This window comes from Brassica napus, chromosome A10 (assembly GCF_020379485.1).
Source record: "Brassica napus cultivar Da-Ae chromosome A10, Da-Ae, whole genome shotgun sequence".
NCBI classification, from domain to species: Eukaryota; Viridiplantae; Streptophyta; class Magnoliopsida; order Brassicales; family Brassicaceae; genus Brassica; species Brassica napus.
Window position 1 is genome coordinate 19,433,164 of NC_063443.1, and position 61,553 is coordinate 19,494,716.

The 61,553-nt window shown below is 36.8% G+C and overlaps 18 protein-coding genes and 2 non-coding genes across 22 annotated transcripts; 10 read left to right on the forward strand and 10 right to left on the reverse strand.

Moving 5' to 3' along the window:
- Nucleotides 1-257: 257 nt before the first annotated feature.
- LOC106372588 lies at nt 258-2,714 on the forward strand. Its single transcript, XM_013812834.3, has one exon. The coding sequence runs from the start codon at nt 973-975 to the stop codon at nt 2,527-2,529; it is 1,557 nt and encodes a 518-aa protein (XP_013668288.2). The 5' UTR covers nt 258-972; the 3' UTR covers nt 2,530-2,714.
- Nucleotides 2,715-3,365: 651 nt separating this feature from the next.
- LOC106361614 (heat shock 70 kDa protein 1) lies at nt 3,366-5,960 on the reverse strand. The gene is made up of 2 exons (XM_013801389.2): nt 5,573-5,960; nt 3,366-5,267 (listed from the first exon to the last, which is right to left on the reverse strand). The coding sequence occupies exons 1-2, from the start codon at nt 5,784-5,786 to the stop codon at nt 3,541-3,543; spliced, it is 1,941 nt and encodes a 646-aa protein (XP_013656843.2). The 5' UTR covers nt 5,787-5,960; the 3' UTR covers nt 3,366-3,540.
- A 1,954-nt stretch (nt 5,961-7,914) lies between these two features.
- Nucleotides 7,915-9,432, reverse strand: LOC106370720 (dolichyl-diphosphooligosaccharide--protein glycosyltransferase subunit 4C-like). The gene is made up of 2 exons (XM_048742691.1): nt 8,645-9,432; nt 7,915-8,378 (listed from the first exon to the last, which is right to left on the reverse strand). The coding sequence occupies exon 2, from the start codon at nt 8,376-8,378 to the stop codon at nt 8,229-8,231; it is 150 nt and encodes a 49-aa protein (XP_048598648.1). The 5' UTR covers nt 8,645-9,432; the 3' UTR covers nt 7,915-8,228.
- TRNAH-GUG lies at nt 8,795-8,866 on the reverse strand. The gene has a single exon. It is a non-coding gene; the product is annotated as a tRNA-His (tRNA).
- Nucleotides 9,433-10,882: 1,450 nt separating the features above from the next.
- LOC106372589 (heat shock 70 kDa protein 1-like) lies at nt 10,883-13,461 on the forward strand. Its single transcript, XM_048742689.1, has 2 exons — nt 10,883-11,246; nt 11,556-13,461. The coding sequence occupies exons 1-2, from the start codon at nt 11,030-11,032 to the stop codon at nt 13,280-13,282; spliced, it is 1,944 nt and encodes a 647-aa protein (XP_048598646.1). The 5' UTR covers nt 10,883-11,029; the 3' UTR covers nt 13,283-13,461.
- A 1,222-nt stretch (nt 13,462-14,683) lies between these two features.
- On the reverse strand, nt 14,684-17,721 carry LOC106372591 (protein PAF1 homolog). Its single transcript, XM_013812835.3, has 12 exons — nt 17,060-17,721; nt 16,921-16,989; nt 16,741-16,848; nt 16,491-16,671; nt 16,323-16,399; nt 16,121-16,240; nt 15,851-15,956; nt 15,625-15,711; nt 15,478-15,546; nt 15,313-15,384; nt 15,088-15,231; nt 14,684-15,008 (listed from the first exon to the last, which is right to left on the reverse strand). The coding sequence occupies exons 1-12, from the start codon at nt 17,611-17,613 to the stop codon at nt 14,865-14,867; spliced, it is 1,731 nt and encodes a 576-aa protein (XP_013668289.2). The 5' UTR covers nt 17,614-17,721; the 3' UTR covers nt 14,684-14,864.
- Nucleotides 17,722-17,797: 76 nt separating this feature from the next.
- On the reverse strand, nt 17,798-19,347 carry LOC106372592 (THO complex subunit 4B-like). 2 transcript variants are annotated; one of them, XM_048742690.1, is made up of 6 exons: nt 19,062-19,347; nt 18,765-18,956; nt 18,624-18,692; nt 18,331-18,560; nt 18,120-18,205; nt 17,798-18,089 (listed from the first exon to the last, which is right to left on the reverse strand). In XM_048742690.1, the coding sequence occupies exons 1-6, from the start codon at nt 19,227-19,229 to the stop codon at nt 18,010-18,012; spliced, it is 825 nt and encodes a 274-aa protein (XP_048598647.1). In that variant the 5' UTR covers nt 19,230-19,347; the 3' UTR covers nt 17,798-18,009. The 2 variants fall into 2 exon arrangements, with proteins under 2 accessions (XP_048598647.1, XP_013668290.2); XM_013812836.3 differs by having other exon boundaries at nt 17,798-18,205.
- A 5,374-nt stretch (nt 19,348-24,721) lies between these two features.
- LOC106372593 (short-chain dehydrogenase TIC 32 A, chloroplastic-like) lies at nt 24,722-27,494 on the forward strand. The gene is made up of 8 exons (XM_013812837.2): nt 24,722-24,982; nt 25,293-25,524; nt 26,061-26,140; nt 26,281-26,434; nt 26,549-26,627; nt 26,774-26,858; nt 26,931-26,977; nt 27,126-27,494. The coding sequence occupies exons 1-8, from the start codon at nt 24,865-24,867 to the stop codon at nt 27,324-27,326; spliced, it is 996 nt and encodes a 331-aa protein (XP_013668291.2). The 5' UTR covers nt 24,722-24,864; the 3' UTR covers nt 27,327-27,494.
- Nucleotides 27,495-29,031: 1,537 nt separating this feature from the next.
- Nucleotides 29,032-29,606, reverse strand: LOC106372595. The gene has a single exon (XM_013812839.3). The coding sequence runs from the start codon at nt 29,395-29,397 to the stop codon at nt 29,173-29,175; it is 225 nt and encodes a 74-aa protein (XP_013668293.1). The 5' UTR covers nt 29,398-29,606; the 3' UTR covers nt 29,032-29,172.
- A 3,362-nt stretch (nt 29,607-32,968) lies between these two features.
- Nucleotides 32,969-33,861, forward strand: LOC106372594. The gene is made up of 3 exons (XM_013812838.3): nt 32,969-33,168; nt 33,312-33,417; nt 33,526-33,861. Exons 1-3 carry the CDS (start codon nt 33,028-33,030, stop codon nt 33,651-33,653), a joined length of 375 nt encoding a protein of 124 aa, XP_013668292.2. The 5' UTR covers nt 32,969-33,027; the 3' UTR covers nt 33,654-33,861.
- Nucleotides 33,862-35,778: 1,917 nt separating this feature from the next.
- Nucleotides 35,779-37,249, reverse strand: LOC106372598 (protein SODIUM POTASSIUM ROOT DEFECTIVE 1). The gene is made up of 3 exons (XM_013812840.3): nt 36,331-37,249; nt 36,168-36,243; nt 35,779-36,069 (listed from the first exon to the last, which is right to left on the reverse strand). The coding sequence occupies exons 1-3, from the start codon at nt 37,153-37,155 to the stop codon at nt 35,936-35,938; spliced, it is 1,035 nt and encodes a 344-aa protein (XP_013668294.2). The 5' UTR covers nt 37,156-37,249; the 3' UTR covers nt 35,779-35,935.
- A 349-nt stretch (nt 37,250-37,598) lies between these two features.
- Nucleotides 37,599-38,844, forward strand: LOC106370721 (60S ribosomal protein L35-4-like). Its single transcript, XM_013810719.3, has 4 exons — nt 37,599-37,771; nt 37,853-37,988; nt 38,295-38,451; nt 38,569-38,844. The coding sequence occupies exons 1-4, from the start codon at nt 37,768-37,770 to the stop codon at nt 38,641-38,643; spliced, it is 372 nt and encodes a 123-aa protein (XP_013666173.2). The 5' UTR covers nt 37,599-37,767; the 3' UTR covers nt 38,644-38,844.
- Nucleotides 38,845-38,929: 85 nt separating this feature from the next.
- Nucleotides 38,930-39,003, reverse strand: TRNAK-UUU. Its single transcript has one exon. It is a non-coding gene; the product is annotated as a tRNA-Arg (tRNA).
- A 954-nt stretch (nt 39,004-39,957) lies between these two features.
- LOC106372599 (ankyrin repeat-containing protein At5g02620) lies at nt 39,958-42,554 on the forward strand. The gene is made up of 3 exons (XM_013812841.3): nt 39,958-40,596; nt 40,667-41,076; nt 41,500-42,554. Exons 1-3 carry the CDS (start codon nt 40,278-40,280, stop codon nt 42,349-42,351), a joined length of 1,581 nt encoding a protein of 526 aa, XP_013668295.2. The 5' UTR covers nt 39,958-40,277; the 3' UTR covers nt 42,352-42,554.
- Nucleotides 42,555-44,342: 1,788 nt separating this feature from the next.
- Nucleotides 44,343-45,279, reverse strand: LOC106370722. The gene has a single exon (XM_013810720.3). The coding sequence runs from the start codon at nt 45,050-45,052 to the stop codon at nt 44,564-44,566; it is 489 nt and encodes a 162-aa protein (XP_013666174.2). The 5' UTR covers nt 45,053-45,279; the 3' UTR covers nt 44,343-44,563.
- Nucleotides 45,280-48,711: 3,432 nt separating this feature from the next.
- Nucleotides 48,712-50,598, forward strand: LOC106370723. Of its 2 annotated transcripts, none has more exons than XM_048742693.1 (5): nt 48,712-49,048; nt 49,145-49,223; nt 49,301-49,388; nt 49,651-49,766; nt 50,281-50,598. In XM_048742693.1, the coding sequence occupies exons 1-4, from the start codon at nt 48,779-48,781 to the stop codon at nt 49,745-49,747; spliced, it is 534 nt and encodes a 177-aa protein (XP_048598650.1). In that variant the 5' UTR covers nt 48,712-48,778; the 3' UTR covers nt 49,748-49,766; nt 50,281-50,598. The 2 variants fall into 2 exon arrangements, with proteins under 2 accessions (XP_048598650.1, XP_013666175.2); XM_013810721.3 differs by having other exon boundaries at nt 48,713-49,048; nt 50,274-50,598.
- LOC106370007 lies at nt 49,776-51,554 on the reverse strand. Its single transcript, XM_013810091.3, has 4 exons — nt 50,993-51,554; nt 50,609-50,784; nt 50,304-50,499; nt 49,776-50,197 (listed from the first exon to the last, which is right to left on the reverse strand). Exons 1-4 carry the CDS (start codon nt 51,198-51,200, stop codon nt 49,962-49,964), a joined length of 816 nt encoding a protein of 271 aa, XP_013665545.2. The 5' UTR covers nt 51,201-51,554; the 3' UTR covers nt 49,776-49,961.
- Nucleotides 51,555-52,957: 1,403 nt separating this feature from the next.
- LOC106370792 (pathogenesis-related protein PRB1-3-like) lies at nt 52,958-54,057 on the forward strand. Its single transcript, XM_013810779.3, has one exon. It carries the CDS (start codon nt 53,294-53,296, stop codon nt 53,852-53,854), a length of 561 nt encoding a protein of 186 aa, XP_013666233.2. The 5' UTR covers nt 52,958-53,293; the 3' UTR covers nt 53,855-54,057.
- Nucleotides 54,058-54,084: 27 nt separating this feature from the next.
- LOC106372600 lies at nt 54,085-55,835 on the forward strand. The gene is made up of 6 exons (XM_013812843.3): nt 54,085-54,374; nt 54,502-54,643; nt 54,742-54,826; nt 54,907-54,954; nt 55,044-55,144; nt 55,511-55,835. The coding sequence occupies exons 1-6, from the start codon at nt 54,176-54,178 to the stop codon at nt 55,641-55,643; spliced, it is 708 nt and encodes a 235-aa protein (XP_013668297.1). The 5' UTR covers nt 54,085-54,175; the 3' UTR covers nt 55,644-55,835.
- Nucleotides 55,836-57,092: 1,257 nt separating this feature from the next.
- LOC106370724 (E3 ubiquitin-protein ligase SGR9, amyloplastic) lies at nt 57,093-58,371 on the forward strand. Its single transcript, XM_013810722.3, has one exon. It carries the CDS (start codon nt 57,247-57,249, stop codon nt 58,129-58,131), a length of 885 nt encoding a protein of 294 aa, XP_013666176.2. The 5' UTR covers nt 57,093-57,246; the 3' UTR covers nt 58,132-58,371.
- The last annotated feature ends 3,182 nt before the right edge of the window (nt 58,372-61,553 follow it).

The following is a 61,553-nucleotide window of genomic DNA, read 5'->3' on the forward strand; positions in this document are numbered from 1 at the left end:
TTTGGACATAGTTATACAGTTGAAGAAAGGAAGAAATCGATTGTGAAAAATTCATTGATCCAATGTAATAATAATTTTCATAAAAAATTTAATTAGAAATTTACAAACCGATATTTTTCAACATTTAAAAGAATGAAAAAGGGAAAATAAAAGTTGTTCTTTTCAAAAAAAAAAAAAAAAAAAGTTGTTTGATAAGCACATGTAGCACGATAAGCACCCATAAAATAGGTAGAGAGAGGAAAAGGAAGAAATAATATTTTAAATAGAAGATGAAACTATATAAAAAATACAAATAAAGAAAGAGAGTGGGGGAGAAGAGGTAGTATCTAGTTCAGGCTGCTTCTCATTTAGCTCATTTCTTATTCACATTCACTCTCACCCATGAACCTTCCCCCTTCTTCCTTGCATAATAAACACCTCTCTCTCTCTCTCATCCTCACCCCCAAACATTTCAGACAAGAACATAAACAAACATTTCACAAAGAGATAACCTTTTCTTTCGTTGAATCAAATCACTGTGGAAGAAATATATTGAATTCAAGAGATTGAAAAACCCAATTTGAATATGGAATCCGCCAATCTCTACTTCCTCTCGATTCATTCTCGAAAGGTATCTCCTGGGGTCGATTTCTTCTGATTCTCATTAGTAGGCTTTGCTGTTGTTGTTGTCGTGATAGCTGTTGGATGTAATTGGAAAAAGAAAAAAAAAAAGGTGAAAACTTTGAAGTTGCAAATGTATATTTCACGGATGGGTTTGAGTCGGAGTTTCCCGCCGCTTTCTGGGGTTGGTTATCAGGAAATTCTAGGGTTAGGGTTGGATATCGTCTTCCTCTAGCGTCTTCTTCTTCTTCTTCTTCACTTTTTAAATCTCAATTTAATGGCTAATTGGGAGATCTGGGATTTGGGTGATTGAAAAAATTAACATTTTTGATTTTAAAAAAAAAAAAACAAGACAAGATTCGATTTTGTGAAATGAAAGGCTCGATTCTATTGTCGATGGAGAATCACCACCCTTCAACGCTCTTATCCATGGACTCCAGCGGCTCCTCTCACGAAGAGCTCCTCGATCTCGACATGAACAATGTTAACCACCACCAGATCACTCTTTACAACCCTCCCGACATCAACCTCCCTTTGTCTGTCGGAAGAAGCTCTCCCACGTGGAACTTGGACTCCTGCGATAATATCTTAGACGTTGGCCTTAGCTCGCACGTCTACGAGACAGAGACGTTCCTCAACGTGGTGGCTCCGAGTAAAGTCAGTAAAAAATGCTTGAAACGTGGAGATAGCATGTGGGGAGCTTGGTTCTTCTTCACCTCCTACTTCAGACCGGCACTGAACGAGAAATCAAAGTCTAAGGTCGTTAGAGAAGCTGGCAATGGAGCAGGAGGAGGAGGGGGATGCTTTACAGGGTTTGATAAATCTGATCTCAAGCTCGATGTGTTCCTCGTTCAGCACGATATGGAGAACATGTACATGTGGGCTTTTAAGGATAAACCTGAGAACGCGCTCGGTAAAATGCAGCTGAGAAGCTATATGAACGGGCACTCACGTCAGGGCGAGCGTCCGTTTCCCTTTAGCGCGGAGAAAGGGTTTGTTAGGTCTCACAGGATGCAGAGGAAACACTACAGGGGACTCTCTAACCCTCAGTGTCTTCACGGGATCGAGTTCGTGCCTTCTCCGAGTCTCTTGTGTGTCAGTGAAGAAGATAAGAAGAGGTGGATGGAGCTGACGGGTAGAGATTTGAAGTTCACTATCCCTCCTGACGCTAGTGACTTCGGTTCTTGGAGGAACCTTCCCAACACGGAGTTCGAGCTCGAGAGACAGCCTCACGTGGCGAAACCGGCGCTGAACAACGCTAAGAAGATAATACTTAACGGTTCGGGATTGCATTTGACGAACAACGCTTCTTTCAGCAGTAATGGTGACTCATCAGATCAATCTCCAGGAGGAGGAGGAGGAGGAGGCAATGTTAGTAAGAAGAGGAAAGAGTTTTTATCTCCGGGAAGCAGCGAAGAAGAATGTTGCTTGACTGTTAACAACGTTGAGACCCAGCCCGGTTGGGTAAAGGACTTCACTGGAGCGATGAAGAACGTTCACGGGCCTTCGACTGCAGCCAAGACCATCTACGAAGACGAAGAAGCTTACCTGATCGTGATAACGTTACCGTTTGTGGATTTAAACAGCGTCAAGGTCTCGTGGAGGAACAGTATCAGTAACGGGATCGTGAAGGTGACGGGATCGAGCACGTCGAGGGCTCCTTTGGTGAAGAGGAGGGAGCGTACTTTCAAGCTGGTTGATCAGACGGCTGAGCATTGTCCTCCGGGGGAGTTCATGAGGGAGATACAGCTGCCAAATCGGATTCCGGAAGAAGCAAACATTGAAGCGTATTTTGATGGGACGGGACCGGTTCTGGAGATTATGGTGCCGAAGTTGAGGGGAGGAGTGGAGGAAGAACACGAGGTTAGGGTCTGTCTACGGCCACAACACCACCTCGGAGGAGGAGCAGGCGAGCTTAAGTTGACGTGATGAAACATGTTTTTATGTACTTAATAGAAAGCATTATGGGGAAATAAGCAAAAGCAGTCAGCACCTACCATCCCGACTGTAACATTTTCAAATTTTCTTTTGGTCGTCATAGTGTAATTTTGTCACTTCTCTTTTTAATGTATGGTTTATATATTTCCATTTTAAAAGATTATAGTTGTTGATGATTGTCAGTAGCCTTATTTTTTGAAAAAGCAAAATTGTTTTTTTGGCATGAAAAGAAAGAAGATTGTTAACACGAAAATAAGTTCAGTTTAAAATTTTCATTCTCTTAGCAAATTTATTATTGTAAATTGTAAACCATAGTTTAATGCACTTGATTTTATAGCAAGCCCGTTCGTCATTATATCGTTTGCTGGTGGCCCAAATAAGGGATATTGTTTACTTCATGACAAAGCACTGTTAGCATTGTACAAGCCTGATGCAACATGTAATTTTTGGCATTCCATTTTTTACTCTTATGTCTTCATTTCGTTTCTCTATCGCGAGAACAGCAGTTATCCCTTAGACGAAGAAAACTAGCTAATAATGAGGAAGAAGATTGTTTAAACGAAAAAAAAAAGTTTGTAAGTTTAAATTTTCCTTCTCTAAGCAAGTTGATTGTAACTGTAGTTTAGGGACACTGTTTGCCTCATGATTTCTCACACTAACAATGACCTGTTTGCATTGTAGAAGGTAAATGAATTTCTTGCATTACATTTTTTACTCTAATAACATTGCAAAAAATATTCTAATGGCTTCATTTCGTTTCTCTGTCGAGAAAACAACAGTTATCAAGCTCTTAGCGGAAGGAGACTAGCTAAAAATGAACACCAAAATAGGAAAAGCCAAATAATCCATCATCATAGCAGAACAGAAAATCTAGAGTTCAGAAAAGTTGTAACAAACATAATAGCAAAACGGACCTATCATAAAGGCCAAACATACGAAAAGTTCTTAAGAGATCGAAATAAAGAGTAAAATAGATAGAGAGAGACGTCAAGAATCAACAGATTAGTCGACCTCTTCAATCTTAGGGCCAGCACCGCCTGAGGCAGGAGGAGCATCATCGTCCATCCCTGCGGCTTCACCACCAGCTCCTTGGTACATCTTGGCAATGATTGGGTTGCAGATGCTCTCCAACTCCTTCATCTTGTCTTCGAACTCATCAGCCTCACCCAACTGGTTATTCTCCAGCCACTGAATCGCCTGCTCAATAGACTCCTCGATCTTCTTCTTGTCTGCAGCCGGTAGCTTCTCACCAATCTTCTCGTCCTGGATGGTGTTCCTCATGTTGTAAGCGTAGTTCTCAAGAGCGTTCTTGGCTTCCACCTTCTTCTTGTGCTCCTCATCCTCAGACTTGTACTTCTCAGCCTCTTGGACCATCTTCTCAATATCATCCTTGGACAAACGACCCTTGTCGTTGGTGATGGTGATCTTGTTCTTCTGTCCGGTGGTCTTGTCCTCAGCAGAGACGTTGAGGATACCGTTGGCGTCAATGTCGAAGCAGACAGTGATTTGGGGGACACCACGTGGAGCCGGTGGGATTCCGGAGAGCTCAAACTTTCCTAGGAGGTTGTTGTCCTTGGTCCTGGCTCTCTCCCCTTCGAACACCTGGATCAACACACCAGGCTGGTTGTCGGAGTAGGTCGAGAACACTTGCTCCTTCTTGGTCGGAATGGTTGTGTTTCTTGCGATCAAAGTGGTCATGACACCACCGGCGGTCTCAAGACCGAGTGAGAGAGGAGTGACATCGAGCAAGAGAAGATCTTGGACCTTCTCGTTTCCTTCACCACTGAGAATAGCTCCCTGGACGGCAGCACCGTAAGCAACGGCCTCGTCGGGGTTGATAGACTTGCACAGCTCCTTGCCGTTGAAGAAGTCCTGAAGCAATTGCTGAACCTTGGGAATACGGGTGGAGCCACCGACAAGAACAACATCGTGGACGGTGCTCTTGTCCATCTTAGCATCACGGAGACACTTCTCCACTGGCTCCATACACTTCCTAAAGAGATCCATGTTGAGCTCCTCGAACCTAGCACGGGTGAGTGCAGAGTAGAAGTCGATACCCTCAAAGAGAGAGTCAATCTCGATGGTGGTCTGAGCAGTGGAGGAAAGAGTCCTCTTCGCTCTCTCACAGGCCGTCCTCAACCTCCTAAGAGCTCTCGGGTTTCCGGTAATGTCCTTCTTGCTCTTCCTCTTGAACTCCTGAACAAAGTGGTTCACCATTCTGTTGTCGAAGTCCTCACCACCGAGATGTGTGTCTCCGGCAGTGGCCTTAACCTCAAAGATACCTTCCTCAATAGTAAGAAGGGAGACATCAAAAGTACCACCACCGAGATCAAAGATCAACACGTTCTTCTCTCCAACGCTGGTCGCCTTCTTGTCAAGACCGTAAGCAATAGCAGCAGCGGTGGGCTCGTTGATGATACGCATAACGTTCAAACCGGCAATCACACCAGCGTCCTTAGTAGCCTGACGCTGAGAGTCGTTGAAGTAAGCAGGGACAGTGACGACTGCGTTCTTGATGGTGACGCCAAGGTAAGCCTCAGCAATCTCACGCATCTTAATGAGAACCATGGAGGAAATCTCCTCGGCGGCGAACTGCTTCTCCTCGCCCTTGTAGTTGACGACGATCATTGGCTTCTCGGCAGGTCCGGCGATGATCTTGAATGGCCACAACTTCATGTCGCTCTGTACAGAGCTGTCGCTGAAACGACGACCGATCAACCTCTTAGCATCTGCCACGTACACACAAAAAGAATCAATAAACGCATCTCAGAAGCAGTTACAAGCTCAATCAAACGAAAACGAGCAAAATAAATTCGAATAATTAATAGATCTAACATAACAAACTTCAAAGTTTAATTAGCTCAAAAGCAATCAATAAACGCATCTCAAAAGCACTTAGTAGCTAAATCGAACGAAAACGAGCAAATCAAATTCGAATCAACACTCAATCATGAGATCTACTAATAGAATCCTAGATCTAACATACCAAAACCTCAGATCTAAATTCAAATCAGGAAGAAGATGAGATACGTACCGAAGACGGTGTTGATAGGGTTCATGGCGACCTGGTTCTTAGCGGCATCACCGATGAGCCTCTCGGAGTCAGTGAAGGCGACGTAAGAAGGCGTGGTCCTGTTACCCTGATCATTAGCGATGATCTCAACACGGTCGTGTTGCCACACTCCGACGCAAGAGTACGTCGTACCGAGGTCGATACCGATCGCTGGACCTTCTCCTTTACCAGACATTATAAGAATCGGAAAGAATGAGCTACAGAGAAGGAAGAGGGCGGCTAGGTTTTGAGTTTCGTAAATTGGTAAACAACTGTGAAGAAGAGATTTGTTTATATAGACCTTAGCGCGGGGCTTGGGTTTGATCGGGCGGCCACGAATGAATTCAGATCTAGGGCGCCAGGCTGTTTAAAAGAGTTCGAGAATGTTCTATGGCTGTGAGGTAAAACCCTAGTTTGTTACAATGTTTTTAAAACCGATCCGAACATTGAACCGGACTACTTTCCGGATCACGGAATCATTGGTCGAACGCAGATTAATAAATAAATAAATTTTATTATATGATAAAAAATTAGTTATAAAATAAAAAATATAGAAACTACATTAAATATTTTTCAAATATTTTTCAAAATATAAAATAATAATTTAGATATGTATATATTTTATGTTTATTTGACATACAAAATATCAAAAAATAGTTTAGACTAAATAAATATTAAAAAAGGTCAGAATATTTAAATCTAAATATCTAATGTGATTAATAAATTAAATTTTAAATTCAAAATAAATCAAAGGATAAACATCATTGTAGTAAATTGTCAATAACAAAAATAAATTAACACCAAATCACATCAACTAATTTTGATTCTTTTGTCCATCTCATGTTCTTCTGGTGGCATAGTGAAATCTTCACTCAAATCTAAAAATCACAAATAAAATAGTGAATTGGTAATTATGTATGATAAAAATATATTTAAAAACTAAAATATGTAAAAATTATATGTTTGGTTCAACCAATGGTTTAACCGGTATCGAATTCCTGGTTTTAGTAGTTTTTGCGAGTTTTTAAATATTTGGTTTTTAACAAAATCCACCAAATTTATTTTGGATCACCGAATTTACCGGTTCAACCGCTGGGTCGGGTTTCGTTAGTTACAAGTTGGCCACTTGTTTGACCTAATGGGGCGAGTTAGCTATACTTAATACTTATGGGTTATAGTGTTGGGATAATGGGCCGAGCTAGCTATACGTTATAGTTTCTCTTCTCCACGAACAACTGGTATATATTATTCAATGTTCTTCCTAAATATGCAGATTGTAATTTTACTTATTTGAAAAACTCAGCAAATGTTTATTTTCTTTTTCTTGACCCAAATAAAATGTATTTTTCCATTTGTTTTAAAATTTACATAACAATCTTTCCAAAATAAATACGAAGTATATGTTTGTGTTGATCTGCCTAATAATGCAGTAAAGATAGGTTTCTCCTTTAACAAACCGTACTTATGTAGAATGGTTTAATTTGGATTTTTTGCATCAGCCATTACTTTTCTTTTCACTGTGTTGGTCCACTTTCAAAGGTGAGCTTATATGCCGATGTGCTATTTCTCTTCTCTAATCACATAGTAGCTAAAAACATTAGTAACTGACGCTTTATATATGTGGCAAACAAAGAATTTGGCACTTGACACTGCAAGAATGTGTATTGGAGATTTTGTTGCAGTATACATGCTTTATACAAAGATTTACACCCACAAACTCTCCCTGATTATTTGTATTTAACAAAAGTCAAAACAATACAAGGTGAGACAGAGCCTACAAGCTATTTATCCCACACAACAATCAGCCTTTGAGTTCTTTGTCCCTATCTTTGGATTACTTCAAAAACCCATCCCATATTATAGTAACATACAAAGAGCTACCCATCATGATCACAACTAACACGCTTACAAAAAGAAGCTTCACACTGAAGTACAGTTAGCATTGGTGCAGGTACATAATCTAGTAACAACCAGGAAGATGCGGAGAGGTTCAAGAATGAAACTGATCTTTGGAAGATTGACGTCAATAGAAAATGAGTACCACAAAACAAAGGCTAATGCTGCGTATCTAGCACATAACATCATGCAAAAAGAAAAAACTTATGCTAATGTGGAACAAATAAATCTGTAAACAGGATCATTATCCTGGCAATGTGAAGAAACTACCTTTAGACATAACAATTCATAAGGTCAAGTGTGTGGTTACTCACAAGCATCAAAATCTAAGCTGACTCATACCATGAAGTCTCAACAACTAGTTGGAACTGTGGTACAAGCAACTAAGGCAGAGATAAGACAATGTGCATGTACAGAAAGCTGTATGATAGCTAAAACAAGTAACTTGCATGATAAAAATTTGAATGATGAAAAGTCTTTATCTATTGTTCATAATAAAAAAATACATTGTGAAAGATACATTACTGGCGAAACATGTCGACTATATGGAATGCTAAAGACATGTTTGATTCCGACAAATAAATAATTATTTTGTAGTAAGAAACCAAAATACAAAAACTTCATTCAAATTTGGGCTTATTTGCTAAATAGCCAAAAAAAAAAGAAGGGAAATTAGATTCTTAGAGAGAGAGTAGAGAGAGATAGGAAGAGAAAGTAGGAGAGAGGGGGTGTTTTTAGTTAGTTAGTGAATTTTGTTTTTCTTTGTGGTTACTGGGTGCAATTTCCCTTCAAATTTTGTGTCGGCCACCACGAAATGGTAAGCAATGACCAAAATGAAGATGAAAATGCCGAGAAAACTGGCAAAGAATCCGAGGTTCTGATCGTCAAACATCTGTAACATCACAACGATGAAAAATCAGAAAATGAAAATCACACATGAACTCTACTACACTAGACGAAAAGGAGAGTACAAAATCCAGATCGACCAAAGGTGTTGTGTAATGAACACATCAACCTTAGATCACGCCAAGAAAAGAAAACGAAATTGATTGAATCTCATCAGATCTCTACCGCAAGAAATAAATTTATGCCTAAGAACAAATACAAAATATATATGAGGAAAAGGAAAATGGATAAATCTCAGGCTTTATTTTTTACCTTCGAAAGCCTAGAGGCAGAGAATTTATCCTCGATTCTTCTTCCCTCACAGTGTTAACGGAACAGATCGGAAGCAAAGACTATGTCCTATTAATTAGTTGAACTTGGTTATAACGTTATTTAAAAAAATAAATGAGAACAAAAATAATGTGTGGCTGCTGGGATTCGAGCCCAGGTCTCCACGGCCACAACGTGGAATTCTCACCACTAAACTACAGCCACATTTATGTTGAATTATTTAACAAAATTACAAATTTTGGTTAATATAAAGAAAATCCAAACACAATAAACAACTAAATTTGTTAAGAAATAGAGGTTTCATAAATGTATTTACTAAGCACATGTGGTTTATTTATAATGGTACTCGGGTTGGATATCATTATTCGTTATTCACCTTAGACTCGCTATTTAATCGGGTACCCTTATTAAGTATTCAGCATTGTCAAAGCAAGTAATAAGTTAACTAGAGCTTGACCCGCGTACCCGCGCAGGTGTTAGTTTTTTGATAAATGAATATTTATTTGTATAAGTGATAATATATATTTTAAAATTTACCCGTTTAATTTTTTTTTAATATGACATTTATAAACACAATAATTTTATAGTTTATATTGAGTAGTTTTATTTTATCATGTAAACCCTTAATTATATCATCCATTTATTTAGAATACGACCTGTAAAATCACACAAATGTATTTTTATTTTTTATGGATCAAAATTTTATGATTATATATAATAAAATTATTGTATAAACTGTTTTTATAGATCAAAATTTTATGATTATGTATAATGAAATTGTTGTATACTATTTATTATGTATATGTGGAATTAGTAAAATAATTACCGTATAATGTATGTAATTACGAAATGTATATATGGAATTAATTATTTTCAAATACACATATGTATAATAAAAAGGAAAAGACAAAAAAATATTAAAAGTTAGGTTTATTAATTATTGTTGCCATGATTTTTTAGTTAGAATTTGATTTTGAAAATACATTAATTGAAGAGAAAAGACAAAAATCCTAAAAGATAGGTTAATTAATAACTTCAGTGGCATGCCATTGTAAATATAGTGGAAAATTAAGGGATAATCTAATTTTGTACTCCTATTTTAATAGATTATATATTTTTTTATTATTTGCAAGACCGAGTCAAATATCAAGTATCATTATTATTTTTGGTACATGATTCGTTATTTATCTGTTACTTGCTATTTGTTATGTGATCAAAATACTTGTTCAAATTTGTTTTTTTTTTATAATTGCATTTATAATTGGACACAAATACTCATTACTTTTCTTATGTTTCGTATATATCTCGATATTCTTATACTTGTTACTTGTTTCTTATACTTGTGTGTCTGTGTAATAATCACAACGGTCAAGCTTTGACATTGGAGTTGTTACTTTCTCTCCATCGGATTTTCAAACTTTAGATGGATGTATTTTCTGGGTTTTGGCAAAATTTTCTCACCGAACCACAATTTTTTTTGACATAATTAGCCCAAATCAGTTTGTCGTTGTGGTACTATATATTTAGATAAAGTGTGTCAAATTTAAATAGTTTGTATTTTCATCATTTTAACCAAAATGTGTCGTTTGTTTGATTATGTAACAAATTTAGTTGTTTATTGTGTTAGGATTTTCTTCATTTTAACCAAAATGCGTCGTTTGTTTGCTAAGATAATGTACCTGCACCAATGCTTGATGTATTTCAATTGGGTTTAGATAAATGTAGTTTGATGAAAGAGTGAAGCTTCTTTCTGTAATCATATGGCAATTGTGATCATGTTGTGTAGCTCATTGTAAGTATTAAAAAAAAATCAAAATTTAACCATTATGCAGATACTTTGCATTTATTTTCAAAAATTGATTTTTAAATTTGGGTAAATTTTAAAACAAATGGAAAAAGTACATTTTATTTGGGTCAAGAAAAAAGAAAATAAACATTTGCTGAGTTTTTCAAATAAGGAAAATTACAATCCTCATATTTAGGATGAACATTAAATAAATACTCACTTGTTCATGGAGAAGAGAAAAAAATAACACTCCCCAACACTAAAACCCACAAGTGTAAAGATAGCTCGGCCCATTCTGCCAACACTAAAACCCATAAGTAAAACTAGCTCGGCCCATTAGGTCAAACAAGTTGCCAACTAGGGTTTTAACCTCACAGCCATCGAACATTCTCGAACCCTTTTTAAACAGCCTGGCGCCCTAGATCTGATTTCAGTTCATTCGTGACCGTCCAATCAAACCCAAGCCCCGCGCTAAAGTCTATATAAACAAATCTCTTCTTCCTAGTTGCTTACCAATTTACGAAACTCAAAACCTAGCCGCCCTCTTCCTTCTCTGTAGCTCATTCTTCTCGATTATTAGAATGTCTGCTGGTAAAGGAGAAGGTCCAGCGATCGGTATCGATCTCGGTACGACGTACTCTTGCGTCGGAGTGTGGCAACACGACCGTGTTGAGATCATCGCTAATGATCAGGGAAACAGGACCACGCCTTCTTACGTCGCTTTCACTGACTCCGAGAGGCTCATCGGTGATGCCGCTAAGAACCAGGTCGCCATGAACCCAATCAACACTGTCTTTGGTACGTATCTCTCGTCTTATTCCTGGTTTGAATAGCTAGATCTGAGGTTTTGGTATGTTAGATCTAGGATTCTATTAGTAGATCTCATGATATAGTGTTGATTCGAATTTGATTTGCTCGTTTTCGTTCGTTTTAGCTACTAAGTTCTTTTGATATGCGTTTATTGATTGCTTTTGAGCTAATTAAACTTTGAAGTTTGTTATGTTAGATCTATTAATTATTCGAATTTATTTTGCTCGTTTTCGTTTGATTGAGCTTGTAACTGTTTCTGAGATGCGTTTATTGATTGTTCTTGTGTGTACGTGGCAGATGCTAAGAGGTTGATCGGTCGTCGTTTCAGCGACAGCTCTGTACAGAGCGACATGAAGCTGTGGCCATTCAAGATCATCGCCGGACCTGCCGAGAAGCCAATGATCGTCGTCAACTACAAGGGCGAGGAGAAGCAGTTCGCCGCCGAGGAGATTTCCTCCATGGTTCTCATTAAGATGCGTGAGATTGCTGAGGCTTACCTTGGCGTCACCATCAAGAACGCCGTCGTCACTGTCCCTGCCTACTTCAACGACTCTCAGCGTCAGGCTACTAAGGACGCCGGTGTGATTGCTGGTTTGAACGTTATGCGTATCATCAACGAGCCCACCGCTGCTGCTATTGCTTACGGTCTTGACAAGAAGGCGACCAGCGTTGGAGAGAAGAACGTGTTGATCTTTGATCTCGGTGGTGGTACTTTTGATGTCTCCCTTCTTACTATTGAGGAAGGTATCTTTGAGGTTAAGGCCACTGCCGGAGACACACATCTCGGTGGTGAGGACTTCGACAACAGAATGGTGAACCACTTTGTTCAGGAGTTTAAGAGGAAGAGCAAGAAGGATATTACCGGAAACCCAAGAGCTCTTAGGAGGTTGAGGACAGCCTGTGAGAGAGCAAAGAGGACTCTTTCCTCCACTGCTCAGACCACCATCGAGATTGACTCTCTCTTTGAGGGGATTGATTTCTACTCTGCCCTCACCCGTGCTAGGTTCGAGGAGCTCAACATGGATCTCTTTAGGAAGTGTATGGAGCCAGTGGAGAAGTGTCTCCGTGATGCTAAGATGGACAAGAGCACCGTCCACGATGTTGTTCTTGTTGGTGGTTCCACCCGTATTCCCAAGGTTCAGCAATTGCTTCAGGACTTCTTCAACGGCAAGGAGCTGTGCAAGTCTATCAACCCCGACGAGGCCGTTGCTTACGGTGCTGCCGTCCAGGGAGCTATTCTCAGTGGTGAAGGAAACGAGAAGGTCCAAGATCTTCTCTTGCTCGATGTCACTCCTCTCTCACTCGGTCTTGAGACCGCCGGTGGTGTCATGACCACTTTGATCGCAAGAAACACAACCATTCCGACCAAGAAGGAGCAAGTGTTCTCGACCTACTCCGACAACCAACCTGGTGTGTTGATCCAGGTGTTTGAAGGGGAGAGAGCCAGGACCAAGGACAACAACCTCTTAGGAAAGTTTGAGCTCTCCGGAATCCCTCCAGCTCCACGTGGTGTCCCCCAAATCACTGTCTGCTTCGACATTGACGCCAACGGTATCCTCAACGTCTCTGCTGAGGACAAGACCACCGGACAGAAGAACAAGATCACCATCACCAACGACAAGGGTCGTTTGTCCAAGGACGATATTGAGAAGATGGTTCAAGAGGCTGAGAAGTACAAGTCGGAGGACGAGGAGCACAAGAAGAAGGTGGAAGCCAAGAACGCTCTCGAGAACTACGCTTACAACATGAGGAACACCATCCAGGACGAGAAGATTGGTGAGAAGCTACCGGCTGCAGACAAGAAGAAGATCGAGGAGTCTATTGAGCAGGCGATTCAGTGGCTGGAGAATAACCAGTTGGGTGAGGCTGATGAGTTCGAAGACAAGATGAAGGAGTTGGAGAGCATCTGCAACCCAATCATTGCCAAGATGTACCAAGGAGCTGGCGGTGAAGCTGCAGGTATGGACGATGATGCTCCTCCTGCCTCAGGCGGTGCTGGCCCTAAGATCGAGGAGGTCGACTAATCTGTTGATTCTTGACGTCTCTCTTATCTCTCTCCCTGCTTATTTTCGATTTCCTAAGAACTTTTGAATGTTGCGCCTTTTTGAAAGGCCCGTTTTGCTATAATTTTTTGAACTTTTTCGAACTCTGGATGTTCTGTCCAGCTATGATGACGGATAAGTAAACGTTTTGGCTTTTCCTATCTTGGTGTGCATTTAGCTAGTTTTCTTCCGCTAAGAGCTTATAATAGCTGTTGTTTTCGCGATATTGAAATGAAGTGTAGACATTAATAGAGTATTTTCTGCAATGTTATAAGAAGAAAAAATTAATGCCAAAAAAGACATTTTGCATCAGCTTTTTTACAATGCAAACACGGCTTTGTCAATGTGAAACTATGAAGTAAACAAAGTCCTTTGTTTAGTCCTTACCGGCAGACTATATATGACGAAAGGCTTCGTATAAAATAAAGTGCATGATATGGAGAACATGTACATGTGGGCTTTCAGTGACAAGCCTGAGAACGCGCTTGTAACGACCCGGTTTTCTTAACCGATTGGCAGGCCCGGCCCATAGCATAGGCACTTGGGAGAGAGCAAAAGGCCTTTGATGTGCACGGACCATTAGGGGACAAAGATAACGGTGACGGTGAGATTCGTTTTAGACACTACACGCGCTTCAATGTACGCGTTAGAATTTGAGCCGAGAAACGCTACAAAATCCCATGCTTTTGTACTTCTTATTTTCTTTACATGCGACTGACAACCAGAATCCCTGTCTTAAACAGAACATCAAATCACTGACTCATTGTCTTTTTTTAGCTTACAAATATCATATTATCATGTTTCTTTTTGTAGAAACATTTAGATTTATGTTCTCTGTACTGATACGCTTTTATTTAATAAAAATCCATATTTTCAAAGGTGTTACGATTTTCTTAAATGTTAATGATCTTAAATCTCGTGATTAGCTTCACGAGCATTAATTTTGGATTTGTTTGTTTTTGTAGTGTGCTAGCAAGTTCGTTTTTTTTTTGATCAAAGTGCAAGCAAGTTCGTTGAATTCTTAAAATACTACTAATATACTGGTGATGTATAACATTACAGCGATACAATGCCACAAATTCGGAAGGAAAACATATGCCTCGATCTTAAATTCAACAAGTTCTTAGTGCAGTCAGTCATAGTCAAAGCCAACATTATTAGTTCAAAAAAAAAAACAATATTAGTTCACACAACAAGGATAAGGCAAAGCCCGATGGGCCGACGTACAAGTTAATGTGTTATGAATGTGATTAGTTATTGGATTAGTTATTCCAGTCAATGTTCTTCTTCTTCTTCCCTGAAACTCCGTCGTTTTGAAGCTTCTGCCTTATATCAACTAGGGAACACACAAGCCATAGAGAAGAAATGCGCATAAATGCTATATGGTAGCTTAAACAAGTAACTTGCATGATGAAAGCACTAGGGAACACACAAGTCTTTTATCTCTTAAACCCCACATTTCCAAAATACATTACTGGCAAAACATGTCTCGACCCTATGGAATGCAATGCTAAAAGCATGTTTGATTCCGACACATAATAATTGTTTAGTACGGCGCACACATTCACTCAGAATAATCATCATTATTATCACTATATTGATTAGCATCTTGTTCCGACCCGTGTTTCCAAGATCTGCCAAGGCCTTCTTCGTCCTCTAACCTTCTCATCTTGGAGCTCGACGCACCATTCCTAGAATTTGTATTAACCTACATCCAAAGAAGAGTTGTAGAATCTTCCACATACACTTCTTGCGTAAAGGATTAAATGTTTGGATTTTACTGTTACCATTGAATCTTTATGTTCGATTATTGATACAGACGATCTGTTCCTTATAGTCACCCTTGAGGGTACTGGCAAGTGTTCAATCTCATCAGACGCTCTTCCTTCCCTGGCCCTTCTCTTCCTCATGTTCAGCCTAGTTGGTAGGGGCTGCCACATGCTCACAGGGTCAATCTCATATGGAACAACCGAATGTAACAAAAAGAGATGCAGGTGTAGTTTAGAGAATACCAAATAGCTAGCGGTCCCATCCTCAAACGACACCAGGTATGTGTCACGCTCGTTTGGTTCCTTTGGTGGTATCTGTTATAAAACAGGTAATATTTTTTTAATTTCGATTTGCAACCAAAAAAACAATCAAAGTTACTCAAAATCACATTGGGCTAAGGTACATACATCCCAGAGGTATTCGCGGACCCAAGTATAAGAGATATCCTCGTTTTCATCATGCATGTCCTTAGACAACTGGCACAGCAACATATAAACAAGTTGATATAAAAAAAAGCAGGTAGCATAAACAAATTGAGAAAAAAGCATGTCTACCTCGTCCAAGGAAGGAACCATGTAGGCCAGGATTTTTTCGGGATTGCTATTGTCCGATCCAGCAATTACATAGCTTTTTAAAACGGCCTGTCAAGGATGAAGGTCCAGAGCTGATGTCAATTTACGCAGGGAAGGAAAGTGATATCGTTTTCACATTAATCTCATTGAACATATTACTAGGCAAGGAAGGAAAGTAATAACTGGACCAACCACAACACAAACTCACCCGTGATTCATGTTCATCACGAATTGAAGAGTCCAACTTGCCAAAAAACTCAGAATCAGCTGTAGGAGCACTATCAAAATTCGCTACCACAAACTGCTCCTCGTACCTGTGTCGAACATTAAAAAGGAAGATTGAAACAGATTAGCATATGCTACGAGTCCAGTGAAAACTATTACTGGTTTTCCATCCACTATAACTCTTGCAGACCAACGCCCCCTCTTAAGTACTGTACAGTTAGACCTCAACAGGGAAAAGTAAGGAGGAGCCAACCTATCAAAATATGGCAATAGTGGTAAAACTTCAACAGGCTGCAATTTTTTATTGGTGGCATGAACTGGTCGGGATTTGCAGGCCTCGAAGGATGCTTCAATATCCTTGATCTGTCTCTCTCTAAAAGACCAAGAAACAGAAACCCATTACACCAATATTTTTTATTCACTTTCTTTAGAGAAACACAAATACCACCACACACCTATTGTTAAGATTCTGCAAGATGTCGACGCCTCCTTTCATCTCTCGCAGTTCCTTTGCTCTTTTCTCCGTTAGAGACTACACATAGTAAAAGACAGAAGGTTTCATACTGTCTTCACACTAAAAAAACAAAGCAGAATATTCAAAGAACCAAGAGAGGTTGATATACCTGTCTTGTGGATTCATTATTAATAGAAGAAATGTACTGCGTTTTGACGAGCCATGAAACACCTTTATCGGTAGGTCGTTCTTTTCTCTTGATGCCATCTTTTTTGATAGGAGTAACAGCATCATCATCACGCAACAGTTCTTCATCTTCAGGGGCAAGAGGCTGCCTCACTTTCGGTGGCCTGAAACGAGCCAAGACAATAAGAAACTGAAGCAATCTAAGATTTTTGAGAGAGAGGGAGAGATCATACTTGTAGACACTTAGGTCAAGAAGATCCAATGGTATTCCAAGATCAGGCTCAGCAAAGATTTTTGGTTTCCATAACTTCTCCAGAGATGTGATGGTATACTTTGTATATCTAATGAGATCAAACAGATATAAGAAGAAACAAAAATGTGGAATAAAAAAAAGGATAGAGTAAGTAACATACTGATCTTTATCACGCTTGATGGTCATAAGCTTAAGCTGTGCAGTAGGATCAGGAAGCTCATTCCGGAACCTGAAAGAAGAAGATAATCAGCAAAAGAAAGCAGCTTGAAAAGGGCAATAAAGAGAAAAGGAGAACAGACTTGAGCTTGCAGATGAAGGTGGTTGGTTTCTTTAACCGATTCTCGACCCTATCAGCGGTGAGAAGAGGCGTAGGCTTCCTCTCCTCCGTGTGCCCCTTGGGAACCTGAGACTTGTGAGACGACGATTTCAGCTGCTGCCTCTCTTTCTCGGCCTCCCTCTTCTTCCTTTGCCTCCTCTCTTCTTCCGGATTCTTACTAGAAGGGTGATGAGGCCTGTGGTGCTGCTTCGATGGAGGACGCTCCCGCGGCGGCTTGGAGGCCGCTTTGTGGCGGTCATTGGTCGATTGGTTTCGAGGAGGCTCGGGTACGGTGGGAGGAGGTGCTGAGGGGGGAGGAGGAGGCGGCGGAGGAGCTTGATGCTGGTTGAATTGAGGAGGAGGATAGTGAGACGGCTGCTGATAGTAAGTATGCGGAGGATAAGCGTAAGGTTGATGCGACGGCGGTGGGGGAGGAACCGGAGGGGGTAACGACGGAGGAAGAGGTGGTGGGGGTGGGGGATTTTGAGGCGGCGGTGGGAGAGGAGACGGAGGTGGCGGCGGCCGGTACGACGCCATTCTTTTGGATCGGAGGTTTGTTAGATTTAGATCCTTAATAGCTCAAAAATTCGTGATGTATGAAAAAAAAAAACTTTTTTTTGTTTTGTTTGTCGACAGTATCTTAGGTCAAATAAGAAGGAGATGATAGGGAAAATTACAATATGGTCCTTCATTAAATGAAACAAAAGGAAATTATCCAAAATTAACATAGTAACCATATCGAACTTAATAAGGATTTGAATTCCTCAGGACACACAGAACTTGTTTCTCTGAAACGCTCACAAAGAGAAGAAAAAGAAAAAAGCTAAACTCAGATAATGTTAAGACAATTGATATAAATCTAAATCTCATACTCATACAAAAGCATTATCATGCACTAAAGGAATACATTGCAATGGACTTTAGTCCCTTCTTTTAGCTTGTTTCCATTGCCGCCTTGTGATACTTGTCCAATTCAGCATCAAGATCCTCTGCAGATACCTTCTCATCACGTCCTCTTCCACTGCCACGACCACCGCCTCCTCCTCTACCTCCCCTGCCTCCTCTACCACCTCGGAAATTACCACCGCCAAAACCACCACGAGGCCGCCCCATAAAACCACCTCTTCCCCTGTTGTTCAAAAATTTAATAAGACCTAAAGGGAATTAATCAACCTATCATAATCTACATAGCTCACTAACTGAATAACAAGACATCAGCCATATCAACAAAGCATATCTGAGAAGAGCACAAACCTGAAGTTTCCATTAAAACCTCCATTGTAGTTCTCGTTAAAGTTGCCAAGTATCCCATTCGAAGGAAAGGGAAACTGAACTGGAGCAAGAGGTGTAGTAGGTGTTGGAGCTGAAAGATTCGTTCCAACGATCTCAATCTTCATCAGCTTCCCATCCAACTGAACATTATTGTAACGCTTGACAGCAGCCAAGGCATCACCACGCCGTGAAAAAACAACTTCAGCAGTACCCTAAAAAGCATGGTTTGATCAGGACAACCCTAAAAAACTCAGTAGCAGAAGAAAAGCTTATACCTTGGATCTTCCACTCTTATCATAGTGAAGCCCATAACGCTTAAGGTCACCAACCTCTGAGAAGAGCTCCTACAAAAACAAACCCAGCTCTAGATTAATCTCAAAGCCACCATCTTTACTCAGAGTAGAATAAAATGAGACCTTGATATCCTCGTTGGAGACACCATAGTCTAAGTTGGAGATGTAGAGCTTCGTCCCAGTCTCGATTGAAGATCCTCCTCCGACGCTTCCAAAGCCTCCAGACTGATTCCCAAAAGCCGCCGCCACACTCGCGTCGGTAGCGAAAACGTCGTTTTGCCACATTGGGTCTTGAGCTTGCTGTTGTTGTAACGGCTGAAGAAGAAACGAAAAACAGGTCTCAGCTATTTTAACCCTAAAGGAATTAATTCTCTGATGTGGACGGAAGATGTTAAGAGGAGATTAAAATCAATCGCTGACCCTTGAATACGGCGCCGTTCTGTTTCCTACTCTGTTAGAAAATCGCCGAGACGGACCGGAGCCACCGCCGAATCTACTAGAACCACCGTTGCCTCGGCCGCGAGATCCCGTTGGTTTTCGATTAGATTTGATGAGATCGTCAAGTGACATATCCAGGCCACCTGCCATCTTCGCCGGAGATTTTTCTCTGCTTCCGATGTGGAGAAGGGAGCTAGGGTTTCGTTGTAGTGATGACTCGAGAGAGAGAGAGAGAGAGAGGTAAGGCCTCGTAATTTTCGTATATTATTGCTGTTTGCCACAAACTTTTATTATTTTGCTAAATAGACCCTTCCATTCTTAATGGGCTATTAGAATCATATAAACTTACGGCCCATAGAGAGATAAAAATTGATGTACAATCTATTTGTAAAATACTAAACTTTCGGAGAACATAAACATATTTTTTTTTGTGTGTTTCAAAAACAAAATTGCTTATGTTCTCCGAAAATTTAGTATTTTACTGCTAATTTTATTTATTTTTTTGGTAAAAATTAGTTATATACACTATCAGACTTTCTATATCGACCAAGGAAAAATAAAAATACAACCACTCTATTTATGTTTACACATATAGAGAGAGATAAAAATTGATGTACAATCTATTGTTCTCCGAAAGTTTAGTATTTTACTGCCAATTGGTAGGTGTGTATACCCAGTATGTATTAAGTATTTTTAATTTTAGTTTCTATTTTTCACCATAGAAATTATCAATCATTTCTTCATTTAGTTTTTAGATCAAAAATATTAGTCATATAAACTTTTCTTTCTAAACAAAAATTATTATTATAGAAATATGTAATAAATTTTTAAATTAAGTTTTACAATTTCACTAGATACAAATAGAATTTATACTCTAGCCAATTATTTATTTTGTTTCAAAATCATTACATTCAATGAATTTATTTTTGGATTTTAAAGCTATATATATTTTCACAAGTGAATGTATATTACAAATACAAGATATTTTCAGATTAAAAAAAATTATTTTCACAAATGGAGGTATTAACCATTCAAATTTTTTAAGCTTACGAATTTTGGATTTTATTAAAGTTATTATTGTTAACTAAATAATATATTTTCATTTGGGAAAAAGACGAGATGCAAAAATTTGGTTTGTTTTTTAACATATTGAAATTCATTCACAATAAGAAGAAAACATGTTAAACATTTGCAAAGACTAGATGCTATAGTTTGGTTTGTTTTCACTCACAATACAAAAAAAAACATGTTAAACATTTGCATCGCTGACGGACCGTAAAGACCGGACATTGTTAGTTTTCAACAAACCAAAGTTTATCACCTACTTTTTACAAAATGAACAATAGTTTTAGTAAAATCCAAAATGTGTAAAACATTTTGCATGGTTAATACATTTATTTGTTAAAATAATAAAAATTTATTGTTAAATCTAAAAATATTTTGTATGAGAATATATATAGCTTTTAAAATCCAAAAATAAATAAATAATGTAACGAATTAGAAACAAATTGGTTAAAGTATAAATTCTACATGTATCTAATGTAGTTGCAAAAATAAAATAAAAAATGTATTATATATTTCTATAATAATATGTTCTGGTTTAGAAAATAAAGTTTATATGAGTAATTCTTTTAGCTTTAAAAAATAAATAAATAAATGGGTGATAACTTTTTATGGTGAAAAATAGAAACTTAAGTTAAAATTACTTGATACATACTTGGTATACATCAACCAACGACACCATCCTCTTCTCAGGCGACTCCTAGTCGTAATCGCGTGGGACGTCGCTCTTTGACACGAAAAGAGATGCTTTCCTTATATCAATAGGCATTAAGATGAAGGAAAAGAGTTAGTCACTATGAAGGCGAGAAGAATCATTTATAATAGAAAGAAACTGAGGGAGACTCGCTGCTCACCAGGGAGTGCCAGGGAGGGATTCGGAGACATGTTTATTATAAGAATTACACATTACACTCTTATTCATTGTCCGAGACTCCGTTGTATAAACAGAGAGAGTGGCGCTGGTTACTTCTCTAATGATCTACTACCAGATTTAACTACTTGGTCACGTTTGAACCAGTCTATGTACAAGCATTCGGTTGCAACATTAAAGAAGCTATGCACAAGATACCTCATGTACAAGGATAAGAACCTTGCTCTAGTTCCTTGGTAATGGTGATTACTCAAGAGGAAAATAACACTACGAGAATTAAGGCCTCGTAATTTTCGTAGATATTGTTATTTGCCACAAACTTTTTTTCTTTTGCTAAATAGACCCTTCAATCCCTCCCATTTTACTGTAAGACCACGCAAAAGATTCACTCATTTCATTAAAAAAAAATCTTCCCCACCCCCTCGGACCTAGTATGGGCAGTGGGCTATAAATCGGGAAGAATTACGATACATGCCACGCTTACTTTTAGCTAAAGCGACTATTTAATGGGGCCTAATGAACCATAAATATCAATGGCCCCATGCTCCTTCCTTTGAGATCTATCCAACGTACGTTCCTTGCCCATTTTTCTCCAGCCATTGTGAAAGACCTCTAGTCAAAGAAGTGCACAAGCCATGTGTCACACGCATTCCATGTATGGGCAACCGTGTTTGTGAATGAATATATCATCAGTACGTACATACAGATTAATGTACATTGGCAAACTTACAATCCATATCTGAATTCTATCTCCTTTAAAAAAAATGGATTATATATTAACAAGAATCCATCCATATCTAAGTCTAAGAAGCCGTAACCACTATACGGTAATTTTATCTCTTATCTGATCAAATGGGAAGGCATCAACGATGTTAATACAAAACACTAAACTAATCTTTTTGAGTTTTGATCTGTTGATCTGTTAACAGAATAATATTATTTTTAGCAAAAAAAAAATATATTATTAGTTGTATTTTCAAATAATAATAATGTAGTTAGTTGTAAATATAGAGTGTATTTACTAGCGGTTCACATGGTCACATCACTTCCCCATGCCACGAGCCGGACATCGTGTGCGGCTGTGCCTCTCGCCGCTGAGAATAGTAAATGCCATCGTTTTATGGAGTATGTATTTACTGAAACAGTTATAAATTAGTTTAGTTATTAACTAGCTGTTAGGTTTGTCGTTGCAGGCCATACAAAATACATCTTTGTTGTTAACCGGTTAGCGAGGACTACAATCTGCGCATGCTCGTGAGTCGTGAGGGCGACACACCGTTCGTTTTTTTATTAATTATAGTAAATCGTTTTTAAAAAATTATAAAAGTTGCGAGTAGAGTATTACTATTCAAGTTGGTTAAAAAAAGTTTTGGTTTTAGAAAGTTTAGAAGAAAAAAAAGTTTCGGCTTTAGTTCTCGTTCTGTCTTTTTTTACGACGACTCTCGTTCTGTCTTCTGAGTAAAATATATTTATAACTACAACTATAAAAAAATGGCTATGCTGACTTTGTGTGAGATGGTATAAAAGTTCGAAGAAGTTAAAATCTTAATAGCATGACAAGTGTGGTGAACTTATATGTCACCTAAATATTGGTTTAGTACACAACAAATCAATTGCTAAAATATCAAACTTCTTATATTAATCTTAAATTATTAACTTAACGTCCTTTGGTACAAGAAAAAATAAAGCTCTCAACTATCAGGACAAGCTGATCAATTATCTGTCATATAATTATACATATGCCACTAATCTCGGTAGTGGTGTAAATCTACCATCTAACTATAAAAATTCCCGCCAATTGGGGCAATGTAATTAATTACATCTAGCGTGTCATTTTCTGGCTTCCAGCAATCAATTTTGGAAGGCAAGAAAAGGCAAATAAATCCAAATCTCTTAGATGGGTTCTCTGAACTTGAAACGGGAAGTGAAAGGAACACATCTATGAGCACGGGCTATGAATTAAATAATAGTATAATACATTCTGCATGGGTGCTTTATCTTAGTATAGCTCTCTCTTTAACAGTTTAACTGCCGGTCCAAACAAAATTTAAACGACTCAAATATGCTTGATCACTAGAATGTTTTAGGCCAAAGTTCATACATTCTCATAAATCTTGAGTCATATCATGTTATATAGATTCATCTCAAATGTCAACTAGTCATAAATCAGGTTTTGTTTTAGATTTTCAGTCAGCTAACAACCAATTAATGAAATTTAATGGTTTTTTTTTCTAAGATTTGTTCACTTTGATGAAGTTTGTAATTTTGTTCTACCAGGCTCAGTTTTCGTTATCAATGCGGGTTCGATTTTGCGGTAAACAAGTGTTCCAATTTAGATGTATGCTTAGCTTATTAGCCGTTGTACTAGTTGTCAGTCTCCGTGTAGTTAGGTTTGAGTTTTTGTTTAGTTTTGTTTTTAATTGCTCTACTTCTTGTGTTTCTGTTCTTCTATCAAAAATCTCAAAATTGGTAATAAATTTTAACATTTTACCAAAAAAGTTTGTAATTTTGTCAAACTACAATATTTTTTAACATGGTTTTGTTTTTTCTCATACTGTTGTTATATTAAAAAAGAAGGTATGGTGTAGGTGTAGGTTTGCAATAAACAAAAATGTGTATATAAATAACAGATTTCTTTCATATGGAATAGTATTGTAAGCTTGAAATAATATACTATATATATTTAATTTGATAATTCTTAGTTGTGATTTTTAATAGTTGTAGTTTTTTCGTTTGAAGTGAACTCATTGCTTCAGTTGCATAACCTCACCAATTGTTTTGTAAGATGCAAAAAATAATTATTAAACTAAACGAATTTCCCTATAACAATTAGGAGGGAATCGGGTGAGTGGTAATATTCACTGGAATCACGTGAAGAAAGAAGGATGTCAAGTAGCTGCACACTTGTATTGTATAGCAGTAATAAGAAACCAACGGCTTCTCACCAAACATTCATTAATAATCAGGTCAACCCTATTTAGATTCAACAGTTAGCACCTTAATAACCTCCAAAATTTTGGGATTAGTCGTCAATCCCCAAATGTTACGTTACTTAGATTATGTTCAGTCATGGTTACCCGATAAATTAAATCCTGTTGTTGTAGCTTTAGAAGGACGAGGGGATACTAAAACCTAAAAAAGGAGTGGACACTACTACTAGAACTTGTGCAAATGACGAGGTATAACTTATTTAATACTTTTACAAATATCATTATAACGAAAAATGTGTATAACTTATAGATTAGAAAGACATGCTTTATTAAATGTTTTCGAATAGACTGGTTCAATAGAGAGGAAAAAATTGCCGTTGTCGGCAAATTAAAACCCAATGGCAGGGTTTCGTAGAGGAAAATGACTAAAAGTTTAGGCATTAACAACAACTTATTGAGAAGTGGACATGTTCTATTTGACCACGGCAAGTGTTCTCTCCCTCGAAAGAGATATGAACAAACAGTTTCTTAATTTGATCTACAATTAATATGCATGCACTGTCCATCGCCAGAAAAAAAAACATCATACAATTAAAATACATATACGTATGAAAAGTAAATACACATATAGTTATCTGTATTTGTGTGAAATAGGTATGTCTCTGATATTGTGTATTTACTATTCATAGATCCATTCACATAATAGTGTCCATGAAACTAGAAGACACCAAAAAGGCATTAATGATAGTTTCGCCACTTATATATATATATATATGTATATAATATATGTGATTCTCCCATAGTACCATATTATTCTCTAACTTCACTCTTCCTTCTTCGTCTGTTTCTCTCTCTCTCTCTCATATTGGTTCTTGAGAGATATCCGTGGACCTAAAAAAATAAAGAGGCCAATCTAGTAAAAATGGGAATATATTCTCTAATCACAGGGAGAAGAGGACCTAGTGGGTTTGGTTCAGCTTCAACTGCTGAAGAGGTTACTCAAGGGATTGATGCAACTCATCTCACTGCAATTATCACAGGTACATACATATATATATACGCGTACGATAAGTTGATTGTGTTTAACTATCAATGAAACAATTTAGATTACAGTTATGATACCATAACATCATTTTCACTAGATACATTTTGTGGTTTTTCCGGTTACAAAATTCGTTTGATTCAGTTTTTTTTTTAATTATTATATTTGTTGGTCATATCATAGAGGAATGTAGTCGCAAACGCAAAACTAAGTCAATGCCATCGTAGCTATATTCATTGCTAACATGAAATGTAAAATTGTTTAAACAAAAATTATATTAACTTGACGTGTGATTGTCATTGTAAAAGGAGGGACAGGAGGAATAGGGATGGAGACAGCAAGGGTAATGGCAAAGAGAGGTGCTCATGTGGTGATTGGTGCCCGAAACATGGGAGCTGCAGAAAACGCCAAAACTGAGATTCTCAGACAAAACGCAAACGCACGTGTCACACTGCTCCACTTAGATCTCTCTTCCTTCAAATCCATCAAAGCCTTTGTTCGCGACTTTCATGCCCTCCATCTTCCTCTCAATATCCTCATGTACTTCTTCTCCTCTCTCTTTCTATCACCCTTTAAATGCATTTTGACGGCCATTTTTAGCGTTTGGATCATAGATTTTACATTATATTGGTATTGAATGGTAAATGTTGCACGTCAGAGTCAAATAAAGTTAACTAACATCATCCAATATTTAGCGTTTTTTTTTACTTTTGATATTATGAACAGACAACGTCCCAAACTATATTGTAATGTTATTAATTTTACCATCTAGTTTTAACTGCTACTAATATTTTTAACGTAATACCAACTGCTAGTATGTTATTAAGTTTACTATTCCTGTGTGGTACCTACCACATGAGAACCACAATTAATCCCAGTCCCAGAACCTAACCTAGCAGTGTTTATGACCAGATTAATATGTACATTTATAACTTCTACCAAGGAAAATGATTTTTTTTACTTATGGATACCTGTTAATATTGATATACATAGCACAAGTTTATCAGTGGAAGTATGAAACTGTATAAATTGCCTCTATATGGATATAAATTAATGTACAAAAATGGTGTCTGCAGAAACAATGCAGGAGTTATGTTCTGTCCGTACCAACTCTCTGAAGATGGAATCGAACTGCAGTTTGCTACAAATCACATTGGTAATTGTCCTTTTTCTATGTCTATATATAAAGTTAAGAAGCTTTTAGTTTAGTATTTAAAAAAAAATAGACCTAAAAACTGAAACATCTTGGGCAGCTAAAAGATTGAAAAGTTAATTGTTGATGTGTATACAATGTAGGTCATTTTCTGTTGACAAACTTGCTCCTAGACACAATGAAGAACACTGCTAAAACCAGTGGTGTTGAAGGAAGAATTTTGAACCTATCATCCATAGCTCATATCTATACTTACCAAGAAGGAATCCAATTCAACAGCATCAATGACATTTGCAGGTAAATTCTTTAGTTGTTCCAAAACTTAGATTAATCTTGCAATTTGCAGCGTTTAAAACCTTTACTATCTTTCACACTGTATATCTTATATAACCATCTCGTTCTGTTTTCCAGTTACTCGGATAAAAAAGCTTACGGACAATCGAAACTAGCCAATATATTGCACGCTAATGAGCTCTCGCGTCAGCTTCAGGTTGCCTTCACACACATGAACAATACATCTAAGTATATAACAAACGAACAAACAAACCCAAAATCGGATTTTGTCTTTGGTTAGTTACTTGGAAGAACAAAAGAACTGATCAAAATGTTTTTTGGGGACATTGTTTTGTTTGGTAGGAAGAGGGAGTGAACATAACAGTGAATTCAGTTCACCCAGGCCTCATCCTCACCAATCTCTTCCAACACACTGCTATTTTAATGAGTAAACTTTCTTTCTCTGTTTTTCTATAGATAATATCCTTTTTATTTTATTCTAACGTCCATGTTTTCACAGGGTTTTTGAAGTTCTTCAGCTTTTACTTGTGGAAAAATATACCTCAGGTACTACAATACTAATAGAATCCTTAGACTTAGCCAGATTCAAGATATAATCCTATGACATTAATGCTAATTAACATCTCGTACTTAAAATGTGGGAAATAAAAGACAAATACTATGAGTATGACATTTTGATACTATATTCTGTCAGGGAGCAGCTACAACATGTTATGTTGCTCTGCACCCAAGTCTGAAGGAGGTAACGGGAAAGTACTTTGCAGATTGCAATGAAGTGACTCCAAGCAAACTTGCTAGAGATGAGACTTTGGCACAAAAACTCTGGGATTTCAGCGTTAAGCTCATCAACTCTGTCTCGAAAAAGAACTACCTTGGTTTCGAGGACACAAGCTAAAGAATTAATAAGAAGAATCTCTTGTTGTCCCTTAAGAGTGAAGAGTGAAATGTGTGAGATATGGATGTGATGTATTGTTTCAAAAAAAACGATGTTATCGAGTGAATATGTTCGTGATCATCTTTTCATAGCATGGACAATAAAAAAGGGTTGTTCACAACTTGATTATTACGTGGAAGATTCACTTTCTCTAACCTAACAGCTAAAAATCAAGAAATAAAAGAGTGAAATAAATATACATGACAACGAAGAGCATGCAGCAACGTGACAAACTCTTAGCCGTACGAATACTCCTACGTCCTACCTGTTCTAAAAGGAGATAATTTTCTGAGACAGAGAGTTCAATAGTTAAACCATCCACTATTAATCTGTAATTTCTATTACCGCAGCATTCCTATTAACGAGACACCCTAAGAAAGCAACCATGGAACAGAACGTGAAGCGAACCTGATTAGGTTTATTTTGTTCGGTCCAGTCTAGAAGTCGGTAATAGCAAACCAACTCAAATGATATGATGTGCTTTTAGTGACATCTCACATCCTCTAACGGTGATAGGGCATCTCCAACCTCAATCCATTTTTTCCTTTAAAATAGAGTAAAACTGATTATGGAGTAAACAATACTTTAGTCCAACTTCATATCTCATATCATAATAGACTTTATTTCATCTTTTTTTTTTTTTCATCACTCATTATGAAGTAACTAACATAGTTGGAAAGAGAGAAACTGATTATTTACACAGTTGGAAAAATAATCAATAGACGTTCAAAAGAAAGTGCCCGATTGAGATATCAATTAGCATGTTGTCATTTGCAGTTCATTTTGTATATTTTATAAAATTTAAATAATACATTGACGATAAAATTTATAACCAACTTGGAAATTAAAATTTATGTTGACTATTTGCTTAAATGAATAAAATAAAATATGTAATCAATGCTTTAAAATACATCTTAAGTCAGAAAGAAGGGTGAAAAATGAAGAAGATCATCTATCTTTCTTTTTTTTTTCTGGTCAAACTACATTTTATTACTAAAAAAGGAAGAAAATCATCTATCTATACATAAGATATAAGCAAATACTATCTACGTTTAAGAATAATACATATTTTAGGATTTTTACATTTATTAATAAAACATAATAAAATTTAGTATATAATTTTTTGTAATTTTATATTTCCTATATTTCTAAATCGGTAAAACTTAAAAACGTAATTAATGTTCTTGAAATTGATAATTTTTATTATTAATTGACAAAAATTATATTTAAATATAAAATATATATCTTTTTAAAACAAATTATTATTTTAGAATATTTAAATTTTAAAACGGAGAGAATACTACTACTCTTTGAATTGATTTAATATACTAACAAAATTCTGTATTTATTATTGAGTTTTGCGTCTAGTTGATATATTTTAATATAATTGTTTCCGGACTTCAAAGCCTTTTCATATTTCAATGTAGAAGACCCACGAATCTCGCGGTCAATGTCAACTATAGCTTGTAAGATTCAGATAAAATTTTCAAAATATGGTAATTTCTTAATATTTACACGAAAAAGGCAATTCTGAATCACAGTTTTACCACAGTAAATTTTGCTTGTCACGATTTAGAACATCAAAATATGTTATAAACTTATAAGCTTTCCCCTGTATTATTCATTCAACACCAGCAGAAGTCCAAAATCATTTAACATATGTAAATACAAAATTACGATCGATTCATTATCATTTCAGTTATTAAACAAAGACAAATCTGATCATTAAGCGAGAGCTTTAAAAGAAGACAGAAGAACAACAACAAAATGGCTTATATTTTAAATTAAAACAAAGGATAATTTGATATCAATTAGAAGAGGCGTTCCCTTCCTTGCTAACATTGTCGTCATTGCTGTGACGGTTTGCCGGAGGAGCTGCCGGAGATGGCGGAGGGATCTGATGGCGTGGTGGCTGAGAAGGGATAGAGGATGGAGGATTTGCTGTGAGAGAGATGTCTGAGAGATCCTCGAGAGAGATAGGAAAAACGGTCTGAGAAGGTCTTCTCTGGTGACGGCTTGGTCTCTCCGACATTGTGAGTTGTGGATTCAGACAAGATGGATAGGGAGCAGAGAAAGAGAGAGAGAGATAGAGATAGAGAGAGAGTGTTTGATTTGTTTCGAGTGATGAGATCGAGATAGTGAGTTTATATAGGGAGGGTTAAAACACATGGGGTTAGGTAGACGGTGATTATCCGAATTGAGCGCATGTAATGGTAAATTCTTTTGTTTAAATAATAGTCAATTTATAATTTTTTACTATTATAAAAAGTATGAATTAAATGAAATATGGAACTCTTTGCAAAGTAGAAAGATATTCGATCCTACTACATTTGAAGTAAGTGATTATCAGAGTTGAAGAAGAATTCGTTTTAAAAACTCTTTCCAACGTGTACCACCATTGGTTCTATGTATTTAGTAATTATCTTTAATGTTTTCATAGTTTTGTGCATGGTCAGATGATTCAGATCCAAAGTTATGAATAGTAAACATCTCCAACAAGTCAAAATACAAGTTACCTAAAAAGGTCTGACTTTGCTTAGGCAAATGTTTAACTAAGATTTGACCATAAAATTATACGTGTTTTAGGTAAATAAGTTGCAATGTATCCATCAGATACACGAGTCCACACGGCGTAGGAGATCGATACATGGTTAGTTGTATCTGAATAGTAATACTTCTGCAGTATCTTATTGGTGAAAAAAGTAATTACTACAATTAATTGTAATCTTCTCCAATAACCAACAAAGTTCATTGCATTTAGTGGTAACCGATAAGTTCACTGCATTTGCTGAGAACATGTGACATGTAAAAAAATATAGGTCTGACAGATATTAAAAACTCCCGATAAGATTTTTGAACATTAAATTAGGAACCCTCAATTATTTTATGATTGTAATAACTTTACTTTTTCCTGCCTAGAGGACAAACATTTCTCCCCCATGTGGGGAGATGTCAGTCTCATTGGAAGTAAATGTTGTTACAAGTCCCGTAGAGTCATACAGACACGTATGCAAATACGTATGATGATTAAAAATTTGGAGTTGTTTTTTTTTTTAAATGATCTAAAGAAGTTACAGTACATATTGTTGTAGATGATTCAAACACAAATGGGAACCTACATACACAGAGGGTAAAGAGGTAAAGACCAAAGACAAACACAGAGAGTTATGGACACTGCTAATTATAGATGAACTCGGAAGTTCGCTGGATCTCTAGCAACTTCAGTAGTTCGTTGTGCCACTGCACTGGAGTTGGGCTTTATTGGGCTTTGTGACTCTCAGCACACGTGAAAATAGTTTAGGCCCGTAGATATGACAAACGTTTACCAATCAAACTCGGATGATAACTGAGCAAAAATTGTTTTGGAAGTATGATCACAGCGCTAATTATTTGGGTTTCATTTTCGTTTTCTCTGAAATTGTTTAGCTTTGACTGCTTTTACAAAAAAAAAAAAAAAATCATATTAGGGTTTGTTCAGTAAATATGCATTGAGATTAGATTAGATGGTTTATAAATAGATGAGTATTTATGCATACACTGCGAATGAAATTGCGTTAAACAGAAAAATATATACCAGTTCAAAAAAAAAATATATATATATATATATACCAGTTAAAATATATATATATATATATATATATATACCAGTTCAAAATAAATAAATATATATATATATACTGCAGCTATTTTGAATTTATATATTCTTATTGTTTCCACTTCCAAAGTATTTGTTGAAACCGGTACCAGCTGATGGATGTGTGTTGCAATAACTATATTGTATTAGTGATCTTGTGAACTTTGTACCAGCTATTGAGTTTCCCAACAAGGAGTCCTTCGAAAAATACCGTTACCAAACTTGGTGTTGGTGGTCCCCCAAATGGCCAAAAGGTTCGAGAATCCAACAAAAGAAGATGTGGGGGAAACACACGTACATCGAACTCATGTCCTAGTATACTAAGTACTTATAATTTTGTGGAACACAGTACTGGGGGTTAGTTTTGATTTTATCGGAATGATGGGTTGAGAAAATAACAAACCACATCGTCATATAATAGTACGTGAGTAAGTGAGTTGAATGTACGAATGTTAGTATTTTGTTTCCAACCAACGTTTGTCAGGGAATTGCATTTTGGATTTGTTATTTGTAAGACTATTTTCTATAAAACCCATATTATTCATTATATAATGTGGTATCATACTACAACCTCTCTTGGCCATTACCATTACCACTACCCGTCCATATGGGTTCCGGACAAACACACACACCCGTGAACTGTCCATTTCCATATGTATTTTTTATAAAACCCATATTATTCATTATATAATGTGGTATCATATTACAACCTCTCTTGGCCATTACCATTACCATTACCCGTCCATATGGGTTCCGGACACACACACACCCGTGAACTGTCCATCTCCATAAGTATACTTTATTTGATATACACTTGTTGTTTGGTTCATTGAAAAAGTTAGGCTGACGTTTGATTTTATATATAATGAAATGGCATAATTGTTGTTGTAAAATGCTTCATAAAACTTAGCCAAACTTTCATTTATCAACCTAACATTAAAAGGGGCTTTTTTATTCCACAACACTGTTTTTGTCGTAGCACTATCAACCAATACCAGACAAGATCTAAACTGTCTTACTTTTTGCTATAATTTTAATTATTCAATCTGATGCTGGTGTAAAACTAGGCCATGAAATAATCTCTTACTTCGGTTTTTGTTAGGTGAGCTCAAATCAAATTAAGAATTTGAACCATCATAATTGAAAAACAGCGGTTTTGAGTTGAATTGTAAATAGTATTCATTAGTAAGATATATTTTGTAAAAATAAAACTCTCACGGTCTAAACATGTCAGTTCAAAACCAAAATTGTCGGTAGCTGGTACGAACAAACATGTAAATTATCGACAAAAGACCATGTAAATCAATAGAAGTAGTTTAGAATTTGGTGGCATTACTACAGGGCAAAATACAAAAGAATATGATTAATTAGATACTAATGACATGAACACATAAAAGCACTATTTAACAGATGCTAAAGGATAATGATTACGGTCATACTTTTACTATTAAGTATTAACCATATAGGTGGGTCTAACTTCACGTGGTTCGGGCTCCATCGTCACGTAAGCTTACCAGTTATGCATAGTTCATTGCATTCCCCGTCCCGTCCCGTAAAATCTCTTGTAATCTCCTCTCAACCAATCATAAGCAGAAGCCCACGTGGGATTATGGGACCCATCACGATCCCAAAGTTACAAGTCAGCTCTCAGCAGCTGATACTAGCAGAAACCACCACCCCCTTTCGATTAAGGATAATATATTTAATTATTAAAATATTAGGAATATGTCATTGTATCATTTCTTTTATTTCTAACTGATATATGCTCTTTGAGTCTCTTTTTTTACTTTATGTTCTTCTAATTATCAGTTATCAGGTTGTATAATCACTATTAGCTGATTCCATGAATATAAACATAAACATGTCAATTTAAATTAAAAAGCAACATACGTGATTTGAATTTTAGTTACCTATAATCAATAAAAATAAAACAAACCCTTGTCCATTTTAGGCCATTCCGTCACTATATAATAAAAAAAACATTTTCTCCTTTTCTCTTCTAGATATTTTGTCTTATAAATATTTTTGATGTCCATCTTCATTTCTTTTCTTGTAGTGTTTTCACCTGCCTTCTTCTTCCCTCATCATTTCTCTCGACATACGAAACTACTCTTTAAATCTCATATCATGGGTGATCATAACAGCTCACAAGCATCTTACATACATTTGGTACCGATTTTAATCACTTTTTCTTGTTCTCAAATCACTCTGATCTTGACATGTCGTCTCTTGGTTGATGCTGATTATATGGTATATACTATACGATCGTCATTCCTCATCATAGTATACAAATTGTCTTTTATGGGACGCAGGTGCATCATTTGATAGAAGAATGTATAGTACTCAACATGGGCAAAGAAGAGTGTATGGATGCTCTGTTCAAGCATGCTAATATCAAGCCTATCATCACTTCCACAGGTAAACACACACAAAACACATCCCTGACACACACACATATATATCTATATATATGGAAATTAATAGATATATTAGATATGAATATACGATAACTGGTAAATTTGGCAGTGTGGAAGGAGCTAGAGAAAGAGAACAAAGAGTTCTTCGAGGCATACGAGAGAAGAAGAGAAGAAATAGCGACCGAGAAAGAGACAGCTCGAATAATCCAAGATTTGCTCTCACGAACTACAATCTAAGATCACGACACCTTCGTACTTACACATACATATATGCATGTGTTTTTATATATGTATGTATGAATGAACCGATTCTATATGCTTTAAAATATGTACTTTTATTTTTCAGAAGGGAATGAATAAGCTTTCACCAATGGAAAATATGCTTTTCATTTTACTTCCTAATTGAAGATTTGTATCATCTTATAACTATGATACGATTTGTTTAGATTGTGGCGATTTTACGGTAAGAAAACTGACAGACATCGAATGGTGGATATGCCACGTGAAATACACGTGGAATGACGTGGGAATGTTCGTCACTGCATAGGATTGCGTGTTAGGATTTGGTGATGACTGTTAAAAGCTATGGTTGCCTTTTTGTTTTCTTGTCTTTTTAGTGTTGAAGCTAAAGGTTGGTTTGTATGGCGAAGAACTATTACTCTCATCTTTTATTTATTGCTCCCTCCATATTCAAACACCGTATTTTCGGTCTATTAATTGGACCGACCCGACTGGACCATTCTTTAACTTTTTCCGTATGTATAGAGATGAATAATAGTGGACGAACATCGGTATGTACTTGAGATGACAAATTTAGTTTCAAATAAGTTATATACGTTATTCATTTCTTCTTATTTACTTTTACAATATTAATCTCATTCTGATTTGTGAGCCTGTAAAAGTTAATAGTTTTGGCCAATTGATTTTCATTGGCTGTCAGTTGAAGCGTGACAAACAACATCTTGTAAATAAACTTCGACATGGTCTATACTCGTTATAACTGAACCAATAGACATCTATACTATGTTAAAGTATTCCTAAATAAACGGATCGTATTTGTTAAAATATATGACTGAAGTTAAATCACATATCAAACAACATACAATCTTTGTTTATATTTCTATAGATAAAAACATGTCAAAGTGATTACAAACGAGATTAAATTCCTCTCTCAGATTGTTGATCTTGGACATCTGCTTTACAAGACACTGTTAATGTTTCCCCTATGGATTGCCCAATTTGTTTTTTTTTTCCTTTACACCGTTTGCCAAATTTAAAAGAACAAACAAGTACCTAAATGTAAAAGTCAGTCAACATTGTTTCTTCAAAATTGAGTGTGGTACCATTTTTTTTACTTTCAGAGTTTGCAAAACGAAATTTAAATTCTAGAAAGCGAACAAGAAAAGATGTCAACACCACAAAAGAGAAAAAGAGCAAGCAAGAAAACGAAATGTTTAAAACGACAAACTTTGGAAACACCAATGAATACGTAATGTAATGTTTTTCATGCAGTTTCAGTTATTTTATTTTCTATTTGTTATTAGAAAAAAGTTTTGGACGGTCCATTTTATTTGCGTAAACTTCGCATATACTTGTTGTTCTAACGTTAACATCACATTTGCTCAATCTAAGTGTTTTCATGAACTGTAGAAATCAAAACAAAAATTCGTAGCCACAAGTTCACACGAGTATAAGACGAAAAAGAGTTCCAATGAAGAAAAAAAATCAGCAAATGATGGGATTCTTTTTTGTTGTGATTCAGTTATGACTTTTGTTTTGTATGAGTAATGCTGATACTAGCGGTAACCTAAAGAGGACTAACTTCTTAGACGTCATGACAACTAGGTTTATTAGAATGGAAACCAGCGAAATGATTAAAAGTTTAAAACGAATCAAAGACATTGAATAAAAACAATGAGATTTTGTTTTATTTGTATTGATATGAAGGGATTGATGATGAAATCTACTATCTAAATGATGCCTCTATCGCGATGAAAGGATGTTTTTCATTTCATACACACTTTAACCAAATATTAAACTTTTAGTTTTGTCAATGAAGATTTTTGAATCCTCATCATAGTCCAACATTCCAGCTTCCTAATCCATATACTCCCCCCCCCCCCCCCCCCCCCCCAAACATAAAACTCACTAGTCCTCTAAGAACTCCCAAGTTTATTTTGACAAAATCGGTTATCTATAGTAAGCCCAATAAGCCTGTAAATCTGTAAATTATTTAGCTAGTAAAAGCCCCAAGATAAGGCGACGCATTTTAATTCTCTCAACAGCATTTTGTTTTGCTTTGGTATCTTCCCCTTTGGTAGAATCATTACTTTTTTTTTTTGGTAAACTGCTCGATACTAACTACTTAAGAAATTTTGTAAATTCTGATGCCAACACACACAATGAACTTACAAAAGAGAGTAACGTTTTTCACAAACTGTCTTCCAAAATAAACATAACAACACTGAAGAAAACATAGCAATAAACTTAACAGAAAAAGGAATACATGTAAAGAGAGATTACTTCTGAATAGTCTCAGGCCACACCTGGGCGTTTTTAACTTTGGAAATACTCGCTAGCACAGCTAACGGCGTTACGTCTCCTGTCACAGTAACCTTCTTCGCAGCGAAGTCTATGTTAAACGACGTCACGCCTACACACAACGACCAAAAACACCAAAACAGAGTATTTTAACAACCTTAAAGATCGAAAGATAAAATTCAACAATATAATTAAATTAATTGTTAATACCTTTCAGTTTCGAAAGATGTTTCTTGACTTTTCCTGCACAGCCTTTGCAGTGAAGTGACACTCTCAAGACTACCACCTTTAAAAGAAATATTGTTTTAAGTTTTGTTTCAGACATAACTTCATGCTTGCAAAAGTTAAAGTAATATTTTGTTCGATGATTTACTTGGTCAGAAGATGAGTTATTCTCCATTGGCGGCGGCGACGGTGGAGGAGGAGGTGGTGGAGGTTGTGGAGGAGAGAACTTGAAATCCGGAGACGAAACATCTTTATCTTCAAGAGAGCTTTGAGATGCTGTCGGAGAAGCTTTTGTGTGTTCGGACAAAGGATTATCTGGAGATGAAACATCTTTATCTTCATGAGAGCTTTGAGATGCTATCGGAGAAGCTTTTGTGGATTCATAGAAAGGATTATTCGGAGACATAACCGGGTCATAGTCCAAGAATCCATCGAAGAAATCAGGTTGCTTATTCTCCAAGAAAGAAGAAGAAGAGAGATGCTTAGAGGCGTTTATTACCAATCTATCTTCATGAGTCTTATCCAAATCTTCATCCATGGTTATCTCCGGTTCAATAGGTACTGGAATCGGGTCAGAGTCCACAAACCCGTCAAAGAAAACCGGGTTGCTCAGTAAGTACCTTGAAGAACCTTGAGGAGTGTCACTGGTAAAACAACTAATGGGCGACTTACCAGCGTCAAATTGATTTTTCTTGCTCTTCCTCTTCGAAACACGTGTTGTCTCGCTGCTCTCTAGACCAAGTCTAGTCTTGAGAGGAGTATGATACGTAGAAGACGAAGAAGGAGGAGCAGATGAGGAGTTGTGGTTAGGAGAAGGTGGAGGAGTGAACCTCCGACCGTCACGTATGATTGGGTTATGACGGTCGATGGCTCGACCACCGAGCCGGACCGTGGGTGAAGAAGAAGAAGGTTGTGAGGGTTGGTCCATGGTTGAGCAAATGTTTCTTGTTGATGCTTGAGATGCACATAACATTTTTAATGCTCTTTTTTTTTTTTCTTACGATGTAAAATAGTTTTAAGAAACAGTCTATAGTTGTTGTATAGAAATAAAAATGGGGAGAGGTTGCTTTGGTGACATAAATGTATATATTTAGGTTCTGTTAAAAGATAATTTTTTGGTTGAGAGAATCGACTTTAAAAAAAGTAGTATTGTTATTCGGATTCTTATCAAACCAATGTATTGAGATTGTTAGGTGGACTTTGAAACCGTGTCGAATTATTGTGATTCGAATGAGTTGATGGCCATGCCTTACTGATAATTTCGAATCTAATTCTCATAAAAACCATACCAAAAGAAAGTTCAGAATCTGATGCTCTTTTGGGGGCTCATTGACGAACTTATTCCTCTCTGCTTTCACTATTCCACTTTTCTCTCTATCTTTTCGCCTACAAATACAACCCATGAAGTGTGTTCTTTAGTAATATAGCCCATGACTCATAAATATCGTTCTTGGGCTTTTACGGCCCATTATATTTGACTCATAAATGGGTTTTCAACTCATTCGCATCGTATAAATTTGCATTGTTACTCAAAATTAGGGTTTTGCAACATTTGGAACCAGAGTTCGACACCAGCAAGCTCACGATGTGTATGAAGATGAATAGATAGATCCATTGAGTATCCTTGCTTTTTAAATTACGTAGTTCTGATTAGTTTAACTGTTGTTTAGCTAGGATTAAGGTTCATGAGCTCAGAGAGAGATCGAAGACAGATCTTCAGAGTCAGCTTCAGGAGTTTAAGGCTGAGCTCGCGCTCCTCCGTGTCGCTAAAGTCACCGGAGGTGCCCCTAACAAGCTTTCCAAAATGTATGTATTTGCCTTCTACATTTACTCATAACACAGAGCATATATATATTTGTTTCGAATTAGTCTAATTTATCATTTCATTAACATTGTGTTTTACTCTTAGTTAAATCGAGAAGGTCAGAGAAAGTTAGCTTATGTTTTGGTTTTGTAGCATTTGGAGGAATAGTTCACATTTTGTATATATAATGTGTAGTGTAGATATGCAAACAAACTTATATCTCAAAACTATATTATTTGTATTCTTAGGTTTTGTTGGGTTTTTATTTGACAAATCTATTAATTGTAATATTCACTTTGATCTTTCAGCAAGGTGGTGAGGAAATCAATCGCTCAGGTATTGACAGTGATCTCCCAGAAGCAAAAATTAGCATTAAGGGAAGCATACAAGAGCAAGAAGTTTTTACCTCTTGATCTCCGTCCAAAGAAGACTCGTGCTATCCGCAGACGTCTTACCAAGCATCAGGTCTGTATCCTCATTTCCAACGTCCACATTTTGCTTGGTTCTTGTTATAAAATTGTTCCATCATTGCAAGTTATCCTTATCTGACATTTGTATATCATTGGGTTATTTGTGTTGCAGTCTTCTTTGAAGACAGAGCGTGAGAAGAAGAAAGAGATGTATTTCCCTCTGAGGAAGTATGCTATCAAAGTCTAGTTTTCCTTCTCTCCTTAGCGCTACTAGAAGTGATTCTGCTTCTTGATTGTTTCGCTTATGTATTCTGCTCTTCTTCTTTTTTCCACCTTTCATTTTTACTCAAGTTTTGTTATGAATATCTTCAAAGACCTTGAAATTGAACATTTCATTTTGTCATCGTTTAGTTGAAGAGGATAAATGAAAACAAGTCAGTTTGGTTAATAGCTTTATGGTTCGAGCTTTTTAGGATTATAAATGTAACGTATTGCAGCTGAATGTGGTTGATTAAAAATATAAAAAACTTTAACGACCACAGTGGGAGTCGAACCCACGACCTTTTGATCCGAAGTCAAACGCGCTAATCCACTGCGCTATGCGGTCTTGTTAATAAATTGTTTGACGTCTTATTCATGTCCTTATATCATGTTTGCCATGGTAACTGTGTCACTCACGATTGGAGAGCGTGAAGAGTGTGGCACCATACATGTCCATGGAAACAGGTAAATAGCGATGTTTTCACGGCCTTATCCAACTTTTGTCACAGGTCTAGCGCGTGGGCCTTTAGTGGAACTAATCCTACCATGAAAAACACGATTTAGGAGTTTCAACCCAACTTTCAACGATAATTTCGTATTTTTCAACATTCCAACTAGAGTTAACTAACTAAATGGCCGTAATGTTTTGTATCAGTGTCCGTTGTTTTCCCACGTTCACACAAATAATATTCCCAATAATGGAAGTTCCATTTATAAAAATATCTTGATAACAGTGACAATAGTTTTGTTTATCTATATTGTTCAGTGGTACAGAGGACAACTTCATTTCAGTTCAATTCTTTGTTTTCTATCCACTTATTTATTTAAAGTTGATACTATTTGTTTGCCGATAACATGCTTTGTTCTCTGCACTTCATGATATTCAATAAATTATAGTCTGTTCTATCAACTTGAATGGTAATAAATTAAAAATGGAGAAAAGTATTCTTACTTTTTACTATAATTTTTGGCATCTTCCTGATTGTTCTTCATAAAAGATTAAAATCTATAAGATAATACTTTTCTCTAGTTCTCTGATTGACAACCAATATCTGAAAAAGGGTACTCCTCACTTTATGCATCATAGATTAGATAAGCTTTTGACTTATATATCAGATGTTTGGTAAAACTGTTATAGAATGAAAATTCTAAATTAAAAATGTTAAATTTAGATTTAAGTTTTATGTTTCATTCATATTTATTCTAACTGTCGTTTAACCTTTTATTTTTTCTAAGCTTTAAAAACAATCATTAGTAACCAAATAAAACCGAGTTCAGTACATGTTTTATATCAATTTGCAATATCTCAAATCAAATATGATGTTAAGGCTCACAACTGTTTAGTATATAAAATTAAATTGGAAATCAATAACAACGAGCAAGTGATGTACTATTTTGAGTCGACAGTAAGTAGGTCTGATAATGTTATTGTAATAAGAAGATAATTATGATACGAAACAGCACAAGAGGCCAAAACCACGAGCAGAGAAGTTCTGTTTCTTCTCCAAAATTCATGTGACTCTTGTCGAATTCATTCTTCCTCTTCATCTTCTTCGATCTGTGTTCTTCATTTGTCTGGCCAAATCTCAAATCCCAAAGATTGAAACAAGAATCGTCATCATGAAAGAGGATAACAAGAAGACGATGACGAAGCAGATAACAGCGAGGCGCGACGACACGCCGCTACACACGGCGGTCAGAGAAGGCAAAACAGAGATTCTCCTAGAGATGATCGGCGAACACGACGACGGCGCAGAGCTGAAAGAGCTGCTGGCGGAGCAAAACCAGTCAGGTGAAACGGCTCTGTACGTTGCAGCTGAGTTCGGCCACACCGACATGGTCAAGATTCTGATGAAACACTCCGACTCCGTCTTAGCCGGAACCAAAGCCAAAAACGGCTTCGACGCCTTCCACATCGCCGCCAAAAACGGCAATCTTAGTGAGTTGACTTCCATGTGAAATCTTACTTTAGTTAATTTGTGAATTTTAATTCGAATTCAATTTTGTAGAGGTTCTTGATGTGTTAATGGAGGCAAACCCGGAGCTATCGTTTACATTCGATTCATCCAAAACGACAGCGCTTCACACGGCTGCTTCACAAGGGCATGGAGAGATTGTCTGTTTCCTGTTGGACAAAGGTGTGGACTTAGCAGCTATTGCGAGAAGCAACGGTAAAACCGCTTTGCACTCTGCCGCTAGAAACGGGCACACGGAGATCGTGAAAGAGCTGATTGGGAAGAAAGTAGGAATGGTTACGAGAGTGGACAAGAAAGGTCAAACCGCGCTTCATATGGCGGTTAAAGGACAGAACGCTGAGATCGTTGATGCGTTAATGAAAGCAGATCCTTCGTTGATCAATGCTGCTGATAATAAAGGAAACACTCCTCTGCATATCGCAGTCCGTAAAAACAGAGTAGAGGTAAGTTATTGTTGTTTCAAAGTTACTTATTGTAACATCTCCGTTTTTGGTATAATTTAAAAGGCTAAAGAGAAATTATTTGGTTACTTATATCACCAAATTATATTTACTTTTTCGGACATATCTCCATAAAAAAAACTCTATGTAGTAAAACGATGTGTGACCTATCCAAAATTGATTCGTTATGTAGTAAGACTAGAGCACCAAGAAAAGTCACGTAGTGATTGTAGAGTAAGTAAACAAGTATTTAGAGCTTTTGAAAAATTAATGCACCACTTGTTGGATGGAATGAAACCCAAAATCGAGTGAACGGGCGTGAAAAACCATTAGTCCTTGGGCGGTCAGGGCGTTATAGAATTTTTCATGGTTTATTGTTGTTAATGTTGTTTCAAGGTGAATACTCTTTTCTTGTTTTCTTTGCAGATTGTTCAGACGGTTTTACAGTACGATGAAGTGAGTAGAGTGGCGGTTAACAAATCAGGAGAGACAGCTCTTGACATCGCTGAGAAGACCAGCCTTCACGAGATTGTACCGCTTCTTCAGAAGATCGGTATGCAGAACGCAAGATCCATCAAGCCAGCTGCAAGTGTTGAACCATCAGGCTCCTCTAAGAAACTGAAAGAAACGGTCAGCGAGATAGGCCACGAGGTGCACACTCAGCTCGAACAAACCGTGAGAACGAGGAGAGAGATCCAAGGAATCGGCAAACGTGTCAACAAAATGCACACGGAAGGACTCAACAACGCCATAAACTCGACGACTGTCGTAGCCATTCTCATAGCAACCGTTGCCTTTGGAGCTATCTTCAACGTTCCAGGCCAGTACACGGACGATCCTAAAAACGTTCCTTCAGGGTATACACTCGGAGAGGCGAGAGCAGCTTCGAGACCCGAGTTCTTGATCTTTGTAGTGTTTGATTCTTTCGCTCTCTTCATCTCTCTAGCTGTTGTTGTGGTTCAGACATCGGTTGTGGTTATAGAGAGGAAGGCTAAGAAGCAAATGATGGCGATAATCAACAAGCTAATGTGGATGGCTTGCATAATGATCTCGGTGGCGTTCTTATCGCTGTCTTTCGTTGTTGTGGGAGATAAGGAGAGGCCATTGGCGATTGGTATAACAGCCATTGGAGCTTTGATCATGGTTTCAACGCTTGGGACTATGTGTTATTGGGTGGTTGCTAATAGGATTGAAGGGTCTAAGTCGTCTCCAGCTTCAATGATGTCAGATGCTGATTTAGTTGATCACAAGCATAACCGGAAGCTTTATGCGGTTTGATTGGAGTGAAAGAGATAGTAGTTGAAGAAGACACATTCAAGAACAGAGAGATTTTTGTATCCAGAAATAAAAGGAGATCTCTTTGTTTGTGAAGATTCTGTATATGTAATGTAAGAAATGAAAAATAGTATATACCATTGTATAAGCTTTTACATGAACATTACGTTGCAAGTAACATAAGAAAAGTAATGGATTACTTATCAGCCGGGTCTCGCTTTGTATAACCTAGGCTACACAACTAACTCTTCTAAGGTGATCTAGGACCTTCCGAGTTCAGACTACGTGAAAACTTTATGCAATGATTATAATGATTACATTTGTAAGCAAATAATAGATTAACGAAGAATAAGAGAGCTGGATAATATATAGGCAGACAACATACTGTCTCGTTGATGAGTCTTGAAGCTTAAGCGTCAGAAATCAAGCATGCCATGTTTGGTGTATGGCAATATCATGATTTGTTCTTTTTATATCTTTTGTAATTGTATATCCAATAATTGTTTTTAAAACCACATCTTATTCAAGAATTGTTTTGCTACCATCTCTGTTTCATCCGGAAATTATTAATTGGGAGTTTGAAGCTTTCTGTCACTATTGTACAAATTAAGCGACATTACTTGTCCACGGGACCACGTCTATCTAAATTCGATTTATCAATAATGTATAACAAATTAAGGAAAAATATCTTATGTATTCATTTCCGAGTTTTAGGAAATACATTCAGGTTTGGTTATCTTCCACGTAATATTATTGTTGAAAAGAAAACTCACGACACGACAAAAGGTTTTCGTATATTAGTTTCTTTCGTGGTCGTGAATCGTGATTATGTGTGGTTCTCTAAGCCCCCACTAATCAATAATCATAGCAGGCGTGACACGGATTTTGGTAAGCACTTGAATATTAAATCCTCGAATTGTTCCACTAAACTATCCATCATGCACTAAACAACCTTCGTATAAGTGTGACTAATATATATTTCTTGATCATTTATAATTTGTAGATTGTGTAAGCTAAATCTTATAGTGCGGTTTGTAAAACGACGGCCTGTTGACTCTTCCAGTATTAAACACGACGATGCCAACTAACTAAGTGGGACACATTTTAATTGAACGAATACTTACCTTGTTCTTTTCAGAGTCAACACAAAGAATGTTGGTGACTGAATATGCATAGATTAACACTGCAAAGGAAAATGAATCAACATGGTACTTTTTACGTTCATAAATAATATTCAATATTATAAAAACGAAAATGTAGGTTTATTGAGATTATCTATTCCTACGTCAGAGTTTGAGTTTTTTTTTTGGGTATATGATTGATGTTAAAATTTATATATACGAAGTGTTAGTTGAATCTTGAAACACATACTTGCTCATCTAGTTTACCGTTTTTTTTTACTTGCTCATCTATATGGTCGAACTAGTAATTTAATTTGAAAGATATAACAACTTGGAAAATAATATATGTTCTTAGCTACGATTCTTCTTTTACTTGTGTTGAACAACTTTATTTTACACTTTTACGGGGAATTATTTTTACACCTTTAGTAATCCATGGGCATCGGATGCTGGAATTCCCCGCCTAATAGTTTTTCAATATGTAAATGCAAAGTAAAAAAACATTGTCACAAATTCATATACTTTTTCGAGTTTTTTTTATGAAAATATTACAAAATAACTATTCTTTCAAAAAAAAAAATTGTTCTTGATATATATTTTTTTGGTAAACAAAAATGTGGTTTTCACTTCTTTGCCGGGAACCAAACATTGTAAATAGTTGTTCCCAACGTGAATTGAATCTAAGTGGCGGTAGTTACAGCCGCAACTCTTTCATCGCTAGTCAGATGCCGAGAATCCAAGCATTTGTTATTAATATTTTTTTATCATCAACATAAACGTATTTATGAATTATTGAGATTTTAACATTAAATTTAACTCGCAACCAATATATTTTTGTTATTTTCTATCATCCTGGAGTTAACAAAATACTCATGCATGAAGAAAGATCATGTATATATACTACAAAATAATTATACAAAACCAAGATATGCCATTAAAATCCTATAAACTACAAGTTTAAATACAAAACAAAATCAAAAGTAAAGAAAGAAGAAGGAGGCAGATAAACCAGTTTAAGATACCTCTCAAAACAAAGAAAAAAAACTCAAATATTAATTAAAAGTTTGATACAAGAAGGTAATGCATGAACTTAGCTAGTTTGGATCAACAACATCTACGGTCGCAGCACAAGAGAGTAACCTTCGAAAAAACCTGAACATAACAGAACAAGCTTGTTCTCTCTTCTTCTTCTTCTTCTTTCTAACTCTCCTCTTCTCACGACGGCGACCCGGTTTTGACATCTCAACGATGACATCACTTTCCTCCTTATTCCCCTTCCTGAAAGAGGCCGCTTCCTTAAACCTCCCTAGACACGAGGTTTGCGTCGCTGATGGCAGTACCTTCGCCGATTTGCTCTTGTCGTCGTCATCTTCCCGAGAGAACGTGTAGCTTCGGAGATACATCTGCCGGCAAGATATGCTATCCACTACACGCGCCGTTGGTACGCCGCCTCCACGTCGGACGGAGCGGACGAACTCTGCGTCCGACTCAGGCCACTTATAGAGATTCACATAAGTGGTACGAACCGGCACGCGTGTATCACGTGCATCGTCGATGCAGCTAGAGATGCATACTGAGTTCATGTTCTCTAGTATTTGTTGTTGTGTGACTTTTCCTCTCCGGTGAATCTGTATTGTGTATGTGTACTATATATGAGTGTATATTTTAAAAAGTTTAGAGACGTGGAGGAATAAGTGAAGCTTAAATTTAAAGAAAAGATAAGTGGAGGTGAAAGAAGAAATGTTGAAAGAGCATGATTAAGGGAGGCAGTGGATATTATTTTACTTTCATAGAAGAGAAGGAGAAAAATAATACATATGACAACTAGTAGTGGTGGGGGTGGTAATGACTGCTTTTTTGTTGTTATGTTTTAAAATGAAAGCAATATTAGTAGTAATTAACGAGAATGCACTACAAGAAAACACAAGTTTTACGAGGGCAGTTTTCCTCGCTAATTCGTCGTAAAAGCAGTGTTACGACGAATTAGCGAGGAAACCCGTTTCGTCGTTATACGTTTGTCGTAACGCATATATCCTCGCTAATTCGTCGTAAGTTAGCGAGGAAATAATTTCGTCGTAAAAGCGAAGGAGGATATTTCGTCGTAAAGACCACGTAAAGATTCCTCGTAAGGACGTCGCTAATTTTCCTCGTAATTACCACGAAAAACTTTCCTCGTAAAACCCACGTAAATAAATACTCGTAAAATTAACGTAAATACCTTGAAAGATTTCCACGTAAAGAAAACGTAAAAACCTTGATAGATTTCCACGTTATTTCCTTGTAAATGTTTCCTCGTAAAAACCACGTTAAACTTCCACGTAAAGAAGCCGCAAAATTAGCTACGAATTTACTTCGTTTCATTATTTTATAGAAATATAAAAAATTATAATTATAAATATAATTTAAATTATTTAAATTATTAATAAAATTAAAATTCTAAAAAAATCAAAACCAAAATATTTTATATATAAATAAGTTTTGAATTCATAATACAAGAACCGAAATTAAAAAGAACTTGGGTGGTCGTTAATTAATCGCCTCGTAGAATTCATCACTCCTCGCCTGAACATCCGCCTCGGCATGTGAGTCGTCGGTCGGTGACTGGCCTGGGATAGGATTTTGTTGTCGCATGGTCCTCAACAAAGTCGCCCATTCCGGATTTGTGGCCGCTACAACGTCCAAGAAGCCCTCGAGTCCACCCATACGAGATCGCAGCTGAGTAGAATCTCTACGCAGCTGAGTAGACTCTCTACGCAGCTCTTCGGACTCCCTACGCAGCTGAGAGACTTCATCATCCCGTCGCTGAACATAAGACGATGTCGCTCTCGGAACATCGTTGACGGAACCAATCCCCAACGTCCGTCCCTTTTTTTTAGGGACAACCTTAAAAACAAAAAATAAATTTTGTTAGTAAAAATTTAAAGTTAAATTAAATGAATATTTAAAAAAATTAAAATTTTAGAAAATTTACCTCCTCGTAAAGCTTATCCACTTCAGGTGTGGATAAGGTGACGGGTAATCCATCGGTGGACAGTTGGGTCAGCTGGGTCTGGCGTTCTTCAACCCGAGCAGCCAAATCGTTGTAGATTTGCTCGGACTTGCCATCTATAAATCGGCCCGCCTTGTTCTTGTGGGTGCTCTCGACATACTTCTAGCTTCTCATCATCTCCCCAATAGATCATGCAGTTGTCGATGCAGACATCTATCATCTCCGAAGGCAACCCAAGACTATAAACTAATTTTTGAATCTCATAATAAGAATCAGCAGACACATTGTCTTCCGGCAAATACTCTTTAAACAAGTCCGCCCATTCGTTCATGCAACTTTCAGGTAGATTGTGATCAGTTTTAATATTCATCATTCTAGCAGCCAACGACAATTTAGAGAGACCTTCTCTACAACCACTGTAAAGTGGTTGATTCGCCGCGTTTAACATTCCGTAAAACTTTTTTGCATCTATATTAGGTTCTTCATCTTCATCATGAGCTACGAATGCATCAGCTACCATATCATGAACCCTATCATAATCTACCATCTCCTCCTGATGGTAACTATGTTCATTATGCAAATGATGATTAACCGGTTCTTCCTGAAAATTGCTATTACTACTACTAGCTTCATTCTGATCATAATTATAACCTTCCCCATGTTGAAACCAGATATAGTAATTTGGCGTGAAACCTCTATTTATTAAATGCTTCCAAACATTTTCACGGTTTGCCAATTTCGAATTGTTGCATTTCCGACAAGGACAGAACATCTTACCACTTTCTTGGGCGAGCGGTGTTGAATCTGCTTGGTGCATAAATGTCTCCAGCCCCGCAAGGTATTCTTTCGTCACTCTCCCGTTAGCATCTCTATGCATATACATCCAATTCCGCAACTCGTAAATAGTCCCAGAGCCAGCCATTTTTTTTTTTCTTTCACGTTTTTTGTTGTTGGTGTGTTTAAAATGATGTTCCAACATCCATATTTATAGAAAATTTCGAATCTGGTAGTTGTAATTTTACTATGAAATTACGACGAAAATTAATTGTATGGCAAAAAAAAACGTGAGCCACCTACCAAGTTGGTGGATTCAAAATTTCCTCGTTAAGTACACGTAAAATATTTCGTCGTAAAGCACTCGCGAAATTTACGTGGCTTTTACGAGGAAAAACTATTTCCTCGTAAAAGCCACGTTAATTTATATCGTCTTTACGACGAATATTTTTTGTCGTTAGCTTACGACGAAATAACGATGCTTTTCTTTCTCAACGTACTTTCCTCGCAAAATCAACGTTTTTTTACGAGGATTATTTTTCCTCGTTAAACTTCCTCGTTAAAATTACGTTTTCTTGTAGTGATGGGTTGTTATGATTTGGTGTGATTAAAATGTACAGTTGGTGTTTTTTTCTTGTTGAAAATGATAAGTAATTAGTAATACGTAAAATAGTAGTATAACATAATGAATATGTGATTTGCAAGGTCTTAAATTCAATAATATTTTTATAGATATTTCACTATTTCAAATAAGAAAATCAAAATTTGGGTAATGTCGGTCATTTCATTCCGCATATTTTAAACATTAGGTATGTCGTGTAAGCAATTGTTTCTTTTACTCGATCACTCATAGTCATATTTATAGTTGAAAAATCAAAGTTCAGACTTTATATTTTAATTGTTAATCTTTATGCATTACTACTATCTTCTATAGAATGTTTTATTTTTCTTAGTTCTCTTAAACAACCGGACCTCGTATTCTGGTGATAAAGGAACTTCGGCTGAGGTGTCCGCCATCACGAGTTCGAGTCCCGGCCATAGCGGATTTAACATGGTTTCCGTTTGGCCTCAAAAACCTTTTTTGCCAGTTTCGATTGGACGCGGTGGAATAGTCGGACTATGAGAGGTCCGGATACCTGGATTATCAAAAAAAAAAAAATTGATTTAAAATCATACAAAATGAAGTGATATAAGTTTCAATCATAACATATCGTTTAATTAATAGGTAGTGTTAGTGATTCTAACGTATCATAACATGGCTTAAAATGTGGTAGTGTATACTGAGTGAAGTGTAAACGACAAAACAACCGAACGATGTATAATAAATTAATAATACATTCTGATTAATAACCACGAAATGTTAAATTATTCGTCAAGCTCTCATAACCTCAGTTTTTGATATGAATATATGATGGGCCATGCAAGAATCAAGCACCCACATTTGCTTAGCTTTTAATGGGCCTTTATAAGAAAAGCTTTTGTTTCAAACATTTTTCGCAGAGGTAAAAAGCTTATCTTGACGAAAGAAACATTTTGCGCCAAAAAAATGTTTCCTTCGCTTGCGTTAGCGACGGCACCAATGCCCTTGACGATAATCTCTGCAAGGAGACGGTCCCAAGTCACGCAACTTTACGCAAAGAAAACCAAACCGGAGAAGAACCGGGCACCGACGACGTCGACGAGCGGTTTCTCTGGTAGAACATCGAAGGAGCTGACGTGGCAGTGCATAGAAGGCTGTGGAGCTTGCTGTAAGCTTGCGAAGGACTTCGCTTTCGCCACACCTGACGAAATCTTCGACGACCCTGTTGACGTTGAGGTCTGTTTTGTTTTGTCACCCACCACTTGTTCGACGAAAGTCCTCTGTTAATTGCTTTTGAAAGTTGAGATGTTATTGCTTTTTAATATATTATAGCTGTATCGAAGTATGATTGGTGATGATGGATGGTGCATAAACTACGATAAAGCTACACGCAAATGCTCCATTTATGCTGGTAAATTTTGTTAGCAATTCTCTGTGGTTATATCTGATTTGAAGACTGAGACAATGATGAACGTTTCGTGAGTTCAGATCGTCCATATTTCTGCCGGGTTGAGCCAGAGGTTTTCAAGACTCTCTACGGTATCGAAGAAAAAAAATTCAACAAGGAAGCTTGCAGGTATCATCAGTGTTCCTCTTTGGTTGGTCTTTGTCATTTTCCCTTGCAAGAACTTATTATTAGCCTTTTTCACAAGGTCTTATCTGATTCTAACTCTAAATTTATATCCTAATATTATTAAGAAACTTTTAGGTTCAGCTGTGTAAACTTGCTAAGATAAATGGATGGTTCCACAACTCATTTTCTTACCGGGAATAAAACAATGTGGGACACTAAAATGTGAGAAGAAACTGATTATTGTTACTTTTTTTTTACGATTCAGCTGCTGCATTGATACCATTAAGACGATTCATGGCCCAGATTCCAAAGAACTAGATAATTTCAACCGTGCTATCAGAAGTAGTCCAAGCTCGAGTTAGCAGCCTGATTAACTCTAAGGTAGGTTCTGATTCACTACGTTTATATAATGTTCCCTCAATGCACTTGTGTAATGCAATGAGTACAATAGCCTTATAGTATTAGAAAGTTATACCAAAAACTGAGATCGTTACTGTCACTCCTCTTCCCTAAAAATCAAAATAAGCTGCAAAAATTCATGAAACACCCAAAAAAGTCCCTTGTGCAATGGCCATGTCATAGCACAGGTTCAAGTCCAAGTTCATCTTCAGGTTCATCATTTTCCTCAAACAGCTTCATAAACCTTGCTTGATCTCGCTGCAGTTTCATCCTCTTTGAGTGCCTAAACATGAATACCCCTCCAACCACAACAAGAGTTGCACACAACACCCCTGCCACAATCGCTATCGCAACTTTTGACCCATTATCTCCTTCCTCTTTTGAACTTGAACCCGTCGTTGCTCCAGCAGATACTGCAACACACACACATTATTGCATTTAGATTCATATCTGTTACTTCTGTTCATCAATTTCGTTTATTTTTGACAGGAAACAGATAAATCAAAGGTTATTACTCACCGGAGTCAAGCTTGGCACAACCGTGGCAGACAAAAGTAGCATTGATCTCTTTTTCCTTAAAGTGCATATAGATTTGGCTAGCAGAGAAATCAGATGGACAAAGCTCCCATTCATCAAACTCTTTGTCTGATATCAGACTGCCTTGTTCATAGATTCCGCATCTCTTACATTTCTCGCCACTGATCTCTGTCATAGGCTGTGTAATAAGCAAATAGAGAGAAGAGACATCTAAGTTATTACAATTTTTGACTCTTATTAATTGATGTTAGTAATATAAACATATGTAAAAGCAAAATGGAACTTGCCTGCCATGATTCTTGACCGCGAAAAGTGTACAATATATCTGATTTGGTAACATCAGGAAGAACAGTCTTGTTCTCTCCTTTGCATTGGAAGTAGACCGTGTGTTTGAGTTTGAACCAGTCATGCTTCGTGAATATCTCGATGGAGTTCAGTGTGATAGATTGTGCTCTAACAGATCCTGCAATTTCGAAGATAGAAACCCATTTCTATAATAATATATGCTGGTGGCTAATGCACAAAGGAGACATACTCCAAATCTTTAATATACTCATGCAAAACTCTCCCACACAATGCGTTCTATGGAAACAGAACATGAAGACATGGGTACAAATTTGGTAAAGGGAACAAGCTGTTTTGTTCCCTGGGAAAATTGTTGTGTACTTTACCTGGAATCAACGTATTTGAGAGGAACCAGAAAAGAAGATTTCTCCAGATCAACATATTCCTAATCGTCATTTTTATTTGCTTTTGTTGATTTGTTTTCGTTCGAACCTCTCTTTTATTTTTTTTTACCAAGGAAACAGAGGACGAAGAAGAAAGCTTCAGAGGAAAAAGAGGGAGAGAGATCCACAACGACACGTGCGTGTCACGCATACATCCTCTTTCTCCATCTTCAATTGCATATTCAATACACAACAATTGGTAACGTTCGAATAGAATATCGACAGTGACAAAATGAATATTTCAGTCAAAACAACTCATAAAGACATCTATATATATAAAAATATGTTCGCCTCCCTCCTGTGATGCCACGTCATCAAGTCGTGCGTTATGGGAGTGACACGTGTCCTATTTTATATTTGGGGCCAAAATAAAACAAAAAGCTGTCAAGGGTAATTGAACCCAGCACCTCCAGCACTGATAATTTCTCTTAGAACCACTAGGCTAAAGTCACTTTTAATAAATATGTGGCCGCGAAAATACTTATTATCGTGTTGGCTGGAAGTCCATGCTTCTTCTGCTTGTGGCCAGGGCCGGCACTGAACTGACGTCAAGATGAAGATCGTGAAGTTAAAATTTTTGCTCCAAACAGTTTTGCAATGTTTCCAACCTTTATAATTTGATGCATATAATATATATCAAAATACATTTGTTGTACACGTTTTTATTAGTTTTGCTTTTAAAAAAAGGTATTTGCAGTTATAAATGTTTTGTGCCAGTGAAGTAATGGTTGAAAAACCTCTATACATATGTCATTTTAAAATAACACCCAACTTCTATATATAGTCAATACATATGTCCATGTTATATTATAGACTAAATATTTTCTCTTTTAAAAATATAGAAAATAATTTTTTTTGTCTACAAGCAAATATTGTAGAGCAAATATAAAAATATTTTGTCTACAATTTTATGCATTATACAAAATCTATATATATATATAAATATGTTCACCTCCCTCCTGTGATGTCACGTCGTCAAGTCATGCGTTATAGGAGTGACACGTGTCCCATTTTATATTTGGAGCCAAAATAAAACAAAAGGCTGTCAGAGATAATTGAACCCAGCACCTCCAACACTGGTAATTTTTCTTAGAACCACTAGGCTAAAGTCACTTTTTATAAATATGTGGCCGCAAAAATACTTATTATCGTGTCGGCTGGAAGTCCATGCTTGTTCTGCTTGTGGCCAGGGCCGGCACTGAACTGACGTCAAGATGAAGATCGTGAAGTTAAAAACTTTGCTCCAAACAGTTTTGCAATGTTTCCAACCTTTATAACTTGATGCATATAATATATATCAAAATACATTTGTTGTACACGCTTTTATTAGTTTTGCTTTTAAAAGAAGGTATTTGCAGTTATAAATATTTTGTGCAAGTGAAGTAATGGTTGAAAAACCTCTATACATATGTCAATTTTAAATAACACCCAACTTCTACATATGTCATTTTAAAGTAACACCCAACTTCTATATATAGTCAATACATATGTCCATGTTATATTCTAGACTAAATATTTTCTCTTTTAAAAATATAGAGAACAGTTTTTTTAGTCTACAAGCAAATGTTGTAGAGTAAGTATGTATTATACAAAATAATATATATTTAAAATCCATACACAAAAACATAAAAGTTGATATATGTCTCTTTTTGACACATGCACACTCCACTATGAATAAGAATAAAAAAAAACAGTATTGTCATCAAACTTTATCACAAATCCACATTTGTACGTCTATAATTATGAGTTAGACAATTAGTTAATTTGATACAATACCAAAGCAAGAATAACCGAAAGACAACTATACCACCGCATACTAATAAGTAACACATAACAGATAACCAAATTCTTGAATCTTAAAACAAATTTCAACTCAAGCATTTAGTGAATATTAAATTAACTAATATCCCGCCCGTAGGGCGGGCCGACCCTAGTTATTATTATTCTTAGGTTCGTTAAGAGTTAAAATATTTTTTCGAAATTATTTAGTTAAATTTTTGAAACTTTCTTTCAGTAATAAATCGAACAAAATCAGTTTACATATGTTCTGTATGGCCGTTTTCTTTCCAACAAATTAAGAAAATTAAAAAACTGAAAACGAACAGATGAGACACTCTGTCAAAGCTTGTCAGAAAAATGGCAAACTACTAACCGAATAATGAATCTCTCCAAAGTAAAAAAGGAAAAACCTGAGACAGAACAGAGAGATCGAGGAATGAGAGACACGAAGACGACTAAGAGAGAATGTCGTCTTCGTTGTTTCGTCAAATTTTTCTCTGCATCTCCTCTCTCGTCCTTCTCTGCTCCGGCGATGTTCCCTCCGCCGCAGGAGCTCCCTCTACACGTGCGATGATGCGAGAAAGACGGAACAAGCTGCAAACGATGGAGTTTTTAAACGCGCACAACACAGCGCGGGTAGCTTCAGGCGCGTCGCATCTCAGATGGGATCAAGGCCTGGCCCGTTTCGCAAACGATTGGGCCAAACAACGCAAATCGGATTGCAAAATGACCCATTCGGGTGGGCCCCACGGGGAGAATATATTCTGGTACCAAAGGAGTGTGAACTGGACGCCGAAGAGAGTGGTTGCGACGTGGGTGGATGAAAGCTTGCACTACGATCGGACGACTAACTCGTGCGGAGCTGGTAAGATGTGCGGTCACTATACGCAGATCATTTGGCGCACAACCACAGCCGTTGGATGCGCACGTGTCAAGTGTGACAACGAGCTTGGATTCCTAGTGGTTTGCGAGTATTCACCTGGTGGAAATTACGATGGCGAAAGTCCATTTGATTCGCCTAAATGATATTATAATCATACAACTTCAATGTTGTTTTTCTCTAATTGTTCTCTCAAATTCAAATGAAACAATTTTTCTTCCACAATGTTTTTAGCTAATGTTCTACTTCAACCAATGTATTGTACTAACGTGGATCGTGTTTTTAATGGGCTTGTTATTGGGCTTGGGCTTGAATCATGGTCTGGTAAAAATTATTATAAGGCTTTTCTGTTCAAGTGCGTAAAACGTTGTCGTTTAATAATCTGAATGTAGCTCAATTTCACATCTTCGTCGTTGTTCGTCACTGAGACTCGGTAGAGAAAAACCCTAAGCATTTACCGGCGAGCGATGAGTATCATCCGCAACGCGATCAGATCGAGTTTCAGCCTCCGGACGTCGGATCCGGTGATCAGTCGTAACTCTCTCCCATTTCTTCAGGAGTCGCGGAAATGTCTATCTACCGTCGCAGAGCAGCCTCCTTCCTCTCCGTCACCACCGCCTCCGGGAAGTTCTCCGGTTGACGGAGTAAAGAAGCCTGCGTCAGAAGGTTGTGTTATTTTTATTGATTCAGTGTAGAATGTGAGCTGGATTGTTATGATTGTGGGACTTTAGCTCATTTTGAAGATGAACCAATGAATGTGAATAAGGAAGGATTGTGTGTTTTGTTGTTTCAGGGAGGTTGTATGGGAAATTTTCAGGCTTCTCAAAACATACGCTGAGGAGTGATGTCATGAACATACTTGAAGGATGCAATGTGACATCAGATGATCTCAAGTTCAGCTACATGCGCGGTGGAAACTTGAATCCTGCAGGAGTGTGAGTTCTAGCTTTATATTTAATGCTTCTCCTTGTTGTTACAAAGTTATATTCTTTAGTAAAATTCGATTGCAAAACAAATGTTTGGTGTTTTTCAGTTATGTGCAATTCCCTTCCCGTTCATCATATGATAGTGCAATGCGGGCGATTGCCAAGAAGGGAAGGCTATACAGATTAGAAAGGGTAATTAATCCTTTAGACAAAACTAATAGAGTCCGTATTTATATGCATCTGACTTAACCTGATTCCTTGTTATTGATTAGGCTACTCAGTCTCAGTGGGATCCCATTGTTCCTTACGAAGGCAAAGTGGTAAGCTATGTTTTCTGTTAGTATTATCGAGTTCCTGTATGCAGAGACAATTGATTAGAGCTAATTTGATGTGGTTTTATGTTGTTTAGATTGCGTTACATGGCCTTCCGCCGAATGCTATAATCGAAGACATAGATAGGTTCTTATCCGGCTGTCTTTTTCATCCTGGATCCATCCAGTTCCTCACCATGTGAGTTATTTCTTCTTTTTTTTTTTACTTATTCTTATCTTATATGTTTGCCTTTGCTTGATCACTTGATTAGATATTAGTTGGACCCACAATCTTGCAAACCCACTGTTCTTTCATTCTCATGTATGATTAATCAATTACAATGTGCTTTTTCTATACACTTGGGTTAATCAGATCCCTATAGAATAAACACACCATTTCTCTGTGATAGCACCTATCTCCTGACCGTCGTTACTTTTTTTTTGTTGTCATCTTGTTTGATTCATCATGTCTAGAGCTCTTTGTGCTCGATTAATGTGTTGTTTTTAAATTTCTGAAATAATGAATGACATGGAAGTATTTTGAATGCTTTCTTTGACCATGCAGTCAAGGACTCGGAAGTCCTAAGAGGGTGGCACTGGTGCGGTTCACATCACAGACCCAGGCGATGAATGCGTACATTACAAAGAACAGGAACTTCCTTCTCAACCAACGAATCACGTTGCAAGTTCTGCAGTAATTGCTTAGTTCTCTTTTCATTCTCATGGTGTGTTCCAATGGCAACAGATCCTTTGTCTTTCCTGTTTTGATATTCTAGGTCAATTTGATTCTCTGAGATTTTATCTGCAAACTCCAGGATTCTGAAATTACAGTTGTCCGTTTTTTCTGGTTCGGTTAGAAGTTCACAAATAAAAAACTTCTTGGTGTCTAAGTAGAAGAAGAAAGTCTGATATAAGCAGATTACAGCTACTCCATGTGATGTTTTTTCTTCTTTGTATTTGACTAACTTTGGATGCCCATGTGGTGAAGTGATCCTTCTTGCTTTAGAAAGTGAATGACTTTGTACTATAAGGGCTTCGTGGGGTACACTTTTCACCAGGGCCATAGAAATCGACCAGACTAGAATAATATTATGATTATTTTATTGATCAGTTGCTTTTCTATAGTGGGTCATCTTTGCTTGTAGTTTAAGCATCTTGCTATCATATCTTTTCACTGTTATCGAACTTCCTTCATGAGTTACACCGGTTGTGTGGAAGATCTGATAGCTTTATTGCATTGATTGATATTTATAAACTTGCAAGTCTTCTGATATGCTTATGATGAGTAATATTTCGATAGTTGGTTAAATAATTAAGCAAGATTTAGTAAACTCAATGGCCAAATCAATCTATTAGGATCATCATTGAGCTATGAGATCAAACTAGTGAACTTAGATTCGTGTTAGAGATTGGTAAGTTGTTTTAGAGGGGTGAAAATGTAAATAAGTCTTTGATAATTTGATCACCGAAATTTCTTTGGGATTAGAGAGACATGAGAGTTTGTGAAAGTATGGACAACACACCGGGACAAATGCATAGAGACTAGAGTTGTGAATTGGTGTGGTCATGTGAATTATTAATCTTTCAACACTGTTCCTTGAATACAACAATTAAAAAGTGGAAGACGCCGTGGATTTAGCCAAACCTCTTGTTCCTGAAATCCTATATAGTTTTGACTTCCGACAACCTTCCTCTTGTTGTTATTGTTTTGTCATAAGCCCCAACAGGATGATCTATTTGTCCTAAACGGCAACACGAGTCTGGTAAATAATCTTATCGGATCATTTGGTATTGAATGATATGATGTGTGTTATGAAAGTAGACAAACTCCACAAGGCAAGTAGATTTATACAGAGCCTATCCAAATGCTTAATCTATTCCACACACTTTGTCTGCTCCACTAGTTCAACATGACCAACCTTTTTAATGGATGGTAAACGTAATTAGTTGCACAAATCTTTTGTTCTTCAAAAATTCTTGTTATAGTTTTGATGAAATATTTGTTTTTGGGATAAAGTCTGGCAAGCTAATTATTCCTGTCACCAACAGTTACTAAAGTGAACTTTTGCCAACCCTTCTCCATTCATAGCTTCTTCACCTTTATTCTCCAATTCCATATTGGCATCAATCAATTAAAATCGAAAACCAAACAAGTAAAGCCGACAATAATCTCTTTTGTACCACAACCTTTTGTTTTTTCCCTAATAGAAAAATGACAATAGTTTATTATTACCACTACCAAACTCCCAATGACTTAATACATGTATATAAGCAAAGATTCATCAAAAGGTTAAAAGTGCAATGAGAAGTGAGAAACGAAGCACACACACAAGATCCAATATGGAAGAAGAAAACAACACAATCATCATGACGTCACTCTCTACTCTTTCTCCTTCACACCTCACGAATCTTACTCACACCATTCTTTCTCTCTCCCACCACCACCGCCGTCGTCTCGCCTCCGTCCTCTCCTCTCCGACGCTTTTCTCCCTCACTCTCCGCCACCTCCTTTCTCTCTCCCTTCCTCAGAAAACCCTCCTCATCGCTACTCACCTCCTTTCTCTTCTCCACCCTCTCCTACTCCACCGTAACCACCACTCTCTCCCCTCCTCCGCCGCCGCTATGAAGCTCCGGGACCTCGACGCGGTGGTGCTCCTCCTCTTTCTCTGCGAAACGCATCAGCTAGATCCAGATGTTCTAGAAGCTTCAGCTGATAATTGGCGGGAAATCCTCGGTGCTATGTGCTCTGACACTATGTTAAACAGTATCTCCGGTCTATGGACTTGCGACGCCGGAATCTTGATGCCTTACATAGAAACTCTAGTTAGGTGCAAAAGATTCGTCGACATAATGGGAGGCTACCACCACCGTCGTCTACGAGGAGAGAAAGAAGGATATGAAATCCCGGCGGCTAGAGCGGCTGTGGTGGCGCTACGCGGGGTTGAGGTGTTGAACGCCGCCGGAGAAGTAGAATGCGTGATTTGCAAGGAAGAGATGAGTGAAGGAAGAGATGTTTGTGAAATGCCATGTCAGCATTTGTTCCATTGGAAGTGTATTTTGCCATGGCTTAGCAAGAGGAACACGTGTCCTTTCTGTAGGTTTCAACTTCCCACCGACGATGTCTTCTCCGAGATCCAGCGGCTATGGGACATCCTCGTCAAGACCAGCGAGTTACACGTGGCGTGATGGTTACACGTGCATGATACGTGTATATGAGTATATCGTTATCTATACTAGATGTGTCAAGTACTATAAGTATGTATGTATAGATAGGAATGTTCGGACCGTTTTGATCTCTAGAATTTATGCTAGTTTTTTTCATTTTGATAAGGACACATGTGGTTTTAGACTAATATGACAACATTTCTTGTTATAAACTGTGACAACGACGAATTTCGTATATTAAAACAATGTTTTTTTGTTGCTTTTCTTTTCTTCGACTAAATTTTATTGAATTATATCAAAGTTACAAAATCACAAAACTAAAATTATTACATAACCATTTATGTGCGCTATATACAAAGAAATAAAATTCACGATGCATTCTTATTATGGTAACCAGACGTCTTACTCGTTAGCGATCGAATACACATATTCGTCGAATACTTTGTGATGTAGGCACAGAATCACTCCATGAACCTGTCCTCGTATGGAGATCAAAAGAGATCAAATAAGCTTGTACGGAAGATGGACTGATGGTAGAGATGGTGGTGAAAATGATTGACTCTCTCAATTTGGTGGGCTGATTGACTCTCTCATCTTTGGATCTTGAAGTTGCTTAAATCTCACAAACAAAATACAAGACAAATCAATAGAAAAACAATGAATCTCTCACTGAATTCTAAAGACAGATTTTATGTAAAGACAAACTCTGATAAAACAAAATAAACTGAATAATTTTTTGATTGATTGAAAGGTAATTTGTACAAAGCAATAGAGTGAGCTTTTATAGGTCGTGGCCCTTGCTCAGAATAACAAAACAAAGGAAATCAAACATAAAGAAAACTAGCTGTTTTAGACTATAGGAAAGCTTCTTAGGAACATTCTGATTGCTGAAATAATGGTCGAAATCATTCCAAGCCTGGTGAGAAAAGAGCTGTTGGGAATTGATGGCTTTTGACTTCGAAAATGACAATTCTGGTCTTGGTTGATTCAGAGTATTCTGATGGGTGCTGGTGCAGCTGAGTTAATAATATCTCCAAAACGTTGTAGCTTTGATAGGTTGGTCGTTGGTGCTTTATTTCTCCAAATGTGAAAGCATCCAAAAATGGTAAGTATTGTCTCCTTTGATTCCACGTAATCTGGTGCTTTCTGGTGCATGTTAAGAACGTGCCTGACTCTTCTGGACCCTTGGATGTGTCTCCTGATTGCATAGATAAATCTCCTGGTCGCCAATGTTTGGTTTGCAACTGATTAAACTACTGATCTTCCAATTAAGGCAAGTCGGGCCATGCTTGACTTGAAAATGACATATCTTCCAAACCATTTATCGTTTTGATATGAAACCAATTCGCCGCGTGCTCTTGTTGAGTGCAGAATCCATCAAAACCGGTTTCATGAATAAATTCCTCCTAGTTGGTAAGATACGGCGTTTTGATTGCACATATGTCCTGATCGGCTTCTTTAGCTCTTCTCAGCTTCATGTTCTCCACTGGTTTTCTCCTGATTTCTTTCTCCTTTTCTGATGATGACTTGATGTCCTCATCTTATTCCAATATTGTTTTTTTTTGCCATTCTTTTTCTTGGGACTGTTTCATTACCATATCAAGTAAAATCCATCATGTCTGATATGGTTTTCTTTTGTTAACTTTCACATATATTATGCAGCATCCTTGTACAGACGATTAATTGGTTTCCATTCCATTGATGATATAAAAGAAAATAAAAACGTTGAAATGAAAGGGACTAGTGAGCCTATATTTAAAATTAATATTTTTAGAATTGGGCCTTTTGTAACTAATGCGAGCTAAACATTGACATTTAAAAATTGGCCTTTTGTAACTAGTGCGAGTTATACGATTGACAATTCGGGAAGATTTTTGATGTAATATTATTACTGGGCTTTGAGTGGGCATCACATTCATTATGGTCTGTGCCAAATTCCTATTTTCATAACAATTTAACTTCAAAGTTTTTTAGTTTTTCCTTTCTGCTTAAAATTTGGATCAAATATTTTTTTGTTGTGCTTCAGTCTTCAGATTATTAACTTTATGTTCTCTTATTATTTACTCACAACTGTGAAAATGAGAAATTTTTATTGAACCATAACGCTTGAAGCCAAACAGAATTTGAACCAAAATTTAATGAGTATCAATATCATATAATATAACAGGAAATATCATATAATGTATGAGGCTCATGTCAGTGGTATAAGATGAAGTTTAACAAGGTATATTATTAGATTTCAATAAAAAGATCGTTTAACTACTAAAATTGTTAGATTTTAGCTAAGTTACTCAGTGAAAAAGTTTTATTATCAAAGTGTTTTTGAATTTAAGAAAGATTCCCTGAGACTATATATATGCGTATAAAAGAAAATGATAAAAAATATCTTCCACTTGGTAATCGCACAGCCGTCAATAATACAATATATACGTTTTTAATTTGATCAATCAATTGACTAGAGTAATCATAGTCATGTGCATATATTCCATCTTTAAAAATCACGAATAATCTATACTATTAATAGATGATTTGAATTTTTATTTGTTAACCACGAAACTTCACTATTAGAGGATAGTATGTGTAAGCTAGTAACAAATTTCAAAAGGCTTAAATAAATAGTAATCATTTTCGAATATTACTTCCTAAAATATATGAAATATTATCAACGTTTCCGATCGAGTTTATAGAGTTGAAGCTACAAAGACTATAATATGCAATTACTAGATGTACAGATTTTTAATAAAACTGCTAATGATGATGATTGATAGTTAGTTGCTAGATGAAATGAAAAGTATAATCTATTAAAAAGTAAAAATTAAACTGATAAGAGTACGTCTAGATATAATATCAAAGAAATGAGCTAGATAACAAAATCAAATCTAGTATTATACGAATTTAGATTGATTGTAATATGAAAAAAATAAAGTACTACGACACTACGAAGAACGCTAGTTACTAGATAGATAGTGTTGTAATAAAATGTCAAGGTTTGGTTAGACCAGACAATATGGGACCTTCACGATGTCTGTCTCATGTTTCCTGCATGCCATGCATTCTATTTACTCTTTCGTTCTCTACGTGCCCACGTCTCCACCTTTATTCATTTTCTTATCTGTGATTACTAAAACTTGTGAATAAAGTTAGAATATATGCTAAACTGGATCTCTTTTCTTACATGTTGGTACGATTAATCGCGTATAATTAGCATTGAAGGTTCAATTTTAAAAAAAAAGGTAGGTTCAATTAGCTATAATACATTATAGTAAAAGCTAGTTTCTCGAAAGATGAGATGCAAACTCTACTCCAAATTCAATAGATAACATCAGAAACGTTTTCAATACTGGAAATAGAACGTCGACGTTAGGCATTCAAATTTCTTATCATATATGGAGCATTTAAATAAAAAAAAACCGGAAATATTTAACTGATAGACATTTTGCTAA

Coding starts and splice junctions, on each gene's coding strand:
- LOC106372588 (XM_013812834.3), top strand. CDS start 973: ATGAAAGGCTCGATTCTATTGTCGATGGAGAATCACCACCCTTCAACG.
- LOC106361614 (XM_013801389.2), bottom strand. CDS start 5,786: ATGTCTGGTAAAGGAGAAGGTCCAGCGATCGGTATCGACCTCGGTACG. Junction 5,268..5,572: donor CCCTATCAACACCGTCTTCG/GTACGTATCTCA, acceptor TGTACGTGGCAG/ATGCTAAGAGGTTGATCGGT.
- LOC106370720 (XM_048742691.1), bottom strand. CDS start 8,378: ATGTTTGACGATCAGAACCTCGGATTCTTTGCCAGTTTTCTCGGCATT.
- LOC106372589 (XM_048742689.1), top strand. CDS start 11,030: ATGTCTGCTGGTAAAGGAGAAGGTCCAGCGATCGGTATCGATCTCGGT. Junction 11,247..11,555: donor CCCAATCAACACTGTCTTTG/GTACGTATCTCT, acceptor TGTACGTGGCAG/ATGCTAAGAGGTTGATCGGT.
- LOC106372591 (XM_013812835.3), bottom strand. CDS start 17,613: ATGGCGTCGTACCGGCCGCCGCCACCTCCGTCTCCTCTCCCACCGCCG. Junction 16,990..17,059: donor ACCTTCATCTGCAAGCTCAA/GTCTGTTCTCCT, acceptor TTCTTCTTTCAG/GTTCCGGAATGAGCTTCCTG. Junction 15,009..15,087: donor TCGAACATAAAGATTCAATG/GTAACAGTAAAA, acceptor CTTTGGATGTAG/GTTAATACAAATTCTAGGAA.
- LOC106372592 (XM_013812836.3), bottom strand. CDS start 19,229: ATGGCAGGTGGCCTGGATATGTCACTTGACGATCTCATCAAATCTAAT. Junction 18,561..18,623: donor ATAAGAGTGGAAGATCCAAG/GTATAAGCTTTT, acceptor CATGCTTTTTAG/GGTACTGCTGAAGTTGTTTT. Junction 18,206..18,330: donor GGTTTTAATGGAAACTTCAG/GTTTGTGCTCTT, acceptor TTTGAACAACAG/GGGAAGAGGTGGTTTTATGG.
- LOC106372593 (XM_013812837.2), top strand. CDS start 24,865: ATGGGAATATATTCTCTAATCACAGGGAGAAGAGGACCTAGTGGGTTT. Junction 25,525..26,060: donor CTTCCTCTCAATATCCTCAT/GTACTTCTTCTC, acceptor TGGTGTCTGCAG/AAACAATGCAGGAGTTATGT. Junction 26,141..26,280: donor GTTTGCTACAAATCACATTG/GTAATTGTCCTT, acceptor TATACAATGTAG/GTCATTTTCTGTTGACAAAC.
- LOC106372595 (XM_013812839.3), bottom strand. CDS start 29,397: ATGTCGGAGAGACCAAGCCGTCACCAGAGAAGACCTTCTCAGACCGTT.
- LOC106372594 (XM_013812838.3), top strand. CDS start 33,028: ATGTCCATCTTCATTTCTTTTCTTGTAGTGTTTTCACCTGCCTTCTTC. Junction 33,169..33,311: donor AAGCATCTTACATACATTTG/GTACCGATTTTA, acceptor TATGGGACGCAG/GTGCATCATTTGATAGAAGA. Junction 33,418..33,525: donor GCCTATCATCACTTCCACAG/GTAAACACACAC, acceptor TAAATTTGGCAG/TGTGGAAGGAGCTAGAGAAA.
- LOC106372598 (XM_013812840.3), bottom strand. CDS start 37,155: ATGTTATGTGCATCTCAAGCATCAACAAGAAACATTTGCTCAACCATG. Junction 36,244..36,330: donor ATAACTCATCTTCTGACCAA/GTAAATCATCGA, acceptor TTTCTTTTAAAG/GTGGTAGTCTTGAGAGTGTC. Junction 36,070..36,167: donor ACATCTTTCGAAACTGAAAG/GTATTAACAATT, acceptor CGTTGTGTGTAG/GCGTGACGTCGTTTAACATA.
- LOC106370721 (XM_013810719.3), top strand. Junction 37,989..38,294: donor CCTAACAAGCTTTCCAAAAT/GTATGTATTTGC, acceptor TTGATCTTTCAG/CAAGGTGGTGAGGAAATCAA. Junction 38,452..38,568: donor GACGTCTTACCAAGCATCAG/GTCTGTATCCTC, acceptor TTTGTGTTGCAG/TCTTCTTTGAAGACAGAGCG.
- LOC106372599 (XM_013812841.3), top strand. CDS start 40,278: ATGAAAGAGGATAACAAGAAGACGATGACGAAGCAGATAACAGCGAGG. Junction 40,597..40,666: donor CGCCAAAAACGGCAATCTTA/GTGAGTTGACTT, acceptor TCAATTTTGTAG/AGGTTCTTGATGTGTTAATG. Junction 41,077..41,499: donor TCCGTAAAAACAGAGTAGAG/GTAAGTTATTGT, acceptor TTTTCTTTGCAG/ATTGTTCAGACGGTTTTACA.
- LOC106370722 (XM_013810720.3), bottom strand. CDS start 45,052: ATGAACTCAGTATGCATCTCTAGCTGCATCGACGATGCACGTGATACA.
- LOC106370723 (XM_048742693.1), top strand. CDS start 48,779: ATGTTTCCTTCGCTTGCGTTAGCGACGGCACCAATGCCCTTGACGATA. Junction 49,049..49,144: donor ACGACCCTGTTGACGTTGAG/GTCTGTTTTGTT, acceptor AATATATTATAG/CTGTATCGAAGTATGATTGG. Junction 49,224..49,300: donor CAAATGCTCCATTTATGCTG/GTAAATTTTGTT, acceptor TCGTGAGTTCAG/ATCGTCCATATTTCTGCCGG.
- LOC106370007 (XM_013810091.3), bottom strand. CDS start 51,200: ATGCGTGACACGCACGTGTCGTTGTGGATCTCTCTCCCTCTTTTTCCT. Junction 50,785..50,992: donor CTCAAATACGTTGATTCCAG/GTAAAGTACACA, acceptor TCGAAATTGCAG/GATCTGTTAGAGCACAATCT. Junction 50,198..50,303: donor TTGTGCCAAGCTTGACTCCG/GTGAGTAATAAC, acceptor TGTGTGTTGCAG/TATCTGCTGGAGCAACGACG.
- LOC106370792 (XM_013810779.3), top strand. CDS start 53,294: ATGTCGTCTTCGTTGTTTCGTCAAATTTTTCTCTGCATCTCCTCTCTC.
- LOC106372600 (XM_013812843.3), top strand. CDS start 54,176: ATGAGTATCATCCGCAACGCGATCAGATCGAGTTTCAGCCTCCGGACG. Junction 54,955..55,043: donor TTCCTTACGAAGGCAAAGTG/GTAAGCTATGTT, acceptor TATGTTGTTTAG/ATTGCGTTACATGGCCTTCC. Junction 55,145..55,510: donor TCCATCCAGTTCCTCACCAT/GTGAGTTATTTC, acceptor TTGACCATGCAG/TCAAGGACTCGGAAGTCCTA.
- LOC106370724 (XM_013810722.3), top strand. CDS start 57,247: ATGAGAAGTGAGAAACGAAGCACACACACAAGATCCAATATGGAAGAA.